The following is a 72,089-nucleotide window of genomic DNA, read 5'->3' on the forward strand; positions in this document are numbered from 1 at the left end:
GTTTATTCACAGCCCGAACGCTCATCGACATGACTGGATCACTCATGACAAGTTGTGATCAGCTCCGATTAAATTGTGATATCAATGCTGTAGCTATTCTCCAGGGAGCACGTTTTTTTTATGAAATACCTGTATCCCTCTCATCACAACAAGACTCTGTGCAGGAAAAACAATTACATACATGAAAATAACCTTGATGCATGGGAATGAAACACACAAACTATCTTCCGTGGCTATAGTGAAATGTCACAGTAACGGTCAACCACAGAAAAGTAAGTCCAGCGGGGCACAAGTTGAATATATATAATATGGTAGTTCTATTATGCCTTTAAGCCTATACGTTTAACCCATAAGAACCCGGACCCATTTCTACTTTTGGGGAAATTAAGGGGAACGTCATTTAGACTAAATAGACCACCTACACAGTTCTGACAAGTAACCCCCCCTAGTGTGAAATATCTGGGCTTCAATGGTAAAGTAACTCTTATTTATAACTTAATTAACAAGGATGATTTTTTGGTTTACATTTGTTTGAACATACTTTGAATTGAAGAATAAAGAATATGTTAACTAAATATAATTGAATCAGCTAAATTAACTGAGCAGATCATAATCATATTTCTAATTGTGCATATATGTCACTACAGGTTTACTGTGAATGTTTAGGGCAAAAGTCCCGATGTGACATCAGTGTCACAGCAATATTTATGGCATTTGTTTCATATCAATTTCATCAGGAAATGTTTCCACAACAGGTTAAATGTAATCAGAATCAGAATACCTGTATTCGTCCCACAGAGGGGACATTTACATTTGTTACAGCAGAAAAGAGCCGAAGACAGCTTCATGTTTAACAAATGACATGTCATGTAAGCATTTTTATTCTTAAATGGCTTGAATGTTAACTTTAGCAACAAAAAACCTTTCCAAATGTAGCTAGTTCTGTCACATGTGTTAGCCTGGCACATGGACATCTTGGACATGTTGTTATGGGAACACAAAAGCAAATGACAAGGACCATAACCCACCAGACTGCTCAGTGTGTGTCACTTAGGGACTTCATGAGATAAAAAAGGCTGAAGCTGTATAAGGAACTTTCCAGAACATTTACATTTCATGTGACACCTGTGTCTAAGCAATTCTGTCTGCCTTCCGTGTTGCACCATGAAGACCCACTGATATAAAATGCTTAACTGCCTAAATTGCAACTATGCACTTTTTGGTGGGCTTCATTTATAGTGCCTGAATGTAAGTTTAAATATTATGCAATGCAAAGTTTCTTGGCCTACATTACCGTTATAGAAGGAAAGACAACAGTGATAGTTCTGTTTCAGAATAACCTTTATTGGAAATTGTTAGAACAATCTCACTCGTCACCGGCTTGAGCTTCAATATCAGAACATATATTTATTATCCTCATCAACTAGTTCCTGAACAGTGTCCTTCACATGCTGATATACAGAGAGGGAGTTACACAGTCACAAGATGGAGGAATAGAAAGCAGTATTCAATGTTTACTTCAGATTAGCTCCACGTCAGAAATGAGCATGCTTGTCATATGTCTCTCTCCATAGAGGCTGAATCATCATGTTAATCACATAGCTATCATATGCCTCAAACAGTCCTGATGCTCTTTTGGTAAAGTAACTCAATAGGCTAATATAAAAGTAGTGTAACTCATTACATTTCAGAGACAGTAATATTGTAATGTAACGTAGGCTATTACTTAAAAAAGACAGTAATAAGTAATGTATACTGTATTACATTTTGGAAGTAACTTGCCCAACACTGCAGATGATCCAGTCATCTCGTTGCTGCTTTCGGGCTGTGAATAAACAACTTGTGTTTTACTTTTAGGCTGTCTGAAGGTATGGACAGCTATCAGAGCTACTATACATCACATTAAGAACGATGTACAAATGAAAGTCGGACACAAATATATAATTTAAATGATTTATTCAAGTTTGCAATGTTTTGAACAGGCATCCACACAGTCACCTACTTTGTAATGTTCGATACCTCCCTGTAAGCGTAACGATATCGACCTCTCACCCACAACCTCACATACGAGTACTGAATGTGCAGCAAAGTGATCATAGGAAGGCAGATATAGCAAAAGATGAACGTAAACGATAAACGAGGCGATCGACATGTTTATTTCATGGTAAGTCAACAATGGGTCCTCAATGTACACGCCCCGGATTCCTATGACGAAAATAATAGAATGTCGCCAGTTGTCATGACTCAAGTTATACTGCAACACCGGAGATATTCACGTTCGGGTGATGCCTTTTCAAATGAGTGTGCAAGTTTGATGTATTGCCAGCCGCGTAACCAATTTTAGTTGAACAATGCCGACAAACAGCTTTGGTTCGGTCCACCTGTCTTTGTCCTTCATCCTTGTACGTAACTGCGAAACCAAAATGTTCCCAAACCGGAGACTTCAATGATGCTGGAGGATTTTCGAGCTCAACTTTATCTGCGTTCGCTATTTCGTTCCTCAAACTACTGACTAAATATGAACACATCCCTCTGACCAGCTCTCATAGCATGCCTCTTGTCCAATGAAATGACTTGGTCGCTCTATGACGCGTTGAACCCAATGTGAGCAAATTACACTGAATGCTGCGACGCAGCACCTGAGATTACTTCCAAAAAGTTGTTCTACATTTTTTTACGTTTAACGTTATATTCGTTCGGTACACTTCGGTACAGACGTGTACCGAACTGAAGGGCCCGTGCCGAATAATTTCGGTACGAATACGTATACCTTTACACCTTTACACCCCTAGCACCCGTATCTCAGAATAGAGCTACCAAGTTGAGTTGGCTTCTCAGCGGGTGCCTCGCTGAGTGGGGAAAATCTCTTACTCTATACCAGTGAACTTTACAAATCGTTCTGTATTTTAACTTCTAAATGAGCTGCTATTACCAAGCATAATTGTTTTTTTTCTATTGTAAAATCCTGCGTCATTGAACTTAAACCCTGAAAGGTTTCTGGAACTTGCACTTATCGCCTTATGAGCGAGCCCAAATTTGGTTTGAGGAGCTTATCCCTATAGCAAGCAGAGAACCGTGGAAACAAAAGCAGAACCCATGACATGAATACACATATAGAGATATGTGTTGCAGTACATTAAGTTCTTCTTTAAGAAGAATGCTGTTTCCCACAGGATAATAAAGACCGGTTCTTGTGAGACACTTTTAGAACCCTGAGAAAACAGCAGATGGTTTTTGGTTCCAATTACATCACTTAGAGCTCAACAACGATTTGGAAAAACTTGTTCATGCATTCATCTTGAGTAGACTGGACTACTGTAACGTGTTCTTGCAGGTTTAACACAGCTGATGCTGAGTCCTCAGTAACACCAATAAATAAATCACTTCTTCTTCACTCTGTAGGCTGGTTTCCTGTCTGTCAAAGTGTTTACACACTGATTGGTACATTATGAAGCATCCAGGACTCTCAGGTCTTGAGGGATAATTCTGCTTTCTCTCTCCACAGTCAAACTAAACGTAGAGAGGCAGTGTTCAGCTTATCTGATATCTTATTATATACATTATGCCATTAATAACTGTGTAATATATACCTGGCTGCTAAATCCTAAGAACTGTTACAGGATTTGTATTTTGAAAAGTATTTGTTTAACTTTTATTTGTTTTATTATATTTGTTATTATATCATAACTTAGTACTTTTTTTTTAACATAATGTAACATTAAGCTATCTGTGGCTCTTTCCTTCTCTAACGATGCAAATGTCCCCTCTGTGGGACTAATAAAGGTATTCTGATTCTGATCTGGAACAAACTACCAGAAATCTGAAGGTCTGCTAACTCTCACAATGTTTAATCTTTTTGCTGCTGTCTTTTATTACCTTTTAATATCTTAAACTGCCCTTTCACTTTCACTTGTATTTCATACATGTCTTATTTTATTTAAGCGTGTTTTAATTGTCTTTTCTCTGCTTTTTGTGACTGTTTTACAATGTATTTGAATGTAATCTTAATGATTGTAATGTGTGTATAAAGCGCTTTGAATTGCCTTGTGTTGGAATGTGCTGAATAAATAAACCTGCCTTGCTTTACATGACTGTCATTACTATTCAATGACTGATACTCTGCCTGTGATTCTGGCTCTGATTACTGCTCCTGAGTTAATAACCCAAATGATAAGCCGATGCAAACATCTTCTTCGTGCTCCATAAGCATTCAGATGGAGGGCAGTTGTTTTACTGGCAACTCCACACATTCTAGCTGACACCAACTCTCTCTCAGTACACCATGGAGCTCTCCGTCTCTTAACCTACTCCCTCCATCCTGTCTCTGAGTCAATTACAGTACCAGATAAGAACTACGCTCGTCTTTCTCCATCCCGCCTACACAATCTCACTGGAAATATCTACTTTCTCCATCTCTCCGCTCCACGGACGAGATAGTTCTTCAGAAAGATTACACATCTTTCATTGGCAGGATTGGATTGCACCATCTACTCTTATATCCATCAACAAGACTGTGTGCTGGTTCAGTCTACGCTGCTGAAAATAGATAGTTTGCCAGTAGTGATTATAGAAGCTATAAGACAACGCTTTAAGCCTCTGAGTTTACACCATCTTTAGGTAATTGAGGCACACTTAAACTTATCAGGTCTGATTCAGATTATAGAGTCCATTTATTTCCTCATACTGTTGTCCATCAGCTTTCCATTCAGCATACAGTATGTGTGCCTGGGTGTGTGGTCAAAAACTATTTGGCCTCCCGTCAGAACCAAAGTATGCGCATATTAGTTCCTATTTATATATCCAAGAGTGCTAATTTGCTCCTACAGTGATCATCTCAAGTGGAAACATCATTAGAGTCTAAGGGAATAATTCTACATTATTGGAAATATTTGTATCTACTCTATTGAAAAGATAACTCCTAAAAAATAAGGATTATACCTACCCGACAATCCAGGTATGACTTTTTTATTTAATTCTGTATAAATAGCGAAGTCTCTCTTTCCCACAAAAAATCTTTAAAAGTACTTTTTCTCTCAATTGTATTATGAAATACATAATATATAAACTGCCACACAGCCTCTGTCAGCTTCCCAGTGTTCAAAAAGCCGTAGCGAGATATTTCTTAAGTAACAGTCCAACGAATCCATCGGAACCATCCATGTCTCGATAGCTTTTTTAGTGCTCTAAAAAATGCTCCAAAGTTAGGCTGGTTTCTATTAAGTGAGGTGGCCTGGAATGTTTAAATGATGTGCATGATATATCTCTGTTATATTCATTAACAAGTCTGGATCACTGCAGGTACCTGAGCAGAACATTCCGGTTACTCAGGCCTCCTCTGCTGCTCTCCTTGTTCCATATTCAGTCATCCTCTCTCTCTCTGCACACCGTCAGTGCATCACAATGGAAAGAGGAGCGGGCTCGCAGCTGGCCTGACGTCAGAGGGCTGTTCAGCATTCCACCCTGCAGCTCCACCCCCAGTGAGCTGAGGCCGGTCTGGATCCAGCATCCCTGCAGGCGTCACTCTCTCTGTTTTAAACTCAGCTCAGATGGCTGGATGATGATACATCACCATGTGGATGTGAAGAAGGAGTATTTATGGAGCCTTTAAAGTCTAACACAGGTCATTTACAGCAAGAGTACTCTTTAGAACATCACCATGAATCACAATCAAAACAAATTAGGACCAATAACAGATAGCATACTTACTGATGATTAAAAGGTTCTTTAGTGCTGAAAGAGCCAAAGGTATATTAAAGAGGACATATTCAGCTCACTTTCATTAGTGTTTTGTGTCTCTACTGTGACATGTCTCCTTGCTTTAATGTTCAAAAAGCTCTTTATTTTTCTCATACTGCCTGTCTTTTCACCCTCTGTCTAAAACCAGAGCCCAGCCTGCTCTGATTGGTTAGCTGGCCGGCTCTGTTGTTATTGGTCAGCCGCTTGGAGATGTCCCGCCCCTCATCACAAACCAATTCCAAACCACACCCTGCCCACTCCCCCACCGTGATGGAGTGAACTCCGGCTGTAGTCACACTCGCAGCTGAACGAGGCTCCTTCTTTCAGGTGGATGGTACAGCAACAAGCTCTGGGACAAACTCCCCTCTCTCTGGCAGAAACAGGACATGCTGTAACCTTTCGTAACAACGGTTTCAAATCAGCATCTCTTGGATTCAAATAAACTCAAAAAAATCTTTAATGGTGTTCCTTTTTTGTAAACCACTTTTTGTTTTAAAATATGATGTTTATAAGCTGCTTGGTTTTTGCAACAGTCCCTGCAAATATAAACAACTTATAATAAAATGTTTCCTATTTCTAGACTAAACGGGTATCATGATGTTTATTATTATTATATGATTGTTAACATCTGTATGTCGATATTAAATGTCTCACACATTTACTGTTGGCGGTTTGGAATTGGGCCGAGGTGTTGAAGTTGTAGCTAAGAAAAGCCTGGGTGTTTCAGACGAGGGGGCAGGGATTTGAGCCTTTGCAGACCATTTATATTCACAAAAACCTCTATAACACACTACAGGGAAGGAAAAACCCCAAAGAGCATAAAAGGGCCTCTTTAAAATAGGTCTGAGTTGATTGATCATAACATTCAAACAAAAACAACGAAGTACAGTATAGTATATTGATGATGATAGTATATATGTATCTATGTGTACATATATGTATATATGATAGTATATTGTAATTTAGTTCAAAACAAAAGTGTTGGATAAATTACTAAATACAGAAACGCAGTAAAAACAACCCAACACTTTTGGAACAAACGAAAAAGGGACTCTTTTAAATGCCTGATGGCATTTCAAATAAAGAGCCGCAGTGATTTGTTTAAATCACGTGGAGCTGAACTTATTTTGGAAATAGAAGGAATACTGTGTGTTTCCATAGAATGAGTGAATGGCCATTAAGATCAGCAGCTCGATACCTGGTGTGACAGGATCAGTATCCTGAGTCGTGTCAGTAGCATGCTTCACATACTGGAGGACAGCCCGAGCTCTGAGGTCCTACCTTAAATAACATATGTCTTTTAACTTGTGACAGGACATGTGGAACCAGAAGACACAAGGAGGATGTCATCTGCATACGTGATGACTACAGATTGTCCTACTGTCACACGGCTGTCAGTCAGTAAAACTGTCAGCGAATGGCCTGGAACTACACAAACTGGGAGGGACTTTATGATTTAAAGGAATTAAAGTAAATACTTCAGCACAACAAAAGTCAATGACTAAACTGTGGAGCCACAACATACTTTTATGATGACATGTTTATACAGTTTCACTCACTCAAACTCAACCTCACCAAACGTGTGTGTTAAAAATATGACATGTTTGAATAATGTTGTAACATGTCAAATGCACAGTGGCCAATGGTTTCGATCTCACCCCCTGCGGTCATCATGGCATTATGAAGGCATATCTACATTATAGAAGTGTATGTAAGACTCTTGGGATAAAACAACTGATGATGTACATCACAACAACGTAGCACACCATGACTGTGATTACAACTGCAATTTGAAACAGTAAATGGGATGTATTTATAGAGCGCTTTATCCAGTCTTTACGGCGACTTACATTCTACAAGTCCTCATTCACCCATTCACACCCCATTCATACAAAGCAATGTGCCATTTGCTCAAGTTAGCTAACATTTACAAACGTTCACACCCCGTTGGCCATGGCAGCAGGAGCAATTTGGGGTTAAGTATCTTGCCCATACATACATCGACATTCAGCAGCAGGGCTGAGATCAAACCAACAACCTTCCGATTGAAAGACGAGCGCACAGTCACAGCCACGGTCGCAAGAACTGAAAAAACAGAATGCATGAAGTCTAAAGACTAGAGGCACCACAACATCGCTGAAACCAAAGTGACTACTTTCTATTATTACGAGCGGCTTGTGTATTTTCATGTTGCTTTCTCTGTTACTTAATCACATGCTTGTTAGAAAACAAAACAACAAAAGTAGATTTTTATAAAATTGTAAATGGAGTGCCAACATCCTCGTCCTTGGTTCAACCATGTCGCTCAGAGTAACCGGTCGGGTGGGGGGGGGCTTGTGTTGTTTTCACTGACCGTTGTTCCCATTAATGCTATGATTGATTTTTGAGACGCTGATATCTGTATTATAGACTTTTTTCACATCTATCCGACTACCCCAAAACTCCTCATTGGGTCATAAAATATTGAGGGCCTGTTTTCATAATTTTTTTATTAAAGAATTGATCTTATGGTTGAGAAATAAGGCGAGTAAGGCAGGACACAAGATATTTTTTAACTATAATGGACGATGTTCCTCATGGATGGAAGAGCTTCTGACCTGCAGACCCAGGATCAGATGTCCTTCCTTGGCTTGATGAGTGCTCTATGTCTGGAAATATCTGACGAAGACTGTCAGGGATGGATCAAGCAACAGACAGATTCTTTACCAGCTGAATTACAAGAGGACGGACGGTGTGATGATAATTGGATCACTGTTGTATTTCCCTCCCTTCACTGGCTGCCAGAATCCGGTTCCAGATCCTGGTGCTGGCCTACCATCTGGTCCTTCTTACATCCAAGACATGGTCAAACCATCGATCCAGCACTTCGCTCTGCATCGGCCAATCAGCTTGCTACACTCTCACCGCAAAGTGGACCCAGGTACACCTCAACAGAGTCATGCCTTGTTGCTATCCTGGCTCCAAAATGGTGGAAGAGCTTCCCACTGATATCAGGACAGCGGAGAGTCAGAACATCTTCTGTTGCAGACTGCAGACTCACCTGTTTCGCTTGTTTTTAAGCGAATATGTCAGCAGTTTTCTTGTTGTTTGAGTTTAAATCTTTATGGTTTATTGCACTACGTCGCTTTGGATAAAAGTGTCAGCTAAAAGCAACGTAGTGTGGTGTATTTCCACTGCTTTATCTATCCTGTTTTTCCTATTCTCCATCCCATCAACGCTTGACCATATCCATTCTGTTTGATTCGTACATTAGGGCCTCCGCAGTTATGATAGTACAAAGGATGCCACGCAAAATCAACAGTAAAAGATGTATGGATTGAGCTCCTGCACAGCTAATGCTCATCAAAATGAAAGGTTTACTGAGGGCGTAGTATGAGAGCAGGAGATGGGAATGTGATTGTCTCATATACAATCATTCACTGTAATCCATTGTGATTCCAATTCCAATTGTTGTGAACTGTTATATGTTCTTATACACAATGCAACCAATTCAATGTGCATAATAGAGCAGCAAAGTCTTTGATGGTTTTCCTTCATGGAGAATCGAGGTTTTCTTCAAATCCTTTAACAGATGGTAACATTGTGTTTTGGACGCTCTCCCCTCATTCTATTTTGGAAGCCATGTCTCTTCTGAAATGGTGCGTAAAATGTAAAAACCAGAGCCTCCCTTTTACCGGCCCTGCCCTGTGACTGACAGACATGTAGATACTCATCAAAACCACAGAGCGTTCTACAATTACTGCAGTAGGGAGGGAGCGCGCAGGGAGGAAGGGAAGCCGCAAATCCAATAATCTGTGTATGGATGTGAAAGTATTCAAATGAAGTGACTCATGTGTCCCTGTCTTAAGATATTTGTCTTAAGGTAGGAGTGGTTAGGAAGCAGTTAAATTGTCACACACAGAAGAATGGATCTAAATGTTTGGTTCTTTGCATGTAAGCCTGGAGTAAGGAGCTGTATAGAGGCAGAGGGGAGGGATATTAAGTGTAGAGCAGAGCCAGCTCAACATCTGGTTGTGTGTGGTTCTGATCCTGCTGACATCTTCACCAGGGTAACTCCAGAGAGAGAACCTTAGATAATGGGACACAGTTGGCCATGGTGCGCTGACTTGAGTTGGGCTGAAACTGTGTTGAACCCGTTTTAGAACAGCTATATACCATCGTAAGGCTATTTATGCTACTTTGGAACAGAAGATCTATATGCTACTAACACTGGGAGGCTAAACTACAGCAACACAAAACTAGCAATAACACATCCATTATGTTACATTACAGCATTGCCTAATACTGTAAATGTATAGTTTTAATGTTCCAATCTAAAGGCATTTAGATGTATTTCAGAACCGAAACCATTAAGAGACCCCTGCATAATTCTAGAGGTTTCCAATGGGCTGTAGGTCTGGAGATAGGACTCAGCATGACAGGGTCCCGATCCTCAGAGTCTGGGAACATTATCAGAGCAGAAGGAAGCAAGCTCTCATAGTACACTAATGCAAAGATGTGTTATTTTATAACTTTCTGTCGGTGTGCAATGTGGTATCCAAGCTTCTGATACGTTCACTGATGGTCATTCCACACAGTACCAGAGCTATAGATCCTGAAGGTCAGACACTGCCCATCCCGCAGCAGTCAGTATACTCTCACCCTGCAGTCTCACTCCCAAGTTCACTTCATGCCGAGATTTCTTAATTGGCTTGATTCATGCGTCCTTCCCACAAGAAAAAGTCTTCCTTATTTAAGCCTCGCTGTAGCATTCCCAGATCATCATGTACCCTCCCACCAATTTCTCCGTTAGAGCTCGACACCGACCAGCGGCTCTTCTTCCTCCGCAACTTCTACAGGTGCACCATAGAGAGTATCCTGACCTTCTACAGGTGCACCACAGAGAGGATCCTGACCTTCTACAGGTGCACCATAGAGAGGATCCTGACCTTCTACAGGTGCACCATAGAGAGCATCCTGACCTTCTACAGGTGCACCATAGAGAGCATCCTGACCTTCTACAGGTGCACCACAGAGAGGATCCTGACCTTCTACAGGTGCACCACAGAGAGCATCCTGACCTTCTACAGGTGCACCATAGAGAGCATCCTGACCTTCTACAGGTGCACCATAGAGAGGATCCTGACCTTCTACAGGTGCACCATAGAGAGGATCCTGACCTTCTACAGGTGCACCATAGAGAGGATCCTGACCTTCTACAGGTGCACCATAGAGAGCATCCTGACCTTCTACAGGTGCACCATAGAGAGCATCCTGACCTTCTACAGGTGCACCATAGAGAGCATCCTGACCTTCTACAGGTGCACCATAGAGAGCATCCTGACCTTCTACAGGTGCTCCATAGAGAGGATCCTGACCTCCTACAGCTGCACCATAGAGAGGATCCTGACCTTCTACAGGTGCACCATAGAGAGGATCCTGACCTTCTACAGGTGCACCATAGAGAGGATCCTGACCTTCTACAGGTGCACCATAGAGCATCCTGACCTTCTACAGGTGTACCATAGAGAGCATCCTGACCTTCTACAGGAGCACCATAGAGAGGATCCTGACCTTCTACAGGTGCACCATAGAGAGTATCCTGACCTTCTACAGGTGCACCGTAGAGAGGATCCTGACCTTCTACAGGTGCACCGTAGAGAGGATCCTGACCTTCTACAGGTGCACCGTAGAGAGGATCCTGACCTTCTACAGGTGCACCGTAGAGAGGATCCTGACCTTCTACAGGTGCACCATAGAGAGCATCCTGACCTTCTACAGGTGCACCATAGAGAGCATCCTGACTGGCTGCATCACGGCCTGGTACGGCAGCACCACCGCCCTCAATCGTAAGTATTTACAGAGGGTGGTGAAAACTGCAGAGAACATCACCAGGACGGAGCTGCCATCCATGGAGGACCTCTACTCCCAGCGGCTCAGGAAGAAATCCCTCAGGATTATAAAAGACCCCCATCACCCCAGCCACAAACTGTTCTGTCTGCTGCCGTCTGGCAGGCGGTACCGCAGCATCCAGACAAGAACAACCAGACTCAGGGACAGCTTCATCCCACAGGCCATAAGACTGTTAAACATCTGAACTGCTGAAACAACATCCATAACATTCATCTGCTACTTAGTAATTATTTATCTATTTATCTAATATATCATTCCAATAACTTGCATATCGACTCTTATTGCACTATTTCACTTTTCTAAACTATTTTTCTTTTTGTATTTACTATTTATTGTTCTGTTTATCTGTGTTATTGTGTTGCACTGTTGGAGAAGCCTGTGACCTAAGAATTTCATCGGCACAACTACACTGTAGATATGTTCGTATGACAAAATAAAGAACCTTGAAACCGTGGCCTGAGGACTCTACTGGTCTGCGTCTAACTGTTAGACTACCAGATGTTGGGAAAAGCTGACTCATCAGAGAGGACAGCCTTACTGCAGTCTTTTACAATCATTGTGGTCTTTTGGAAACCTTAGAATGGATCATCTTTGCTTCTCTCTATCTTTAGCCCTGCAGAGAGTATTGAAGCCTCATTGCGGTGCACCCTCAATGGCTGTGATGACTTTAACAGTTGTTGAGTGACATTCGAATGACTTGAACCACATTAAAAACCTCAGGAATCATCAGGATGAAGATGTATGTTCATAAGCTATCAAACCAAGCTGCTTGGGTTTTTACTCCAGGAGTGGCAACAATTCTGCAAATAAATTCATTATATTACAATATTTGTATTCTAAGACAAAAGAAACCAGACGAATTGAAACAGATCAGTCATAGATCTCTTAAGAAAGTAAAAGATTAAAGACAAGTAATTCAATTAAACTGAGTAAATAGAATGCTGACTAATGCTCTATCTGGAGGGTTGTCCTGTCCATTCTGCTGACTCACTAATCCTGCTACTTACTTATTGCTCAGACTGCTGAGTCGCAGCAGGAGGAAGCCTCCAATCAGGATAATTGGATTGTCGGAGCAGTAAGAGGGCGCAGGAGGATGGACCAGTGATTTAAGGGTACAGGGGGGGCGGAGATCTAAGCCTCCACACACCAGCATGGAGAATATATTCCAGGCAGTGATGTGGTTACAACTGCAGTACAAGCAGGAGTCAAATGACGAGCTGGCTTACGTTCTACAAAAAGACAAATCTCAAATTACAAATGAGAACATTGTCTCTCACTGTTTTTTATATATTTTTTAAAGTTTGTCAACCAAAAACAAAAATCTTTGAAAATATACATTTTACAGTTAACAAACCTCAATTTGCCTAACAAATGACTAATGCTAACAATGCTAACAGTTTTTACTACATTGAACACACAAAGTTGTGCTTTTTGTATTTATTCCTTTTAACAAATTTAAAAGCGTGGAATGCTTTGTAAAGTGCTACAAATAAAGTCGTATTCCCATGGCTTAAAAGAGGTCGGGAAATAGCTGGGCTTGAAACATGAGCAGTCATATGTAGGGGAGGAAATGAAGGAAAACTGTAAAATGACCATTGTTCTTGTGCAAAATCAGCTTTTCTGTGCAAGAAGTGATTATAAGCAAGATTAGTGGAATTGCTCATTTTCACTTTACTCTCCAAACAGTGTTAGCTAATTTTGCTGAACCTTTTGCTTTATGATGTGTTTGTGTCACTGCCTTCAGTAGTTATGTAGATCTTTACTCTGTTCGAATCATTTTGGTTTATTCTTTTCTAATATGTCATTCGTTGTCAATTTACCAATAGAACAAATGTTCTCCTATTTGACACTAATGCCATTTCTTCGTTTTAGTCTGTTAAACCAGCATATATTTGAGATTTTGCATTAAACAACCACATGTCGCATGTACAATGTGTAACACAAATGATTCCTGTGTGAGAGAGAAAGCAGGAATAACTCAGATCAAATATGGCCCTTGGTATAAAGTAAACCTAAGGGATTAGGGTGCATGTTTTAACATGAACTGACTACTGGGGGTTGGGCAGTGATCCGACCTTCGTGGAGTATCAGCAGTTTACATTATTGCCATACCAACAGAACGTTATATTATAGTAGCTCTTTGGATTAGTCTACCATTAGAACAGGTTGCATGACAGAAGAGAAGCACGAAGTAATTAAAAGTGAAACTCAAACTCAAGACTCACATTCACAAAGCCTGATCCTGTGTATCATTTTGATAATTGCCTCCGTCTCAAGTTGTAGCTAAGCTGAAAATATCTCTGTCCCTATTCATTTAAAAATGGAATATGATGTGTAAATCTGGAAGTTCACCTGTTAAGCCCTGAGCCTGTTTTTCAGGTCTCAGGCTCGAAAATGACATTCACAGAACAAATGACTATATCTTCACTTCTAAAAGGGCTAAATTATGAATATTTTTCCTCAAAGCAGTGATAAACCTGTGAGTTGGATGTAGAAAAGTCAGAATCAATATAGAATGTTTTTATTTTAAAGTAAATTCAGATTGAATATAGTAAACAAATGTAAATTATAGTTTCCATCCAAAAAGAAACCATTACTTATAGGGAAAACAACCCTTGAATGATGGGAAGGTAGACTAAAAGCTTTAGGAATCCAAACAATAACATATAAGTACCCTGTATCAAGATTGATGCAAAACAAGTGACATTTGACCTTTTTAGAGAGGTAGAACAAAAAATAAACCACTTCTGGGGTCATTTGGGTGGATTTGCCATATCTCTTGCCCCCCTCGGTCAACTTTGATGATTAACACCTCTTTTGAACCATTCGAGAATCGAGGGGAAGTTCCTAAAATCCATCTAAACATTGCCATTGAGGAGTGAGAGTGATGCCCATGCAGTTTGCCTAAAACCGGAAGCTGGGTTGTAGCTATCATAGCAGCAAATATGAAATCTCAGTTTTTGACAAAAATTGATTGATGGATTATCAGTAATCATTTCAAAGTGACACAGACACATTGGATTAACCTTCAGCTGCGTTTTTATCGTTTTAATGCCATTGAACACAACTTTTGATCAGAAAAACAGCAAAGGTAAGAGGTTTTTGCCGTTTCACTGTGCAACCAAAACTAACCGCAGCTAAGGCAAATCTAGACAACACACAATTTAGCTTTACGGAGCCAAAACGGCAAAAACGTCTTACCTTTGCTGTTTTTCTGATCAAAAGTTGTGTTCAATGGTAATTTATATTACTTTTTAGTTACTTTCACCAAAATAACCGCAAAAGAATGGCTAGATATTTTAAATGCTAAAATGTAGTTTAGTGCAGCTCATTATACATCCAGTGAAGGGCAATGTGGTATAGCATAACAACTGTAGGCCATTAAGGCTACTAACAACTTTTATTACACGGCTTAGTTGAATACTGGATTCTGATTGTAAATTATTAACATGTGACACGTTGTTAATACAGTAGTACAGACCACTGTCAAGGACTATAATCAGGGCTGCACATAACTGGTGCGCTGGTGGGCATGCGCATCCCCCGCCAAAAAAAGAACACCGGATCATTTGAAAAAAGGTGCATTTGCGCACCAGAGAGAGTTCTCTTGCATAGTGAGTATGCTAGTGAGCATACTAGCTAGTGAGCATGTTCTCTCTCTCTCTAGCTAGCATACTCGCTAGCTAGCATGCTCACTATCTAGCATGCTCACTAGCATACTAGTTCTCTCTCTAGCTAGCATGCTCGCTAACAAGTATGCTCGCTAGCTAGCATGCTCACTAACATGCTCACTAGCTAGCATGCTCACCAGTATGCTCACCAGCTAGCATGCTCACTAGTATGCTCACTAGCTAGCATGCTCACTAGCGCACCTCCTCCCCCCCAGCATATGGCCGTGTCCAGGCCCGGTTCCAGAACAAAATGACTCGGGGTGCCTCTGAGATTACAGGGGGCCCAGCAGTAGCAGGTTTACATGAGCAATAGTGGCCGGCAACAGCAATGAAAAATAGCATTGATGGTCCCAATGAACAGATTATGGCATTTGTTATGTTTTGAAACCAAGCAAGTGAGAACATTTCAAGTGAGTTAAAAGTGCAATCCTGAAATATTTCATATCGTCCAAAGTGGACTATGGCAAAGAAAAGCACAAAAGCTTCAAAACTGTACTGATAAAACAAATGAGAACATATTGTAAATCAAGGCAAATATTATTTGAACCAGCTCATGGTTTGAAATGGCAAACATTGAAAAGCAAAAGTATTATTAAAACCATGTACTACATCATCACCTTGGTCCCATCATATACTCTGGGAAGAGAATATTTACTGTGCTTGAAAACTGGTATCACATCATCATGTGAGGTTGACTTTGTGACCTGGAGAACATTTCAGCTGCAACATTAGCTTGTTGATAAGCTTGGGATATGAGATCTTTTTGTAGCCATTCGTGGTGAAGGCATCTGTGCTATTGTATGCATTATTTTTGACGCAACATTTCTACAGGCATGGCAGAATATGGCACTATTTTCACATGAATATTCTAGCCATTGTCTATTTTTATAACACGAGCTGCAAAATAACCGCCTAACCCCACTGTACAGGCACTTGTTTAGATATACCTGGGCAGGCTCTGTTTTGCCGTGGTATCCTGGCACCTGCGGGCCGCAGAGGGGCGGCGTAGTTTCGGGCGACGAAAACTGCTGCTCCGGGGGCGGCAGCTAGTGTCCACAATAGAGGCTAACGTAATGTCCCCATCTGACCTGTTGCTATTGTCTGCAGTAGATGCAGTGTTGATGACGTTTAGTTATGGTTGCGAACAGAGTTGGGTGTAACGCGTTACAAAGTAACGCGTTACTGTAATAATATTACTTTTGTCGGTAACGGAGTAGTGTAACGCGTTACTTTTGTAATTTAGTAATCGCACTACAGTTACTAACATTGCCCCGACACGCGTTACTTCGTTACTTTTATAAAATAATCACACTCACTGACAGACAAGAGGGGTTTCCGCCGCAGGTTTATATACATGTAGGCCTATGTAATCTGCGCGACTTGCGAGACCACATCTCCACGTGCAGTGCTGCATAAACATGGCTGAGTCTTTTCATCTGTAAACTCCCTCAACGGGGCCGCTCGCTCTCTTTTGTTGATCGCCCTCTCACGGGTGAACAGTTCAATGTCCCGCTTCATTGTAGGAATTCTGCCATGTCTCTACCACTTTAGTTTGACCATCTCTGTTACTAAGTTATGGAATACTAAATACATAAGTAATTAGATACCTTACCGTTACTGCCCTCATAAAGAATGATAAGAATAATGCGTCTTGAACTGGTTTAATTAATTAGTGTCTTGACGTTTCACAGACTGTTAGCTTGTTGTGGTAGGCTGGTAGCCTATTTTAGAGAAAGACTTGTGTTATGTCTTCCTTAATGCAATAGTAATTGGGGGTGCAAGTGGAGTCTCGCAGAGGCAAAACTGTGGCGCGCACACTGTAGGTGCACCGCAGTCTGCGTGATCTGCCTGTAGGGAGGGGCGGGCCGGCCCTGCGAGTAAAGTAACGAGTAAAGTAACGAGTAAAGTAACGAGTTACTTTATGTAGAGAGTAACGAAGTAGTGTAATATATTACTTTTTTTTAAAGTAATATGTAATATGTAATATATTACTTTTTTTTAGTAACGACCCCATCTCTGGTTGCGAACCATTTTCGTATATATGATTATCCACAGATGTGTTAGCACTATGGAAATGATGCACGCGCGGAGCAGGTCACACGCACCTGACACAATTTGTTGTTTGTATTTTTCACTCCGTTCTCTTTTTTGAATAGAGGGTGGATAACATTCAACAGGGGGTGCAATGCATGCCTATGCACCCCCGAAGATCCCGACGCAAAGCCTGAAGGGTAAACACCAGGTTTACTAATCTACCAGCAAAAAATGTGTCTGGTGTCGGAATGTCTCGCTATGTTGGTACATTCTTAAAAAACAAAACACCATTTCATTTCGGGTTAAAATGTGTTGTAACTGCGTTACTGAGAATTGTAACAGGTAATATATTACCCACATTTCATTAGTAATGCGTTACATTACTTCGTTACAGCAAAAAGTAATATATTACTGTAACTCCGTTACTTTTGTAACGCGTTAAACCCAACACTGGTGACGAGTCCTAAAACCCGGAAGTGAGTTAGCATTTTACCACTACTGGTTCCCTCGTCTCAGAGCCAATGGGATTTCTCCATAGGATTTTGAAAAATAGCTGGAAATAAGGTCTGTGGTTGACACAAATTTAAGAGACGGATCACGTTTTGTTCTACGACATTACATACATTACCACTGAAAACGATGGTTGTTAACAAGTGGCTGAACAGGACTACAGAAGTCGTGGAGGACGTTGTACGTCATTACGCCAAACACGTAAACACTCCCGCTAAATTAGTTTGCCCCTGTTCTGCTTGAAAGCAAGTACCTGCCTCCTGCAAACTGTTAAAACAAACGCTTCAACTTGTACCATTTTGAATCTATACTTTTGAATATGGATCTTAAGTTGGCGTGACGTTGAAGTCGTGCGACCCTGCTGTAGTTTGTTTATAGCATAATGTTAGCATTTAGCTTCTGGCGATTAGATTTATGATTAGACAATTATAAAAGTAGAGTAGACATGTAGATATTATCCTGCTGAACAAAACGTGCATTTATCTAACAGGTTCGTTTTCCACAGATCTTATTTTTTACAATATTCCAAAAGCCTATGGAGAAATCCCATTGCTTTTTTGTCGAGGGAACCCTTGAGCAGCTTACTTCCGGGTCAGCCTCCAAAAATACGTCATCCCTGCACCACTCTATACCACACCAACATAAACGTATAAGACATAAAACAATAAAATACATTTTAAAACAATAAAATACATTTTAAAACAATAAAATAGTGAAAGATTATCTTGAGAGACCTATGGAATATCTTCAGATTTTAAAACTTCGTAGTTTTAAAATAGCAAGTTTTCAGGCAGAATCAGAAGTACTGGCTCAGTTTTGAACCAATCAAATGACTTCCAATAGACGAGAGGTCTGGAATGTTTTCTAAAGGGAAGTCAGCTAGAGGGGACGCTGGCGTGTTTTTCTCCGCTCTTTATGCCAACGCTTATTCCTCGTGTCTATCACTCCCTGCCGTAAAAATGTGTTCACATACACAGCGAAAAGATTGTTCTGCTCTGGTTTTGTGTTTCTGCCATCTCCGTTGCTCAGCCGATTATGTTTGGCTGCTGTTTAGCTCCTAGCCTCTGCCGTCCTGCCATTAGCAAAACGAGCTCACCGTCGTGCTCTGCTATCCGTGGAATCACCGCTCCGGAATACCCCGACTGGGCTCCTCTCTGCCACACTCCCAGGACTATCCACGAACCCTCCATCAGCCCTGCCATCTCAACTGGGCTGTTTTCCATCACCGCATCAACCTGAGCAATAACAGTTTATGGCGAGTATGGCAAATTAAAGTTGTAACAAGCAGTAGCGCTGAGCAAAGTGACTAGAACGCAACCACACACTTATTAAAAAAACACACTTTATAAAGTCAGGCAACACTAACCAGGCTTTCGTGTGATTCTGTTTATTTGTACCTTACTTTGACCATCCGTTCGTTATTATTGATCATTGTGGAGAGAGGCAGATGTTTTGTTTTGTATTATAGCAGCTATCGGATGGAATCAATACATGGGCTGCACAGGTTGTCATGTCCGACTATCACAAGTAGAATCATAATGAAAAATACGCCGGTCAAATGTGCCTGTAGAAAACGGCTTATGCCACAATAGGATAGCAACAAGTAGTCAAGATAGTCAGTTTAGCTTTGGTTGCTATGCTAACATCACACATTGTATACCAGAGAAACTTTCCTAACAGCGTTTTGATGCCGAACAGCGAGCAGCACTGCAGCGGTCGGTAAATGCCGCTGAAACACATTAATAAACAATGAACCACGGCACTCTGGAGAAAAGTACAAGGTTGGAGAAGTCGTTATTTAATTTAATGTGGCTTCGTATGATTAAAAGCAACACGATCAACGACCCGGCACCGTTGGGGAGAAAATCAGCGACGTAAACTGTGACGTCATGACGCAGCCATGACGGCACCAGTCGGGCTCTGGGCGGTGTGAACAAAACGGTGTCTGAAAAGAAAAACCGGTTCCGAACCAGAAAAGCTCTAGTACGGAGCTAGAACGGGAACCGCGTTGGTGTGAAAGGGGCAACAGTAAAGTGGTGGAGATTAAACAAAAGGGGGGGGGGGGCATTTGGTACCAGAGAGCAGCCTAATGGCGCGTTTCCACTGCAGCGGGGTAGCCCCGTTTAAGCGTCCCTAAGCGTCCTCGCTCTGGCCTCGGGCTGCCTCGCTGGCCGGCCCAGGCCGTGGCGCATTTCCATTAGTTTAGGACCTGGGGTAGCAACGCAGTGTAGGCGGGGCGATCGGCTTTGTTTTTGGTCACATTTCGAGTTGTTCCGTCGAGCTCCCGCTGGATTTGATCATCCCCAATGAGATGTAGGAACGTCGTCACCTCCTCGGTCGACCACGGTGTGCTTTTCTTAGAAGTAGCCATTTTTGTAGCTCCTCCGTTTACAAAATGCTGTGTATAAAAATGCTGCAAGCTTGCTTCTAGATATATATGCGACGCTAGGGATGAACTTGCGCGCAATCTTGTGACGATTCTCTCTGACCAATCAGCAGTCGAGAGTGTTGACGTCACTAGTTCAGCCCTGGCCCTGGTCTGAGGGAACCACGATTTTATGAGGCCGGAAAAAGAGGGAAAAAGTACCCGCTGGCCGGTACTAGGCAATATGGAAACGCCACCAAAAACCGGCCTGGCCGCTTGAGGACGGTTAAGGACGCTTAAACGGGGCTACCCGCTGCAGTGGAAACGCGCCATAAGAGGACATGTGGGTGGGGGCTGCCTTCACATTCCTGTGTGGCTGATCTTCACTCTCTGGATTCAGGAGGGTCAGACTCACCACAGCTCTGATATCAGAGATGAAACGCAGCTCATTATCATGCAGAAGCGCCTTTTCCATTTTCATGTTTCATTACTTGTTTTTCTGTGTGCAGTGTTTTTTCTCTACCTTGCCCAAGGCCTTGCTTTCATTTCTCCTTGAAATATTTATGAAATGCTAATCCTGATTTGTGCTATTCTTTTAACTTCTTTTGAATAACACAATGTATCATGACTCCACACATGTGCACACTACTTTGTCATCTACAAGTGCCTTAATCATTTAAAGAGTTGATAAAATAATGTTTTGGTGTTGAACATGATGGTAAACACAAAGAGAAATGCATCACATGCTTTCAGTCATAGACCTTTGACATAAATCATTTCAAGGACACGTGTGCACCATTCTCCCCATTTGTTCTATTCCTCCACTCTCTGACAACATGTTGAAGGTCGGCCCTCAGGACAGCTATGCATTCTGTAGACATGCTGTACAAATAGTACACTGAATACAAGTACAATGGGAGCCAGAGCCTTTTCTTATCAAGCTCCACATTTGTGGAATCAGCTTCCAGTTTGTGTTCGGGCGGCAGACACCCTATCCGTTTTTAAGAGTGCGCTTAAGACCTTCCTTTTTGATAAAGCTTATAGTTAGGGCTGATTAGATTCAGCCTAGTTTTGCTGCTATAGGCTTAGTTTGTCGGGGGACATCTTACTTCTTCCTTCTCTCTGTATATACCTGTGTACTCTCATGTTCCGATTAACCCAGCTTCCCCAAATTTCTTTATTTTTGGTGTCTATATACGCCGGGATCCGGAGTCATGGATGATCCTGCGGTCCTGTGTCCTGGATCGCGAGCCCTGGATCTTGAGTCGTGGCTGTGGTCCTGGATCATAAGTCCTGGATGGATATCCTCGTGGATTCATCTTCCTATTATACACACATGCATTTCCAAACATTTGGACTACCTATGTTGCAAATGTATTATCTTTTCAATGTACACACGGCATCTATTGCACGTCTGTCCGTCCTGGGAGAGGGATCCCTCCTCTGTTGCTCTCCCTGAGGTTTCTCCCATGTTCCCTTTAAACTGTGGGTTTTCTCCAGAAGTTTTTCCTTGTACGATGTGAGGGTGTAAGGACAGAGGGTGTCGTATTGTCATACTGATATTCTGTACAGTGAAGACCACTGAGACAAATGTAACATTTGTGATATTGGGCTATATAAATAAATTGATTGATTGATTGATACACACTTTGCTAACCCTATCCCGCTTATTTCATGGCAACATACTATTGATTCCAACATCAAAAGTAGTCCATGCTCCGGTATCAGTACAACTTGGAGCCTCTCCCGACGTCAAACCTGTTTGATCCACAACTCCTCCTACCAGAACAAACTCCTGTTGCCAGTCATCTGTAATCTAAATCTTTTATTTAATCTATATTTAAAAAGGCAAGGACTGGACAAATAAAGCCAAACCCCTTAACTACTTTTCTTAGACCTCACCTAGGGCTACATGTTTTGGAACATTGCAATTATATGGACTTACAGTGAAACAGAAATGCATTATAGGCGGGGGTATCTCTGCAGCTCCAAAATTCTTCAGTCAAAATGGTATTTTACCACATATGTAGTCTTTAAAAAAAAATGCAGTTCACTATTGTAGGCCATACTGCAGTTTTGATAACATTTCGATGATTGGTGCAGCCCTATCTATCCCAGCATCTATCTTGTAGTCCAATACTAACTGCACAATATTTACTGACACTGAGCTGTGAAAATATAACACTTATGGGGGGACAGGGCTGCTAAGTGGCACCAGGGGGAGGGACAACTGATTTAGTATGAATAGCTGCTAAAAATGTACCTGCATTTACTAAATGTCAGCTAAAAGAGGAATGAAATTAAAAACCTGTATAGATATTAACAGTAGCCTACTTAATGTCAGCTTAGTAAAAAAAAAAACATAACAATTATTATTTACAATGGACTAAGCTTAGCTAACAGACTAATTTCCACACCCACCTTTTCTTTGAAAAACTGGGTGACATATTGTCGCCCTTTAGTTCCTCTCTCTTTCTCTCCTTTCTTTTCTCTTTTGAAAGCCTGACTTTGTGAGTCGTTGAGACATGTTTCACACGTAAGTACTAGCATCCCTGCTCCTAACATGCTCTCACTCTGCTAGAAGTGCCGGCGGTGCTGCACCGCGTTTGAAGGCAGGACCAAACCATCACATGTAAATAGAAGGGTGTGTACAGAGGCTTTGGGTAATTAACTTTTGGAAGAAAATAAGTTAAATTAATTGTAAGTTTAGTGAGTACATTATCAATATAACGTCCTATTAATGTTAATTCTTGATGAATGATGAAAGGTTACTTAAACATTTTTTTCTTAATGTTCTAAAATTGTTTGGGCGCCCGTGGTGAGGGTGTTTGGGGTGGCCAGGATTCACTCCACTTACATACTGTATATACAATATGACCAAGAATGTGAGACAACTTTATAGAAATTCATATCACATCTGTTAGTGATGCCATTTGTCATACTTTGTTAAACTCACAAATAATAAAGTTCCATAACTTCAGTTGGGAACAAAGACCACACCTTATCTCCCCAAGGCAATTTCCCATCCAATAGGTGTGCTATATAGGTGTGTATAACCCTTTCTCCTGTCTGTTTATCCCTCTTTCAGCACAAGAACCAGAGGGGGATTCAATGGAGCCTGAATACCTGCACTGAGACCCTCACCCTGCACCCTGAGTCTCAACTCTGTGTTTTTCAAGCCTTTCCCTGTTTTTTTGTATTAAACAAAACATTAAGCTTTCCCAATGGTGTGGTTTTCGTTTTGTGAAAAAGTGCAAATGCAGTGTTTGTATATAATTACCTCACATATTTGTTTGCTGTTGGTCGTGAAATTGCTCCTGCTGACTTGAGCCAGCCATTTTTTCCTCCGCTCTGTGTCAGTGGGGAAGCCGTACATTCGTACTCCTTTCTCGGAGCGATTTGAGCATCCCCAGGCAGCACAGCAAACCATGGTGGCGACTAGGAGGCAGCACAGCAAACCATGGTGGCGACTAGGAGGCAGCACAGCAAACCAGGACAACACGGAGGAAAAGGCACAGACAAACTGCATGATATGCTATTCAATGTTTATTGAATTCCATGTATTTGCAATGGATGTTCCTAAAACAACACATTTAACATCATCATCATCATGCTGCTGCTGCTGCTGCTGCTAGTCCTTTGATAGTCACCTGTCGGTCTCCTGTCCTTTCTGAAAGCCATAAAGATGACATTAGTCATTTAGATAACTTCTGTCCTCAATTACCATGGGATTACTGAAACTACCATGAATTTAAGAAAATGGTAGACATTAATCTAATCTGAATTTTAAAGCATTACTTTAGATCCCCTCCCAGAATCCACTTCAAGACACTGGTACTTGCTTACCATGCTGCGAATGGATCTGGCCCTTCCTACATCCAGGACATGGTTAAACCGTACACCCCAGCGCGTGCACTACGCTCTGCATCAGCCAAACGACTCGTTGCGCCCTCGCTGCGAGGGGGACCCAAGTTCCCATCGGCGAAAACACGTGGGTTTGCTGTCCTGGCTTCAAGATGGTGGAATGAGCTCCCCATTGACATCAGGACGGAAGATAGCTTGCACATCTTCCGGCGCAAACTGAAAACTCATCTCTTTCGACTCCACTTCGAGCGTTAGAACTATTAACGAAGCACTTTTATACTAATAAAGGACTGGCTTATCTAAAGCCAGTTGAGTAGCACTTGAAATGTTTGGCTCTATGAAACCTGATGTACTTATATGATTCTGTTTTCTTCAAGGTTGTGTCTTCCTGGTCGAATGTACTTATTGTAAGTGGCTTTGGATAAAAGCGTCAGCTAAATGCAATGTAATGTAATGCACCGTCTGTTTTAACCGCAGAGCGAGTCACAATAGTCCGATATATAAGCATGAAGAACAAACAACCACGGCCGGGGTCAAGTTGTGTTCCCTGGATGAGCTGAGCAGGCAGAGTCCCTGTAGCTAGCTTCACGGAGCAGCTAGCAGAGAGACGAGAAGCAAACAGCGGCAGGCACTTGACAAAGCCGTCACTCAATGTGACCACGCCCTAATGTATGCAAACACTTTAAGACCTAATAAAAATAAAAGGGTCGCGCTAGAACACAATTCACTCACAGATCCATAATCATGAAGGTGGAATCTAACTATATCCATAATAATATTTATTGCATCTGTAAGGTAACAGCCTTGACAGGCCACTAGGTGTTGCTGTTGCCTAGAAAATTGTTGTTTTTTGTCCATTGTGGGACACCGTATTTCTCTTGTTGTTCTGGGTGCGGCCGCCATCTTAGCGCTAATGTTTGTATTCACTCCGCAAAAGGTGAGCAGTGTTAATGGCGGCAAATAATTGTACACATTATGTTAAAACGTCCAAACATTCCATTTATTTAATTAATGGGTTAGTTTAAATGTTTATTTACCCGTTTGTGTATGTTTGGGAATGAGATGTTTATGTTTTGTCTGTTCATTTGGTTATTGTATTGGTTAGCATGTAGCTAATGGGCTAATGTTTGTATTCACTCCGCAAAAGGTGTGTCAGAAGAGCTGCCATTGTGAAGAATAAATCACTACTCAGTGTCTCCACCGCAATCCGATCTACTGTGTCCTGTTTTCCACCCCTCTGCATAACATCCCATCACCAATAACAAACACAACGCAGAGTCCCAGGGTGTTCAGAGAGGCTACGGGACATTTGGGTTACACATCCATGGGTAGAAACATGTTTTTTCTGCTGTATTGGGCAAATTGGGCATTTTAACATGGGGGTCTATGGAAATTGCTCATTTCTGCAGTCATCGCCTTTCGGCCAATATATGAACTGCAGTGTGTGGCACTTCCGTATTGGCGTCCCGGCTATTCCCCAGAGTTTGCCGCTTGGTCCACCCACGTGGGCAAATCTGGATCAGCTCCGTTGTTCCCCCATTTTTAGAGATTTGTGCACGGAGGAAAAGAGAGAGGGTTTTATTTTCTGCCACTGCGTCAGTTCCCTGACACACCGGGGACACATATTTATGTATAAAAGACATCAAAAAGTGCATTTTGCATGATAGGTCCCCTTTAAATGTCAAATTCCAAGACATACAAACCACAATTTACTGTAGGGTTGATTCAACACCTTACACACAGTTTCACTGAATTTCGTTGCCAGTGGATTTCTTCACATTACACAGGTGATGTTTCACTTGTGTTGTCCACTCCCTCTTCCAGCTGTATATGTAATGTGTAACAACCTGTGGGCATGAGTCACTGATAGTTTCCAAAGAACAGCAGCAGCTCACGCCTGAAGGCATGTTCTGACAAGTCTGTGGATATTAAGGCCGTCATTATTAAGGTCAGTGACATTATCCCGTCTGATTAGCTGTCCTTAAAAAAAAGACACATTTCCAGCAAATAATGCCAAAGTTACTCAATAATTTATTCATGTTGACACTTTACAAAACGTACACAATATAAAAACTATGTCTTGTTTGAATTTACCAACCAACCATTCAGCCAACCCTGAAATACACCGAACTGTGACAGGCAGAAATAACTTTGGTGAGGAGTGAGAAACACTGTGAACTTGCGCGTCTGCAGGCTGTAAACGTCACGCTGGTGGCACATGTCAACTACAGTCCCAATGACATTTATATAACAGGGCGGTTACTAAACTAAATAGTCTTCTTTTGATCAACAAAAGCGTTGTCTAAATATTCCCAAGCAGATATTTGGGTGAACGTCATGCAACATAGGGATTTGTAGTAAAGTGTGACATTGAAAGTTGACAGGAGCTCTGATCAGACCAGGCCTGCAGCTTTCTGTTGCCTCTACTGTTTATACAAGCAGGGGTTCAAATATTATTCAATTTTGCAGTGAGTGCATCAGTTCATATACATTGCACGTTTTCCTCTGAGCCCCCTCTGGAGCTGAAGCTCTATACCGTGCCCCTTTAAGGGTGGGAGAGGGGAGAGGGGGGAGTGCTAAGGAGCAGACCCTGTCCCAAAGGAAGCAGCTCTGTCCACTGTCCAGAGTGAAGGAAGGTGTTTGGAACAGACTGGAGAACCTTGATCTTGGTTGGAGACATCCCTCTGGTTTCACTTGCTTAAGTTCCAAAAGTGTCAGATGGGTCTGCTGAGAAGGCCCTCAGACAGGTAGCGGTTCAAAAAGTAACGTCTATGGAGCCTCCGCCTCATCTCTTCTTCTTGCTGTTTCGGAGCATCTTCTTCCTCTTCAGGATCATCTCGTACAGCTTCTCCAGGCCGGGCTGCAGGCCCTGGCCGTCCAGCGCAGAGCAGCCCTGAGTGTGGAGCAGGGTGGACGAGCTGAGCTCATGGAGAGCCAGAACCTTCTCCACCTGAAACAGGGGACAGGATGTGTCAGTCACACACATTCTACCAAATCTGATCACTTTCAAGCCACGGATCCCTGCAGAACAAAACTGCTGACAGTAACGTAATGACAGGAACAGGAACACAACAGGTTTAGTAATATCTTCAATTATGGACTTAAACACATTTAGTACACATTTGGGTTTTCTGAAGGCTGATGAACAGACACAAGCCATCTGAACGAGTCAACTGTGAGGGACTTCTTTTTGCATTTTCTAGGCATTTTAATCAACTATGGAAAATAAATAGTTGCTGCCCTTGAGTCAGTTTTAAAAACTGGTACAGTGTTTTACAATTATTTTGTTCCTGGGAAACCCTGTTCTACTGTATGATGTTTGTCGTATTGTTTGCCATTTACCATCTGTGCTGCTAGTACTGGTAAGTAAAATAACACACATGCAGTCTATCTGAGAACGTATCTCTGGCCATAGTTTCTAATCTTCATTCATTACTGTTGTTGAGATACTATCACTCACTTTGGCTGGAGCTGCAAATCAAATACTAAAGTAATACTTCTTCTACAAAACACCACAACATAGTAAAAGTGCACCTCATCATTTAACAGAGCCTGTTAAACCTCTTCAAATGTCTCGTTTTGTTCACCCTACGAAGATACGGATACACGGCATTAGAGATGTCCCGATCCGATCACGTGATCGGGGATCGGAGCCGATCACGTGATTTTCAAAAGATCGGAATCGGGAGAAAAAAAATCGGGGATCGGGATTTTTTTTATTTATAAAATATTTTTATTATTTTTTATTTAATGTTACAAAACAAAAATGACCATGTTCACGTCTTAAAGTCATCCTGAGGCCTTAGTTTTGGTTTAAAATGACACAACATCATGTATGTGTTGCTTCTTTTGGGCTTGTTTTCAGTCCTGTGCTTATTCCTCTCAAAGCTGGCAACAGAGTGGGCGCAGTGTCTAATAGTAGCAGTAAGCTAACGAGAGGCTACGTTCAGCTGGTGACTCGGGACTCGGGACAGAGAAAATGTCAGGAGTTTGGAAGTATTATAAAATGTAAAGCGAAGGCAGTGTAACAGCCAGATGCAATGTTTGCAAGAAGGAGGTTCCACGTGGTGGAAAGAACAGAGCTGCGTTCAACACGACCAATCTAATACGCTACCTGAGAAACCAACACCAACAAGACGAGTACACAGCGGCCACTCAGGGAACGGCACTGACACAACCGACACTTTCAAAAGGAAAGAGAAACGGCCCCAGAACAGTGAAAAGGCCAAAACAATATCAGCCAAGAGAGCTGAACTCATCGCGTTGGATGGCCAGCCGTTATCTGTTACCTGTTTTCTCTCTTAATGCATAAAGATCGGATCGGGAAAAATCGGTATCGGCAGATTGTCAAAATCAAATGATCGGAATCGGATCGGGAGCAAAACAAGGTGATCGGGACATCCCTACACGGCATGCAGTCAACCCTTGCATTGGAAAACCGGAGTATGCTTGGAATTGTAGGTCGATACTTCATTGAACTAATTGGCTAAATGAATCTATATATATTTGAATGTTAACCCACTTATTAAATGAGCAATAATTCAGCTCTATACAACAACACCAAGCCACTCACGCAACAATAATTACCTCTGCAGCTGAAGCGGCTCCATCCAGGTCCTGTTTGTTTGCCAGAACCAGCAGCGGCACCCCCTGGTTCTCTGCGGACCGGGCGATCCTGTGCAGCTCCACTTTGGCCTCCTCCATGCGCTCCGACTCGGCAGAATCCACCACGAACACCAGCCCGTCTGTCCTCCTGGTGTAGGACTTCCAGAGGGGCCGCAGTTTGTCCTGGCCGCCCACGTCCCACACCTGTAACGTGGTGCTGTTGCTTTTGGAGTTCCCCATGGACACTTTAATCCGCTCCATGTTGAAGCCTTTGGTGGGGATCGTCTCCACAAACTCCCGCAGCTTGAGTCTGTAGAGGAGGGCGGTTTTCCCTGCAGAGTCCAGACCAATCACCACAATGTGTAAAGACTGGAAGCTGGGGAGGAACGGGGGGTTGGGGGCGATTTCTGTTAACTGGTTCCCCATGTTTAGCTCCTGTAAAGGGAGATATTCCTTCCTGAGATTTATAGGACTTGAGAGTCAGATGAACTCCCACTGTCTCCCTGAGATTCACGTGCAATCAGTGTCCTTGACAGCAACAAAAAAAAGTGTGTCACTTTGGAGGAGACGGGAGAGAGAAGGAGGAGTCGTTTGGCTGGAGAGCAGGGCACACTCCTGGCCTCAGTTCAAAGGCTGCTGCAGGACAGAGGACATGAGAGACAAGGGGGAGGGGAGACATCAGACAGTTGTTTTAACAAGGGCTGCCAGTAATTAGTCTGGCAGACTTTTAGTGCAGCTCAAATCCACTGCTTCAATTACACTTTTAACTTTTAAAACATCATAACATGCTGCTGGGTTCACCGTTTACAAAAACTATTTTGTAAATGTTGATCTGATTAAACTAACTCCCTTTTGTATAAACGGAACAGGTTAAACATTTAAAGCTTTAGTTTTATATTGCAGCTTATCTTTTTGTTCTGACAATGAATAGTGAGCCATTTGCAGGACAGGAGTTATTGTGGGCCATAATGTGTGTGTGTGTGTGGTGTGTGTGTGCGGTGTGTTCCTGGTTCTAGCCGTCTCCTGCACACAACTGGAAAAACAGCTTCCAGCAGAGGAGAATCCTGCAAAGCCTGTTTGTATTATCAACTTATCTAAATCGGTGTTCATCCATCATTGAACAGCGATTTGGTCTAGAACCTAAACATGTGTATTATGCGGTTGTCCTGAAACAACTGTTTAAACTTGTTTCTGTTTGTATGCATTTTGAGGCTTTATTGCTTGATGTGGATGATTGGCTTTTCCCAAAAAAATTGTGATTTACAAATTCTTTCTCAAAACGGCTCACTTTAGACAACCTTATAGTCAATCATAGTTATTCTATGTATGTTTGATATGCATACATCAACATGTATAAGAGCAAACCCTACATTTTATGTATTTCCAAATCAGTTCCTTCATTTTTTTTTAAAACATTAAATGAATTAAAAATAGAAATGCAATTAAACTATTAAGCACAATTTAAAAAGAGATGTATGTAAAAAGTCCTAGCCCTTTGTAGGTATAATGATTAGTCCATTGTGTTTATGTTTATTATTGTCTTCTGTATGCTCTTGTACCTTTTCGACTTTTTCTTATAAAACTATGAAAGTCATGTTGTTGTACAAGTCTGTTTCCAATAAAAAGGTCTTTAAGAAAAAGTATTCTCAACTAATGCTAATGCTAACTGCAGCTAGTTATATACCCAGGCTGTACACGCTCCGGTATGTAATTCGATAACTAAGACAGATTCAAACACGAGCAACCCAGGAAAAATACATAGAAAACATGTGTGCATACATGTTTTATAAGTAATAGTACAAAAAAACAAGTAACGATTGAATAACATAGTTAAAATTCAATGGGAAAAGTAGGCAGCTTTATTTTCTGTCTCTTCGCAGCGGAAGGACACACAGCTCCGCTATAAGTCAACACACGTAGGTTATTTGTTGTAAAACTGCTGATATATCTCACCTGTGAGCACTTCCAATATTGTTGAGCTTGTTGTTGCAGTAAAACGAATTGTCGAACAGTATCCAAGTTTTAACGCCAAATAATCCCGATATGTTTTTAAAGCCGCAGGACTGATACTGCTCCCAGGTTGGTCCGACGAAGACTGGCAGCGGGATGGAGGCAGCGCTGTAAGAAGCACGAGCGAACCCCCGCTGCTGACGTCAGAGCCGTGGGAGGGGCAAAGAGAGAGAGAGAGGGAATGCCCATAATGTCCGAAACACTCTTTACCAAAATTATCTAATAGCCTATACATCATCTACATTTTAATACATCTGACAATTGAAAAATGTAAAATTAAAAGCTGTATTAAAGCAGGGAAGTGTGTATCTGCCTGGTACAACATGACTGAATCAGACTGAACTTCTCAATTTACACCAGGTCTCACGTCTCTTTTCCAATAATCAATTCGCCAATATCAATCATGTTGTTCCTTTTCTTATGTCACGTTATAGGGTTAAGGAATGGGTTAGTTAGTTAGTTAGTTAGTTAGTTAGTTAGTGAGTTAGTCGAATTTGTTTGTTCAAGCCCCAAACAAGTCACATTGTTTTCCTTGTAAATGAAACACATTCAAATGTATATAAATAAACACAACAATATTTTCCAAAAGTCTTAATTGTCATTTTTTGTACAAAGCCTGAAAAATACTGTATGTCATTATGTTTATGCTAATAAATCTATGTTAATTGTAATTAGAAATGGAAGACAAAAGCTATCTAAATAAAGTCTGTATTATCCTATGTTCCCTGTTGGTTCTTTCTTTTCTTTACAAGGTCGGAATCTTTTCAGCCTTTTCTAATGATTGGAATCTTAAAAGAGCAGTTGTTGAATTGTTTGACAGCAAAGGGAAGAAGTAGGTGTGCAAACCTTATTAGAAAAACAAGGAATGTCATAATGAAACAAAATCTCAGTTACATCTGATCACTGTTTTATTTGTAACAATGTATCTGCATCATGTTGTCATGATTACAGGTTTAAATGGAACCTCAAAGCGTAGGCGAAACTAAAGGTGTCAATAAAGTCAAAACAATTCTGAATAACAGAGAACAAACAATGAAACTGCATAATTCAAGTATGGCTTCATGAGTATTTACTTTTGACTCCCGATAGGTGACCTCATGCTCCTGGGAATGTTTATTCTACTTTAAAGTTACTATAACTTTTTTGGGAGGGTCTTCAGAGACTTTATCTCTCTTTGTCATCATCATGCAGAAGCTCCTACCCTTACTGTATTCTACAGCTTGTCCATCATTCTACGGCAAAATGAATCCTATAATTCAATAGTGTTATATCAATTTAAAACATTTAGTTGAGAGTTTCTGGAGATGCTATTGCTTTTTACAAAAGTGAAATGATCAGCAAACAGAGAGCCAAACTAAACTAAAGACGTTGTTGTTTGTTCCAGAATTCAGAAAACCGTATCCAAAATGTTTGAAATAATGCAGTTAACAAGCCTTGGAACATGTCCTTACCCAACAATATTTGATTTAACACAATTTTTTGTATTCTTTAATTCTCGATAACAATTTATATTTTAATATTAGATATTTGAGTTTTTACCAGCCTTTAATGAGCATTTGACCCATTAGCCCCACCCGGACATGTCCCAGCTGACAGAGGGGTCCATGAGCAGGAGGGGGCTGGGGCGAGTCTGGACATGAATCAGACAGTTCACACTGAGAGATGGTGAGTTCTGTGACATGTACCTAACCTAGTGACAATGAAACGTCGAATATTCATGAGCCGGAGTTCTTTCTGTACACTGGAGCTGATTTATCTGAAATCAAGCGAACTAAACCCCAAGGACTAAAACACCAGTGTATTTATTGTAATATACATTATATACTGTATGTTCAACAAGGTGCTGAAACTTCTTATGTTTAAATACATCTTTTATTTGATCTTTTATAGGACATTTAACTTTAACTTATTTTGTTTGTGTACATTAATTGTATTATTATTTTTATTTTGTATTGCTTATTGTAACTATAATGTCTTATGTTTAAATATATTTTTTATTCTATTTTATTTGATCTTTTATTGAACATTTTACTATAAATCATAATATCTAAATATACATTTTTGAAATTATTTTTTAATACTCATTCTAACTTTAAATTCTTATGTTTATATACATATTTTTATTCTAGGTTTTTTAAATTATTTATATTTTATTTATTGGTTCGACATAGAGCAACTCAACCCAATTTCCTCTAGGATGAATCAAGTATTGTGATGACAGACTGCAGTGAGTGACAGAACAGCTCCAGATGTCTTGATGCATTTTCATACAGTCCCTAAGAGAAAGTGCATGAAATCCAGTACAACAAGCAAAATGAATACTTATATTCAGAATAATCAATATTTCTGTTTCACCTCGGAGCAACATGTGTTGAAATTGAAAGGATCCGACTGATAAAGTTTCCTCTCAGTGACAGAAAGTCATCAGGCTCAGTGAGAGCCATCTGGGACACAATGGGGCAGAAGTATGGATTTGCATCATAATGATTTACGTGCTTCTCCCTTGATACCCAACACTCATCATGGTAATGCAATGGGTGTGCAAATGTGTGTGTTTGTAACAAGACATGACCTATAGACTGACGAACTGGAGCCGGGATGCTTGTTGTGGAAGCCTGGCAGCATCTAACATGAGTAGAAGTGTATTAAAACAAAGACACCAAATATAATCATCACACATTCTTTTTTACATTTGTTGGTGCTGTTTGATCCTGCGTGGACAATTAGACGAGTAGAAGGAAGGACATGGGATGATGCTGTTGTCAGAAGCATACAAGTATTACACGCTGGCAGCAAATGGTCGGAACCATTTAGTCAGATATTTTTATATCTCATTCTCAATTTAGCATATATTTAATTTAATTTTAGACAAAACTGTAAGACTTGTTACACCAAACATTTAAAATGTAATAAGGTTTTTTATAATATGATTTATTTTTCCAATTAAGGAAGAAACACATGTAGTTTCGGGATAAGATAAGATAGCCGTCTTATCATGAACGCTCTGTTGGCATGGAGTTTGCTTAGTTTTCATCCGTGTCTCAGTTGGGAGTTTTGTGATTATTCAGTTAAACATGAAGCTGCATATTGTATCTGCAGAACAGGAGTAGTATCTGTAAACAGAAGATAATACAACTCATAATCCCAAATCATGGACCAGAACTAGTTAAGCATTTCAATTCAGTCTGAAGGAACTGGATGATCACTGGTTCGAGTCCAAGTAAAACAAAGACATTGTGTGTACTGCCGAAGTGTCCTTGAGCAAGGCACTGAACCACTGAATCAAAACATGGCAGCCCCTTTGCTCTAACACCTTTACAAAAAGCATGTGTGTATTTCTCAGGCTCATTGAAACCTGCGAACACTCTCTTCTGTTATTCATCCAGACTGAAGCCATCATTCCTCACTCCTGTTGAAAGTACTCATCCTGAATACAAGCCCATCCAAACACAACTCCACTTCTCTCTCCTGCTAATCCAGAGGGGGTCATTCTGCTGAACTGATCCCAGAGCAGCACCAGTCCTCTTTGCACAGGATAGTAGCGCCCTCTCTTGTCTGCAGGAGGAAAGGCAGCTTAGATATGTCATAATTATTTGTGTGAACATACAAATGATTTGTGTGTAAATATGTGATTTGTAAATGTAAAACAACATCCACAAACGCATTGAAAAGATTTGCAAACTCACAAATAAATTTGAAAATGTAAATAAAATGTTATGTGGGTGCTTTTAACTGTTAGCAATCAAATTGAATTTATAATGTAAAAAACACGTTAATTGTAATGCATGAGTTCAAACAACAGAGTATCAAATGTATTCTCGAGTCTTGAAATAATATGATGTGCCATGTATTTTACGTAAACATATTAATTGAAATGTAACTTTTCTAACTTTCCAGAATATATTTAAATGTAATACAGTACATCAAACACCAGTGTGTTTATACACACTAGAGTTTATGAAATAATAATGTAATGAATTTTAACTTTAAAATCTGAGAATCTGAAAATACGAATATTAAAAAGTATATTAATTATGAAAGATTAGAATGCACAGTGTATCAATGTACACTAGAGTTTATGAACAAATATTATGTGTAATGCTTTTAACTTTAAAATCTGAATTTGAGTTAGAAAAATATGAATAATGAAAAAATAAACAGTGTATCAATGTACACTAGTGTTAATGAAACACTATTAATGTCATAAAATGTGTTGACTACAATACCTCAATTACAAGACCAATGTACACTACAGTCTTTGCCAAAATACTATGTGTTATGGATTCCAATTTAGAATTTAGAAACCACATGTAATCTGGTAAAGAATGTATTAACTAATACTTGAAATTAAACTCCAGTACGTAATCGTAGTTCTGACTAAAATGAGTTATGTGATGCCTTTATTAATTATTCCTAATGTGCAGTGGCGTTTTTATATGTACAAAAGTGGTGGGGCACAAACAACTTAGATGTCTATAAGCTTCTGCAGTGAGGTTCATGGCTGGTGATGGCACTGGCGCTGACTTCTTCAGGTTTACAAATATTATATTTTGACCTAAATCAAAATATAATATTATTTTCAAAAGCTTTTTTAGTCTGATGCTTCAATTCATTTTAAACAGACAGTTCAACAAAAGGATACCCAAAAAATGTAATTTTATCATTTAAATATTGAATTGTTCTCTCTTAGTAAGATCCCATTTTCAATACAATTGAAGTCTTACCTTGACTTGAAGATGAAGTCCATTTGCCTATCCTTCTGGACAAAAATCTCTATTACTTTTTTGTAAAAGTCCTCCTTATCTTCTTGTAGTTTCAAAAGTCTATCATAAATCTAAATGATTGCTTTATGATTCGAAAATTATAAAAGTAGGGTAGACATGTGGATATTATCCGGCTGAACAAAACGTGCATTTATCTAACAGCTACGTTTCCCACAGATCTTATTTGGAGCTATTTTCTAAAATCCTATGGAGAAATCTCATTGCTTTTTTTGTCGAGGGAAGCCATGCGCAGCTTACTTCCGGGTTTTAGGATGCGTCACTGCAGCTCTCTCGTCTCCTCTTCACACACCACACTTTTCGCGGCACACGTACTTACAGCCAATCAGCTCTGAATGATGTGAGATGACGTATGGTGGGGATGGCAGCTCTATGCCCCTATGGTCATTATTTTTTTGCCACACACATTAAATAGGAAAATATTCTGAGCATGCGCAGTGTAGTTTTTACAGTCACCATTCGCTTAGACAGTGAGAGGGAGGGGCATGATCGGGTTTTGTCCCACATGGCTCAAACAGCTCAATAGGCACACACTGTAGACACTAATTAGAAGAACACAGACTAAAACAGCAATGTACAGACGAATCAGATGATTAAACATGATCTTAAAATATATTTTATATATTTTTTAATTTATTTGTTGCATTTTTTTGTAATCATTATTTGTAATACTTTCTGCTGACACTAGGTGGGGCTGTGCCCCACCTGCCCCGAATGACCAGTCACCACTGCTAATGTGATGTATGCAACAATTTAGTACAACCAGCAGAGTGCGCTGTTGTAATTCTCACTTTTATCCACCAGAGGGAGCTGTAGTAAATCTAACTCCTATATTTAATAGAAATAGATCTTAAAAATAACTTTTTTGTAATGGCAGGAAACATACAGTAATTCTGTTCAACTAACTTAGCAATTATAGCATCTAATCATCCGTGAACAATGGAAACAATAAAACTAAAACACGCCAAAACACATTAACAAACACAATATTTCAACAATCAGCCGGTCAATTTGGATAACTTTCCAAAAGCTGACTCAATACCAGTGGCGAGCCGTGACTTTTATACCTTGGCCCTCTGACCCCCACCCCTTCCCTCGAAAAAAAGAAAAGAAAGAAGAGTTATTACGTCACAGCGTACACTATACCAAACAGCGGCCCGGGGTGCAAAACGCCCCCTCATCATTTAACACAAAACTCTTGCTGCTGTGACTTGTGTCACAACACAACACAACACGTATCAACCAATTGGTCTCTATAGACATTACTAAAATTAAAATAGTTGTTAAACTACTGACAAGTTAGAGGTCGCTGGTTAAGCCAGGATCAATATATTTGTTGAAGTTTTTATTGTATAATAAATGTGAATAAATGAATTGAGCAATTTTTTAAAGAAGTATAATGTTGCAATCTTTTTAAGATCAGTAATTGCAGTTCGAAGACAGATGTTGTTTTCCAGGAGCCTCTCCTTCACAGGCCCACACAATAAAACATGAGACTTCCAAATCCTAACAGACAGAGATCAGTATCACTTTGTGTTGCAAGCCAAATCCATGAAGGGGTTCTACTTGAGCTCAATTTAAATACCATAAAGAAAGTATTGAACCCAGCTCAAGCTGAATGTCAAATGTCTTTAATGAATGTACAAGTGTTTTGATTTATTTACAATGTTCCAGTCTGCTTTCCTTCGAGTTCAGTCTAAGCAACACATTTTGCCTCATAACATTCTCACTGCTGTCCCAAATGTTTTAACCTTGGGCAGACAAGCTGCTCACACACATACGCACACCACACTCAAACACACCCACACACACACACACACACACACACACACACACACACACACCCACCCACCCACCCACCCACCCACACACACACACACCCACACACACACACACACACACACACACACACACACACACACACACACACACACACACACACACACACACACACACACACACACACCACACACACACACACACACACACACACACACACACACACACACACACACACCACACACACACACACACACACACACTTTGGAAGTGTTCACCTTATCCACATTGTCAATTGTTGCTTTTTTTAGGGTTATTAGTAATTCAGGATTAATTATTGAATTAAATGTGGTACATAAGATAAAATAAATAAAACTTTGACTTGATAATTTTGTTCACAACATTAGACCTGTCCTCTAATCTCTGCTAGAATAAGACATGTGTGCATGTTTGGATGTTTTAACACTCCCGTAATGTACCTAATCTTGTTATCCTTTTCATTACAGAGCTGGGAAAATGGTGTATTGCTTAGATTCTGATCCGTGCAAGTCCAATTTTTACTGACTTTAGTTCTAATGTTAATGTTAATTTGACTTCAACCCATAGGTGATTATTTAAATTAACTCAACATTTCACATGATGATGGATTAGTGTTCCACATTTTTCCCACTCATTTGTTGTGCAATTAGGCCAATGGTAAAGAGAGACATTGATGACCTCGTATCCCTTTTGTTGGTACGTGGTTCCATTCTGTCTATGGCCTTGGACGGCTTCACTAAGAGTCACCCAGTTCTACCCTGCTACAGTCCGGCTGAGTGCAGTCACAGAGATGCTATGGCTGCTCTACATGAAATGACATTAATGGTCTGGTCCGAGAATGGACACCATTTCCTGCTCCCAGAGACAATGACGCTCCTCAAACTGAACATTACAGCCGTTGACACTGTCTCACGTGGGTCTGCTCCCCCCCATCGAGCCATGAACTGAAAGCTTGACATCTGCTTTGAACACTTGGAAGCCTCCCTGTCACACCAGCACCAACCCTTGGGTCAGTCAGATGAGACTAACGGCTTCACTTAGGGCATTTGGTTCAGATACATGACTCTCGTTACCGCAGAGTGGGTTGTTTTTTTTTAAGGCTATTCATACTGCTATGCAGAGGATGCCTGTAAGTTGGCAAGCTGTTAAAAGCCCCTACTATTTTTAAAATAGGCCTAATGTCAGGGGCCTCTTAGTTCTACATGTATTCACTTTATATGGACCATGTTTCCACCTGGTGAAACTAAAGGCTGCACGGAACTCAGGCTACAATACAACCATTCTGTTCTGCTCTAACGATTCAATTTATAGATTCTACATCAAAACAGTTCGTTTTTATTGTTTCCAATGATAACGTCACCTTAAGTGGAGGAATGCAAACCTGCTTTCAAATGTAAGGTTTTGAATTTGTTTGACATTTCTCAGTAATGACACCTTCAGACACCCACTATCATTCATGCTATGCCATCAGTAGTGACTCAGATGTTGAGGGGATGAAGCTTTTCCTCCAGAATCAGATATGCTTTGTTTTTCAACAAAGGTATACAGTTCCTGCATAATATATGTTTCTCATAATTGTTTTTTGTTAGCTGCGCACAGGTGATACTGAGTCTTCTCGAGTAATAGATTATAAACTACACCATGCTTAAATAGACTCCTAAGTTATTATTTCATATGTGACATAATGAGAAAAGGGAGGGAAGAGTCAATTATATTGAGTAATTGATTTCATATTGGAACATTTATTTCTCAAACCTATGTTTTATGGATGAGACAATGTATTTCTGATAAACTAATATTTTATCAAACGGTAAATGGTGAATTAATATAACATTTATAATCATTGAGAAGGGGTTATATCCAGGGACTAGCTCACCTTTAAATTACAATAACATTTATCTGCTTTGGACTGATGAGTATATGATTCTTGGATGTTAAATGACTAACACAAACCTTACATTTATGCATGTGCATGTGTCAGGAAGGCTCCCAAATAATTCTGAGGGGCCTATCCTATTTTTGTAATTAAATGATAATGTGCTAATCCATTACTTTGAGTTGTCTGCACTCAGGAAAACATCCCTATCAAGTGTTAACCCAATAACTAGGACAGCTCTGAAGGCCAAGGGTCAGAGAGAGAGGATCACACTCTCCGGCTGCGGAGAGCACCCCCAGCCACGGGCAAGGAGGCACGAGATCGTTCGAGATGAGAGTATTCTAATCTTCAACTATCTGATGAGATGGGATGCTTCTTCACCATTCTGCTCGGTGGGCTCAAGCAGACAACCCTGCAGGACGAGCGAGGGCTTCAGAGGCTTCTATAATACAAGGTTCCATGTTTCTTGGAGGAGTTTGATGTCTTCCTAACCTCTCCCATCACGGGGGGAGACCTGGATGCGCCACTTGGAATAGGCAGTTGCACTGCTCTCAAGCAGATAGCAGAAGGAATGCAGGCAGATGAGCTTCCGTTTCACTGGGGGATCAACTACAGTGCTCACTGAATGAGCCCACAAAAGCAGAGCAATTGGGGGGGGGGGGGGGGTGTTTGAAATATGGCGCTCTGATGAAGAAGAGTTCGAGCCAATCAGATTACACTTTCACACTAAACAAAATAAATAATTGATATTTTCAGATTATAAAGTATTGAATAATAAGATATTTCAAATATTATAACAGATAATGTTAATATCTTTAATTGTCCAGCAATCAGGCTTAATAACACTACTCTTCAATGTATTACCCATGCACAGACAGACCTCAAATGATGTTTCAAGTTTTAAGAATGTTTAAACCTTCCTTTCCAGGTTTTTACAAAAGTCTTTGAATATTTGCCTAACTTTTCCTTTTCAGATTGTTAAACATTTTGAGAATTGTTTGATTTTCCCTTCAGATTTTGAAATGACATAATGATTGATAGTTGAAGTAATGTAATTACGTTATCATGCCATAGTCTTTTGATTGAATATGTAATGAAGTAAACGTAAAGTAATCCTAAAATTTAAGACACTGCAATTTTGCAGATTACAGATTCCTCAAATCACAACTGTAAAGTGTATACCTTAACTGGATCTCTTATGATCCTATGTTTAAAATGCTTTTGACTAGTGATTGCCTTGAAGTAAATCTTTAAACTGCAAGCTGGTTTTGAATTTATAGTTTGATAAGTGAGATTAACTAATGGTTAAATGTTAAAGAATATTATTTTAAAATAGATGTATTTGCTATTATGCATCTGTGTTTTATGTGTGTTCATTATTGTGCTTTTGACAAAAGATGATCCAAACACTGATGAGAGATGATTTTTCTATTATGATTGGCTGAGCAATCATTGTAGTAACGGGCAAAAAATAGGACTCAAGAGCACAACCAGGCTCTTTAGTCAAGCGTTTAATCCAAAAGGTAAAAATAAAACAGGAAATGATCAAAAAATGTACTGACTGGAAGTAACGAAAAACAACCAACTAAATTGGCGGAAAACTACTAAAGAAGCAACAAAAACACAACCAACTAGGTTTGTACAAATGCTAAGCAGCTAGAACAATAGCTTACGTCAGGAGAGTAACATGGAGCACTTTCTGCTATACAGACAAGACGAACTAAGGAAAGAGCACAGACTAAATAAACAGGTGAGGAGTAATGATTAGGGACAGCTGAGGCTCATTGAGACCAGGCAGGTGATTAACAGGGAGCGAAAATACACAGGTGAGGGAGTGAGGCGATCAGCCAGGGCCAGGATGTGACAGTACCACCCCCCCCCCCCCCCCAACGACCGGCACCGGATGCTCCAGGCTTGTCTGGATGATGCCTGTGAAAATCCCGGATGAGGTCTGGGTCGACAATGTTCTTTGAAGATACCCATTCCCTCTCCTCAGGACCATAGCCCTCCCAATCCACCAGATACGGGCGTCCACGACCCCGCCGGCGAGCCGCCAAGAGTCGCTTGACAGAATAAACTGGCCCTCCATCGATGAACCGGGGGGGCGGTGGGGCTCTGGAGGCAGGGACCAGAGGGCTCTCTTTGACCGGCTTGATCCGAGCTACATGGAAAGTCGGGTGCGACCTCATGGACCTGGGAAGCTTGAGTCTCACAGCAACAGGATTAATAATCTTCGAGACAGGGAAGGGACCAACAAAGCGAGGAGCCAATTTACGGGACTCGACTCGAAGAGGAAGGTCCTGAGTGGAGAGCCATACTCTCTGGCCGACACGATAGGTGGAGCAGGGATCCGTCTACGGTCTGCTGCCCTCTTGTACCGAGCAGACGTCCTAAGCAGCACTTGTCTAGCCCCAGTCCAGATGCGACGGAACCTCCGAATCAGTGCCAAGGCAGAAGGAATCCTGACCTCTCCCTCCAGGGACGGAAACAGGGGCGGTTGGTAGCCATAAGCACACTGAAATGGGGAAAGACCAGTAGAAGAGCAAGGCAATGTGTTGTGCGCATACAGATGTAGCACTCTAGAACAGACTCCAGCCAACAGCTTCCTGCCAAAGACCCAACGGATCCCAGCGGCTGGGAATGTTAAGCCCTCCCACTATTTTCCAAGAGGGCGTTGCCAGATTTTCAATATCAGGATTTAACCATTAGATGGCGCTTCATTCTCAAATACAGAAAGACAAGTTTCATGGACTTTCAGTACTTCAGTTGTGTTTTGGTGAAGAGCATTTGAACACATATTTGTTATGGTTTTCACAGGCTACTACAGTATAACGAAAAAACATCAATATTTTAGATCAAATAAAGTATATCTAATCTTGTAATTCAATAATATATAGTCTTTATATATTAAATAATCATAATTATAATGTAAATGTTTACACTTCTTTATTTGTTATGCTCATACTTTTACCTTTACAATAGTTTGCTTTAATATGCAGTATATTTTTTGTAATGTTTTTTTGGTGTTTGCTTCCTCCTGCTCCCTTTCGGACAGATACGGTATGATTTATTATTATTATTAATATGAATATATTATTAAGATAAGATAAGATGTTACTTTATTGATTGAACATTTTTGTTTAGAGTTCTCTGGCTCACATTCCGACCATTATTTAAAACAATAGGCGCTTTCACACCGTCTACAGCAAGGGTCTCCAACACGTCGATCGCGAGCTACCAGTAGCTCGCAAGCCCTCAATAAGTAGCTCGCCAAGCAAATCCAAAATGTAAAAAATACACACAAAAAAAGGAAATGTAATTAAAATAATCTACCCTATGCATAAACGAAACCTCAATCATAGCGAACTCTATCTACTTACTACAACTCTATATCGATCTAACACCCCTCGTCCCCCCCACCCCCCCACAACGAATATCGATCAATCACGTTCTTGCTTGATTTGCGGGACCAGCGTTGCAGTCGGGAAGAAAAGCAATGTGGCACCTCCCCAAGGAGTTTGACCGTGATTTTCCTTCTGGCAGAATCAACACATCAGCCCCATTGAACAGCCTAGTCGTGCCAGCCTATACAACACATGAGGGGCAGAGTTTTACTGTGTGTGTGTTGCAACTTGCACATATATTTATTGCACTTGACGCATACGCATGGCGTAATTTCCACTGGGTACAATTTTCGATCCCGTTTGTGTCCCCCCACTTTACAAATATGTTTATTATTATTTTTTAACGCAAGCTGTCATTGCCACGGAGGAGCACACAGCCTCTGTGAGCGAGCGAGACAGAGAGAGAGCGAGAGAGCTAGAGAGAGCACACCTTTATCTATTTAATATAGTTGTAAAATATAAAGTAAGAAATCATTCCAATGTGTCCTATAGGACAGTAAAAAAAAATAGTTTAAAATTGATTTGTTATTGGTTTGTGATCATATTCTAAAGATTTTTGGATTATTGAAAAGTATACAGCTCCCTTTCATCTGAGTGTTGAGAGCTGTATCCATAAATTCATTTTGTGCTCAAAGTTGCACCAGATTGATGCGTTTAACTTCAACATTAAACAAAAGATCTTCCCGGCGGAGCATGCCCCCGGACCCCCCTAGAGGAGGTGAGGACCACTCCCAAATAAAGCATGTTAAAATGATTAAATTGCATACATTTTCTTTTAGTGAACACTGAAAACGGGTCCCACAGACCCAAACAGCACACAAAGGTTAAAGGTCAGCATATAATAATGTTAAAATGTGCTAAATATATACACTGCAAAAACAAAAAAAAGAGGAGTAAAAGTAGCTCACGACTTAGTTTTATTTTTTGAAAGTAGCTCTCATCCTGAAATAGGTTGGAGACCCCTGGTCTACAGTTTGATTTGCATAGAGGGAGCTCTGTGGCTGAATGGCCGGCGATTAGGTGTGGCGCATTTATCATTAGGTGATCAGAGCTGCCTGCCTGCCGTCAGATTTCATTTAAAAAACAGGTCTTGATTGACAAAAATCCAAGGGTGTAACTTTGGTTTGAGAAGTGGGAGGGGGGGGGGGGGGGGGGGGGGGGGGGACACACACGAAACACAATTAAACATTTATCCGTTTCTACAAATATATTAGGGACTATGGTGTTAAAAAATCCAAGAAAAATGTGTAGTGTAGGGTTGGGAGGGTTACTTTGTAAATGTAATCAGTTACTGATTACTGAATACAGTAAAACTCCTGTCTACTGTACACCAAAACATACCCATCACAGATGGGTGTTTTGGTGTACAGGAGACACAAAAAGCAAAAGGAAACTGAACGTGTTTTACTGTTTTAATGGCTTATCAAGAGCAAAACTGAAACATAACATCTGAAACAATGTAACAACATAATACACTTTTTGGGGATGCAGCTTGGGATGTGAGGAGTGAGGGACACGGCTTAGAACGGGCGTGTCGCCTTCTGTCCTGCCAGTGTCGGCAGGACATGAATTAAAATGTCGAACTCAGACTTCATTTTAAGGACATTTCGGCCAGGGGTGTAGAGCTATATTTGTTTAAGCCTATTGTATGATAACTGTGTGATTACTATTTATTTTCAAATGCATATATGCCACCCATCTACACCGCTCTTCCCGTCAATAATTGGAATTTGAATAGAATTTAGTTTTAGTTTCTGGATCTCACGGAGAACACAAACCAGACTGCTGGAGAAGAGAGATCACAGGGGGGGATTGGGACACACACATTCCGATGGCCAATTAGTTTTTAAACAAAGAGTTCGCAACAGACATAGGCATAGGGGGGTGGGGGCTGGTGAACAGTAGTCCAATGTTTGTAAACACTGTGAAATGTTGACTTTATTTGATCATTTCAGTTAAAAACTAACGTTCATATTCTCTTTTTGAGAAGAGAAATATGAATATGTTAGTGGCTGACCCAGCCCCATGGTCTGTCACAGTAGTGCGGGAAAGAGAAGTGGACTGTTTTGCCTGGCTGGACCTGTATTTTACAGGAAAGGAGTGAGCAGAGGGTGGAGTTGTCGATTCTTGTTCTGTTTTCTGTGAACAATCCTCACCCTCTCAGACTTTCAGTTGCGCACGCTACTAAAGAGACGCGCTACCATGGAAACCAAACAATGGTGTAGCTGTAAGATCGGGGGGGGGGGAGAGAGAGCTCTGCCTGATGGGCCATTAGGTGTGTAAACACACAGCTGAGAGCTGCCGTTTCATTCAGACTGTTTAAAAAAACGGTAACAACGGACTATTTTTCTTAGCGGATGCATGTCAATTTAAATCAATACATTGTAGAGCCAATGAATGGGAGTCGGAGGTGGTGTGTTCAGTATGGAACTCCACACTTTATTATCAAAGAACATTCAGACAGGTTAAGACATTAGCTTATTACTTGTTGTGAAGCTAGCATGAATGAACCTAGCTTCCGGTGCCTTCTCTAACGGGTCCGTGTTGCAACACAATAACCAGAGGTGAATTATGTCCCATCACGTGGCACCACACAAGCCCCCCCAGAATTCATATGTAAAGAAAGTCCGTGCAGCGGGGAGGAACAACGCGCCGACCCCCACGACTCCTGAGCACGGGAGCCGGAAGAAGCGACATCCGCCTGCACGGCCCCCGGAAGAGGAGGGGACCGGAACAACAGGTCCTAAATCCGTGACAGGGGTCACAGCCGGGGGGCGTTGCGGAGGTCGAGCCAGCACCACCGGCTGGTCTAAGTCCAGGTGAGCAGCCTTCACCCGGTCCACCAAGACGTGCTCGGCCTTGCCACCCAGGTCGACCACCAGGTGCTTGTCCCCGTGCTCCAAGACCCGGAAAGGCCCATCGTAAGGGGGCTGCAGGGGCCTCTGTGCGCATCGTGCCGGTATGAACACGTGCCCCCACCGAGCGGAGCTCTGCGGGAACCCGGGACACCTGAGTACCGTGCTGAGTAGTAGGGATCGGAGCAAAGGCCTCAGTGGCGTCCTGCAGGAAAGCCCGCTGGGCCGACGCCGACCAGGGAGCCGATGCGTTAGGGAGGAAATCCCCAGGAACCCTCAGCGGCTGACCGTATACCATCTCAGCTGTAGAGCACTGCAGGTCTTCTTTAGGCGCAGTCCTCAGGCCCAGCATCACCCAGGGCAGCTTGTCGACCCAATTCCCGTCCGTAAGGCCGGCCTTGAGGGCCGCCTTCATGGAGCGATGGAACCGCTCACAGAGGCCGTTAGCCTGAGGGTGATAAGCGGTAGTCCTGTGCAGCTTAACCCCCAGACCACTCGCCACGGCGTTCCAGAGCTTGGACGTGAACTGTGAGCCTCTGTCCGAGGAAATGTCTGACGGGGTGCCAAAACGACACACCCACGTCGCAATGAAAGCTCGGGCAATGTTTGCGGCTGACGTTGACACGAGAGGAACCGCCTCCGGCCAACGGGTTGTCCTGTCCACCATGGTGAGGAGGTAGGAAAAACCTTGAGAGGAGGGCAATGGACCAACCAGGTCGATGTTGACGTGGTCAAACCTCCTCTCAGGCACCAGGAAACGCTCCAAAGGGGCCTTCGTGTGGCGGTGCACCTTAGCGCGCTGACAAGCCACGTACTCACCAGCCCAAGTCCTCACGTCCTTTTTCAGCCCATGCCAGACAAACTTCGCGGCCACCAAGCGCACCGAAGGCTTAACGCCGGGGTGTGACAGGCCGTGCACCGCCTCGAACACAGAGCGCCCTCAGCTGGCAGGGACGACAGGCCGCGCCAGGCCCGTGGAAATGTCACACAGGAGGGTAATGCCCGCGTCGCCGAACACCACGTCCTCCAAGCGCAGCCCCGCGCCCTCCACCTTCAGAGCTGGATGCCGGGATCTGTTGACCTGGTCCGCCGCATGCGATTATAGTCCAGGCCCAACTGGACGGCACCGATGACGACGCTGGAGAGGCAATCAGCAACCAGGTTCGACTAATGTCCGTAGTGAACTCTGATATGTAGGACAGCTGCCACTGCTGACGTGCCGACCAAGGCTCCGCCACTTTTGACATGGCGAAGGTGAGCGGCTTGTGGTCGACAAACGCCATAAATTCACGGCCTTCCAGCATGAAACGGAAGTGCCGCACGGCCAAATAAAGTCCAAGGAGATCTCGGTCAAAGGCGCTGTACCTGCGTTCTCTGGGCGTCAGCTGGCGGCTGAAAAAGGCGAGCGGCTCTGGATAGACCTGGTAAGCCCAACGTGTAGTTTGGGTGAACTGGGAACGTCTGGAGGAGGCCCAAGTTCAGGAGGCCCTTCAACTCACACCTCCGGCGGAGCTTTTCGGGCATTCCTGTGGAGGTTGGGGATATTGAACCAGAGTGGTCGGTGTTCAAGCCTCTATTGCCGAAGCCGCGGCGGGGAGCTGTGGTCTCAAGGTCCTAGGTTGCCTCGAGGGGCGGTAACCCTCGAACCTCCTGGTGGGACACCGGTGGTCAGGGAAGCCGTCCGACTGAAGAAGGAGGCCTTCAGGGATTTGTTATCCCGGGGGGACTCCCGAGGCAGCTGCAAGGTACCGACAGGCCCGAAGGGCAGCAGCCTCATCCGTGGCCGAGGCAAAAGCAGCGGGTGTGGGAGAAGTTCGGAGAAGACATGGAGAAGGACTTTCGGGCGGGCCACCAAAGTTGTTCTGGAAAACTGTCCGACACCTCAGGAGGGGGAAGCAGGGAACCATCCAAGCTGTTGTACAGTAAGGATGGGACGTTGTGACCTCAACTGATGGAGTGTTAGGGCGTTGGAAGGAACACTTTGAGGAACTCCTGAACCCGGACAACTCCGCCCTCTATGTTAGAGGCAGAGCTGGAGTATGACGGGGATCAACACCAATCTCCCGGGCCTGGGAGTACGCTTATCCGGTCTACATGTGTTTTGTAGACTTGGAGAAGGCGTATAGGACCGAGTTCCCAGGGAGTTACTGTGGGAGGTGCTGCGGGAGTATTGGGGTGAGGGGGGTCTCTACTCAGGGCCATCCAATCTCTGTACTCCCAAAGGGAGAGCTGTGTCCGGGTCCTCGGGCAGTAAGTCGGACCCATTTCCGGTGAGGGTTGGCCTCCGCCAGGGCTGCGCTTTTGTCACCAATCCTGTTTGTAATATACATGGATCGGATTTCGAGGCGTAGTCATGGGGCAGGGGGTCTGCAGTTTGGTGGACTAAGGATTGCACCACTGCTTTTTGCAGATGATGTGGTTCTAATGGCTTCATCGGTCTGCGACCTTCAGCACTCACTGGATCGGTTCGCAACCGAGTGTGAAGCGGCTGGGATGAGGATCAGCACCTCCAAATCTGAGCCCATGGTTTCTCAGCAGGAAACCGATGGACTGTCCACTCCAAGTAGGGAATGAGTCCTTACCCCAAGTGAAGGAGTTCAAGTATCTCGCGGTCTTTTTCTCGGTGAGGGAACAATGGAGCGTGATGATGGGCCGGATAATCGTAGAAAAGCGGGAGCGGTACTGCAGTCGCCCTTACCGCACCGTTGTGAGGAAAAGGGAGCTGAGCAGAAGGCAAAGCTCTCTGTCTACCGGGCCATTTTTGTTCCTACCCTCACCTATGGTCATGAAGGATGGGTCATGACCGAAAGAACGAGATTGCGGATACAAGTGGCCGAGATGGGTTTTCTCCGCAGGGTGGCTGGTGTCTCCCTTAGGGATAAGGTGAGAAGTTCGGTCATCCGGGAGGGACTCGGAGTTGAGCCGCTCCTCCTTCGCGTCGAAAGGAGCCAGTTGAGGTGGTTCGGGCACCTAGTTAGGATGCCACCTGGGCGCCTCCCTAGAGAGGTGTTCCAGGCACGTCCAGCTGGGAAGAGAACAAGGGGGTAGGTGGAGGGATTATATCTCTTCGCTGGCCTGGGAGCGCCTTGGGATCCCCCAGTTAGAGCTGGATGATGTCGCCAGGGAAAAGAAAGTTTGGGGCTCTCTGCTGGAACTGCTACCCCCGCGACCCGACCACGGATAAGCAGGAGAAGATGGATGGATGGATGGATGGATTGGATGGATGGATGGATGGATGGATGGATGGATGGATGGATGATGGATGGATGGATGGATGGATGGATGGATGGATGGATGGATGATGGATGGATGGATGGATGGATGGATGGAGATTTTAACTGGGACAGGTTAACTGCAGTTTGTCAGAGGATTTAAAAACCTTTTGTATCTCTTTAAATGTTACTCAGATTGTTGGACAGTCCTACTCGCCCTAACATTAAGTCCCCTAATAAATCCTTCCCTAATTGATCTCATTTTAACTAATGTCCCCATAAATATTCATCTGTGGGAGTATATTGCAAATGATCTGAGTGATCACTGTGTTTGTAGCCACAATTAGGGACACTAAGGTCCCAAAAGGTTAAACCTCGCATTATCATTAAGAGAGACAAAAAACATTTTGTGGAGCAGGGTTTTTGTGCATGATCTGTTTGGGTTTTGATTGGGGTATAAATCGATCTATGTGCTGATGTAGAAACCGCATGGTCTATTTTTATCTTGGTTTTATGGAGATCATTGATAGACATGCACCCCTGCGTACATTTAGAGTAAAGGGACGAGACAATCCTTGGTTTTCTGCTAATCTGTCCAGTCTCCTTCATGAGAGAAACAAGGCCTGGGCAAAGGCTAGGAAATCAGGCTCAGAGGTAGAATGGCTGTCATTTTAGGCAGCTAAGAAATAGCTTCACTCACATATCAAAAGTGCTAAATCAAAGTACTATCTGTCAGTAACCACAAAGAATCTGAATAATCCTGGAACATTTTGGAAAGCCATTTAAATCGTTATCCACCGGCGATATCCGTAATGAGCTACCTCCGTGCATTACCACAGCATCTGGCTCTATATCGGACAGGGCTACTATGCTAAATTGCTTTAATGAGCATTTTGTGTCCTGTGGTTCTCTATTTGATTCTGTCACTAACTCTGTGCTTCTGTGAACACTACAGTATGTGACTCTGAAAAACGTGTGTTGGAAAACCCTTTTAGTTTTACCCCTTTTACTGTTGATGTTGTTCGTGAAGCTTTACCAAGTTAGATCCTAAGAAACCGGCTGGCCCGGACAACGTAGAACCTTTCTTTTTAAAGATAGCTGCAGATTTTATTGCTCCAACCTCTCACTACTCTTTTTAACCTCTCCCTCAGCACTAACACAATTCCAAAATTGGTGGAAGTCAGCGTATGTCCTGCCTTTGCTAAAAGGAGGGGAGGCCACCTTATTAAATAACTATAGGCCAATCTCTAAGTTGTCAGTTCTGGCTAAGGTTCTTGAACGCCTAGTGAGTGAACAGGTAAAGGAGTTTTTATGTACAAATGACATCCTGTCTAAACATCAGTCAGGCTTCAGAAAGCAACATAGCACCATCACTGCCACAATGAAAGTGGTGAATGATGTGGCAAGTATTTTAGATAATAAGAAGAGTTGTGCAGCTCTATTTATTGACCTTTCCAAAGCGTTTGACACCATCGATCATCACATTTTAAAGCAGAGGCTAGCCAGTATAGGCATGTCCAGCCATGCAGTTGGGTGGTTTGTAAACTACCTCTCTGAAAGGTCCCAATGTGTTCATTTTGATGGGCTGTCTTCTGAGTGGTTAAACATTGCTAATGGTGTTCCTCAAGGTTCTGTTTTAGGTCCACTTTATTCTCCATCTACATCAACAGTTTAGGTGAAAATGGGATGAATGCTACTTTACATTTTTATGCGGATGATACCGTGATGTACTGTGCAGGTCCCTCCATTAAGGAGACTGGTGTTAAATTACAGGCTGTTTTTAACATTATTCAGACTCAGCTCTCTGAACTAAAGCTTCTTTTAAATGTTGAGAAAACCAAGGTAATGCTCTTTTTCTAAAGCTAAAAATACACCAGAGCCTGTTTTAGTATTGTAACTACACAAGGAATACAACTTGAAGTGGTTACCTGTTACAAATACCTTGGTATCTGGCTTGATGATTGTCTCACTTTTAAACTTCATGTCAATAACCTGCTTAAAAAGCTGAGGGTTTATGCTAGGTTTCTTCTACAGGAACAAGTCCTGTTTCTCGCTTGAGGCAGGAAAAGGCTAGTCACTGTGACCTTTTACCTGTGCTGGACTATGGTGATTTGATGTATATGAATGCACCTGCCATCAGTGGCGTTTTCTCCCGGAGGCCAAGGGAAGCCAGGCTTCCCCTGTTTTTTCGGATTGTAGTTATAATTTAAATAAATAAATAAAAACACTTTGTTTTGTTTCGATTAATTCTCTTTGTTGGTGTGTTGCTGCCGGGCCCGTCTCTGCCCATTCTCATTGAGTATTTTACAAAGAGTGAACAACAGCGCCCCTCTAGGTTGTTATGGTGAAAGAGTAGATTGCACTCACTGTTGTGAGAGGAGGCCAGGCCGAATCTGGTTTCCCTTGGTGAAAAAAATTGAGGGATTGCCCAATCAGATGAGGCTCACGTGATGCCCCTGCCAACCTGTGATTGGTCAGGGCCATGCCAAGGGAAGTCAGAGGCGGCTGGCTTTTCCCTTGCCTCACAATCAATCAAATCGCATAGTGTTTGCAATGACGCGTCCTAAATCCGGAAGTAAGCTGCGCTCGGTTTCCCTCGACAAAAAAGCAATGAGATTTCTCCATAGGATTTAGGAAAATAGCTCGAAATAAGGTCAGTGGAAAACGAACCTGTTAGATAAATGCAAGTTTTGTTCAGTCGGATAATATCACATGTCTACCTTCTACTTTTATAATTTTCGAATCATAAATCTAATCGATAGAAGATAGATAGCGTCACTGCATCACTCTCCACCGCCGTTAGAAAGTAGCAAGCAACTGAAGCAAGTGCAATTATGGAGGGTGGAGATTTGGAGTATTTCATCAAAAATAATTGTACTAAACTTCCGCTACAGCAGCAACAACAGATACAATCTGATGACAGGCCAATGCCCAAACTGGAGCTGTGTACAGCGAGGAAAAAAGGAGCGAATCGAACGTAAAACGTAAAGGTCTCCTGATTTAGTTTGTGAATGAATGCTTATTAGAGTTTCGGCTGTAGAGTGCGTGCGGACCTGTCGGTTAGATAACAGGCGTGTGTGAGTCCTGCATCTGATACAAATGTGTGTAAAATGATACCGGGTGCTGTAATCACTCATCTGGTTACGTTATCACATTGACCACCACACCCCCGACCCAAAAGAAAGGACGTATTATTGGCTTCCCCTATTTTTTTCCCCACGCCACGCTACTGCTGCCAATTGCCTGGTCAAGTTAGATGCTGCGTATCACAGTGCACTAAGATTTTGTGACAAACTGTAAAGCATTAACCCATCACTGTACCCTGTATGCAAGGGCTGGTTTGCTTTCACTAACTGTACGGAGGCACAGTCACTGGTAAATTGTTATATACAAAGCCATGTTAGGGAAACTTCCATCTTATATCTGCTCCCTGATCTCACGGAAAATTGTAAGTGGCTACTGCCTGAGATTGAATGCTGTGGTTTTATTAAATGTGCCAACTGCTAGGACTGTCTTAGGGAAGACAGCTTTTAGATGCGCAGCTCCTCTGTCTTGGAATAGTCTGCAAATTAAATTGAAACTGAACAATCTGGTGCCACTAAATGTTTTTAAAGCTCGGTTGGATGCTAGTCAATCGGAAGTTATTAGTACCTGTTTATGTGGATAATGATGTAAATGATGCTGTATGATGTCCTTTTGTTGTTCTATTTATGTTGTTATGTTTCATGTGGAACTACTTGAGCAGGTCTCCCTTGGAAAAGAGATCAATGATCTCAATGAGATTTATCTGTATAAATAAAGGTTTGAAATGAAAAGAAATATTTTGATCTCAAGGGGCTTTCACCTGGTTAAATAAAGGCTACACACTACCGTACTGTATCAGAGTTAATTTCACATGAGCTCCCATGTGGAACCCCACTGCAACCACTGGTGGATCAATGATCCATTGCAGCTGGCTTCATTATAATTACATTTATTTATCAAGGGGGCGGTCTCAAGTCACGCTGGAGGTTTTCCCTTGAGCGAGGGCAGACCCCGTGCCGGCCACGGCCCTCGCGTTTCAAACTGTCTGAAATGAGGTGCTACATCTGTACTCAACCCAGATAAGATTCTTACTCCAAGTAGTGGGGTTCTGAGAGACTAGACAGCGCAGACCGGTCTCTAACTCCTGGTTGAGCCGCTCGGTCTGTACGTTGGACTGCGGGTGATGGCCGGAGGAGAGGCTAACGGTGGCACCCAGGAGAGCACAGAACTCCTTACAAAACTTGGAGACCAACTGGGGACCCCGATCCGACACAACATCTTTAGGGAAGCCATGTAACCGGAAAACATTGGGACAGGACAACCTCCGCCGTTTCCCTTGGCAGAGGGTAACTTGGGCAGAGGAACAAAATGCACCCACTTTGAGAATCTGTCGTCAATGGTCAAAATGGTTGTGTTACCTTGGGACAGGGGAAGACCCGTTACAAAGTCCAGAGAGACGTCCGACCAAGGGCGAGTAGGCACAGGAAGGGGACGTAGGAGACCAGGGGAAGGCCGACGAGAAACTTTGTTCCGAGCACACACCGGGCAGGCAGCAACAACTCCCCCACTTCACTCTCCATCTTGGGCCACCAGAAGCGTTGCTTGACCACAAACATGGTCCGTTTGATCCCTGGATGGCAGGAGAGAGGGGACGCATGAGCCCAGTGGATGACCTGAGAGCGAAGAGGAGAGGGCACAAACAACCTGTTATGAGGGCAACCATTCGGCCCTGGGTTACCAACATTTGCTTCTCTGACCCTCTCCTCAATAGCCCAGGTAACAGCACCCACCATACATGAGGGAGGCAGGATGGTAGTGGGGGAGAATGGTCAGAGCCTGTATCAAAAAGACGGGAGAGAGCATCAGGCTTAGTGTTTTTAGAACCAGGACGATAAGACAGTAGGAGTGTAACGGTACACGTACCGAAATTATTCGGTACGGGCCCTTCGGTTCGGTACACGTGTGTACCGAAGTGTACCGAACGAATATAACGTTAAACGTAAAAAATTGAGAACGTGAACAACTTCTTGGAAGTAATCTCAGGTGCTGCGTCGCAGCGTTCAGAGTAATTTGCTCACATTGGGCTCAACGCGTCACAGAGCGAGCAAGTCATTTCATTGGACGAGAGGCATACTATGAGAGCTGGTCAGAGGGATGCGTTCAAATGTAGTCAGTAATTTGAGGAACTGTCGAAATGGCGAACGCAGATAAGGTTGAGCTCGAAAATCCTCCAGCATCATTGAAGTCTCCGGTTTGGGAACATTTTGGTTTCGCAGTTACGTACAAGGATGACGGACAAAGACAGGTGGACCGAACCAAAGCTGTTTGTCGGCATTGTTCATCTAAAATTGGTTATGCGGCTGGCAATACCTCAGACTTGCACACTCATTTGAAAAGGCATCACCCGAACGTAAATATCACCGGTACCAAAAGACTGAAGTGCAAACCCAACTCCCACTAGCATTTAAGCCTCCACCACTCGCAAAAAGTTCAGCCCAAGCCAAAGCTATTACAAACGCCAAATATCCTTATGTTGCCATGTTAGCAAAGCGCTACCTGGCTGTATCTGCTACTACCTCTGTCCCTAGAGTGGGTGTTCTCCACAGCAGGAGACATTGTTAGTGCCAGCAGATCTGCCCTTTCGGCAAGCAATGTGGACAAGTATATTTTTCTTTAAAAAAACACGAAAATACAATGACAAGCAAGTCATAATGTAAAACTGGCTGCTTTCGACTCCACTTTGAGCGATATAATTATTAACAAAGCACTTATATACTAATAAAGGACTGGCTTATCTAAAGCCAGTTGAGTAGCACCTGAAATGTTTTGGCTCTATGAAACCTGATGTACTTATATGATTCTGTTTTCTTCAAGGTTGTGTCTTCCTGGTCGAATGTACTTATTGTAAGTCGCTTTGGATAAAAGCGTCAGCTAAATGCAATGTAATGTAATGTAGGTACTAGTACAGTATAGTTCAAATACAGATTATTTCAGTTCATCGAAATGCTGCACCTTAATGTTTATTTTATTATATTTTGTATTTATTTGAGTGAATATTCATAGTTTAATAATAATTAAAAACCCAAAACTAATAGTTTATGTTTTGTGAGTACTAGTACAGTAAAGTTCAAATACAGATTATTTCAGTTAATCGAAATGCTGCACCTTAATGTTTATTTTATTATATTTTGTATTTATTTGAGTGAATACATTATTCACAGTTTAATTTTAAAAAAACGTTATGTTTTGTGATAATTTTTTCTGCTGTACCGAAAACGTACCGAACTGAACCGTGACCTAAAAACCGAGGTACGTACCGGACCGAAATGTTTGTGAACCGTTACACCCCTATAAGACAGTGAAAAGTTTAACCGATAAAAAAAAGAGCCCACCTGGCTTGACGAGGGTTGAGTCTCTTCGCTGTGCGCAGGTACTCCAGGTTCTTGTGATCGGTCCACACAAAAAATGGCACTTCAGCTCCCTCTAACCAGTGACGCCACACCTCCAGTGCCACCTTAACAGCCAACAGCTCTCGATTCCCCACATCGTAATTCCTCTCAGCAGGAGAAAGCTTCCGGGAGAGGAAAGCACATGGGTGAACCTTGTTGTCCTCTCTGGAGCGCTGGGAGAGCACAGCACCAACCCCCACGTCTGAAGCGTCCACCTCCACCACAAACTGCAGACGTGGGTCCGGGAGGATCAGTATAGGGGCCGTGGTGAAGGCCTTCTTGAGCCTCTGGAAGGCTTGGTCCGACTGAGAGGTCCACTGAAACCTTGTGTTTGGGGAGGTTAGTGCATGCAATGGAGCAGCAACAGTGCTAAAGTTTCTTATGAATCGCCTATAGAAGTTGGCGAACCCTAAAAACCGCTGCACTTGCTTGCGGTTTGCAGGGACAGGCCATTCAGAGACATCGTTAACCTTAGTTAATCCATCAAAACATTGCCCACTGACCAGTGTTGGGACTAACGCGTTACAAAGTAACGTGTTACTGTAACGTGTTACTGTAAACGCAACTACTTTTTTGCGGTAACTAATAGCGTTACTAGTTACCTATTCCCATTAAGTAACGCCGTTATAGTTACTGTGATTAAATGGGTGCGTTTACTTGCGTTACATTATGTAATGGAACTGAACCGAATCTCCCTGCGGATTGTAATTTACAGGCAAATACAGCAAATTGAAAGTAACCAGAGAGGAGTGATGATTGGTTAACGCGGGGTAACATTTCAGGGTAAGCCAATCAGAGACAGAGTTGGGCGGGTCCTTGCTTTATGGGGAAATACACACACACGAACACTTGCTAATGCTAACACACACACATACATGGCAATACTCACCACCAGCACACACACACACAATGGCAGATGCAAGTATCAGCGAGAGCAGCAGGGCATTTGCAACTTGCAAATATAACCACTATTTTCAATTTGTGGGGATAAAGGACGCAACAAATCTTACGGTAAAATGTAAACTGTGTGCAGGACAGAAAGCATTGTCCACATCGAAAAACAGCAATGCCAATCTCCTGAAGCACCTCAGTAATGTACATGGGACAATAAAACTAGTCGCCAAAGACCCACCGTCTCAACCACCGGCAGTGACTCAGATGGAGCAACACCATCTAAACAGCCAAAAAAACGATTTTTTTTAAATCGCTCTTTTGTATTTTATTGTTCCACTACATTTCATAATGATAATTGCTACAATGATGGGGAGATACTCGTAATGCCCGCTTGGGATGTTAAAAGCAGTTTTCCATTCATCCCCCTCCCTTATTCTCACCAGATGATAAGCATTTCTAAGATCTAACTTGGTAAAGATCTTAGCACCTTGTAACTGGTCGAAAGCTGATGACATAAGAGGAAGGGGATACCTGTTCTTGATGGTAATGTCGTTCAAACCTCGATAGTCAATGCAGGGGCGAAGTGACTTGTCCTTCTTTGCTACAAAGAAAAATCCGGCTCCAGCGGGAGAGGAAGAAGGTCTAAATTAATCCAGCGGAAAGTGAAGACTCCACATATTCCTTCATCGCCCGTGTCTCTGGAGCAGATAGGGAAATAAAGATGACCCCTGGGTGGTGAAGAGCCTGGTAACAAGTCTATAGCACAATCATACACACAATGAGGGGGGCAGCGAGGTGGCTCTGGCCTTGTTAAAAACCTTAATATTACATATCTGCCGTAGTTCTCTATTTATAGAGCCCTGATGAGAAGACTTATAGACAAACATGAGGAACTGAAAACGTGACGTGGATCATAAATATATCAGCCATTAAACAACATCTTACATTTATTTTCACACAATACGTCTCCTTGCAGTATCAACACTAATTCGGCTGACTTTTATATTTGATCCAATTGGTAGATAGGCTGTATTTACACCATAAAGGTGCACAGCTGATATAAAGGGACACCTAGTGGTTAAAGCATGTTATTGAATTTCATTATTTTTATTATTAGATATTAATAGGATCCCTATAAAGTATATTCATTACTCGTTATTCTCTACTAATAGTTAATTAAAGACTGTATATAATGACTATTTTGCACATCCCTTTCAAGATTTCAAGATTTCCTAAGGTTTATTGACTCATATTCACAAACGGTGTAGTTATGCAATGAATGAAAAACTTGGGTCGCAGTTTCCTCAATAGTGCATTACAAGACATCTATCAATATTTGTGCATGCCTCCAGCAATGTTAACTATGTTGAAACACTTGTTTTAACTGATATTATACATATGTATTATATTCTTATAAGATGTATGTAGATATTTAATCTCCGGCCTTGTCAGGTATTGAACAATCAATAAATAAAGAACACAGAATTGTTAAATATAAAACACAGAATTTGTGTGATTATACTAAATGATGTAAATAAACAATGCAAATGTTTCCAACTTGGGATCAATAAAGTATATCTTATCTTAAGCTGATCGATGGCTACTGCCATATTTGCAAAATGTGCCTCTAAACCTTGACAAGTGCATGTTTCAGGCTTATCAATTAATGTAATGTAATGTTATCAATTAACAACAGGAGGGGACACAAACATAAGACCAGCTGTTAAATAAAGCTCTTCTGACCTTAGCTAGCATGTGGGTATATATTAATGCTGCCCATTATGGGCACAAGCAATTTTCACCCATGTATTAATTATATGTTTTAAATGTGAGTGTTTCCTATCCCCTAAACCTCCAGGGATGTACACAGTTTAATACTGGCAACTTCTTATTATGGGAAATACGAAAACGTCTTTTAAAACTACAACTCCCAGTAGAGACGTGCCATAGATAGAGAACATGTTGCAAAACACAATAGCCAGCATGTGTAGTTCTGGGGACGGGGTGGGGGAGGGGGGGACGCGGTGGACCTGTTCAAATCCAGTTTTGGACAGTCTGCCGTGGTTCCATCCCATTTCAAGTGCTGTTCGACGCTCGGCGTAACCCTCGGAGCACACTCTCCAATCACAGAGCTTGCGGACTATCACGGGGTTTGTCAAGCGAAGCGGAGAGAATACTTACTTCCCGGTGTAATATTCTCTAAAGCAAATGAGCTGCTCCGACCCTCGGTCCTGACGGACTCCAACTTGTGTTTATTAATCAAACAAATGAATAAACACAAGGATAATAATGTGTTACTGTTGAGTAAATGGAGAATTGCACAGGGGAAAATAACGTAGGCTATCTATGCCACAATTTTAGATGCGGATTTTGTTAAACTAATAAGTTTGCGTTGTGGACCAACACTATACATCAGGGGTGGGGAACCTTTTTCATCTCAAGGGCCATTTTAATGTTTTCAACATCCTCCGAGGGCCGTACAAATGATTGACCTCTGCTTAAAAAAACTAAAATCACAGCCCATTCATTTGGCCTTTCTTTCATGCTGTGCAAAGAAAAAGCAACCTCTTAATCCAGATATCTTGCCATGACTCGCGTATGCATGCACGTGCACGGTTGTGGCATGACCACCCAAACAGAAAGATATGGACACAAGATGTGTGCAAATGTATTTAGTATCCTATCCATGTGAACATGATTTAAGTTGGGGGGACCTAAGCTCCTCTAGGGGGGTCAGGGGGCATGCTCCCCCGGGAAGATTTTTTTTAAATGTTGAAGTTAAAAGCATCAATCTGGTGCACTTTGAAAGTAACATTAGGAGATCTATGGATACATCTCTCAACACCCATATGAAACAGAACTGTAAGCAGATTTACTTTTTCTTTATGGATATTTTACAAATCACTCCCCTTTCAAACTGTATTCTTGTTTATTAATAACAACTTTTTTTTTTACTGTCATATAGTATTTTATACCTGTTTACTTTATTCTCTTATTTTTTTATAACTATAATGATCATATAAAGATGTGCCTTTACCTCACTGGTTGGAGAAAAAGCTTCTTATATGTGTTAGCATAACTAGCTAACCAGATGCTAACAACAACAAAGTTATTGACTGTATGATCAGTATGACAGTAGATGAACAGATCGCCACTGGGTTTACAACTAAAACACAGCCACGCAAAAACTGCAGCATGTGTACGGCTCCTTATGGGTAGCCTACTGCAATTTTTGTTAGTGCCGGAGCGAAGCTGCGTTCTGGTGCTCTCCGTCAGAACTACACCCCTGTCAGACATAAACCACGTGTATACATGTTAGGCTTGTGTTGTGTTCAATGACCCTGACCTTGGCCAGGAAAAACAGGCACTCACTTGTTTAATTATTTTGCGGTCTAGATTTCTTTAATTTTTTTCTTTTTTGCGTGTGTTTATAAATTACCTCAAGGCCGGGCCACACCAAATGGTCTCGCGGGCCGTATACGGCCCGGGGGCCGGAGATTCCCCACCCCTGCTATACATTGACGGGGAAGGGGGTAGCAATAAAGATAACACCATTAAACTGTTACACAACATAACAGAAATAATATCGATAGCAGCGTCACTAGCAACTACCTTGGTAACAATGAAAACGTTCTATGGACGCAATTTCCTGAAGTAATCTTCGTAATAACTAGCAAACTAAAGATCATGTACATCCACTGCACACATAATCTGAAATAACAACTCATATTTCTCGCATCAAATGACATCAAAACGCATTTTAATGGCTAAACTAACTTTAAAATAGGCATTTTCCACCGAGAATAAAACGAAGTTCGGCAATGTTTTTTTTTTCTGCAGGGAGAAATTTGAAGATCACGTGACATAGACGCCAGCCATTGGAATGAATGGTGAAAAAAACGGGGTTTGTCAAACAGAGCACATGGTGTATTCCTAAATGATAGCTGGGGATTCTGGGTAGTGTAGTGTCTTCTGCCATCCTTTACTCCGAAAAAACATTTGTTTCTCCGAATCGAAGGGGAAAAATACAAAAGCATTGCACACAATTTTAACCAATCAATGTTGTGTAATTAACAAGGATAATCTGGTGTTTTTTTAGTCGACGAGTAGTGCAGATATCACTGTAAAATCAATCGACAGTAAGGGGAATACTTACTTCCGGGTGTACAATTCTCCGTTATCCAATGAGAATGGACGCTCACATTGCCTTTAAGGGCAGCCGACACAAACGAATGCCGTGCTTCCATGAGCGTCAAATCCCGCCGCAGATGGGAATACATTGCAATCAGTTGAAAGCTATTTGCGTTCCTTTATGAAGCTGAAGGAGCCTAGGAGCGTCACAACTGCACGCCACGGACACTGACCAAACGTCGCTCCTGGACGATTATGGAGTGAGAGTGTGTTGCTCAGAGAGGGCCTAGAGGGCCCTGACTGCTCGCCACTGCTCAATACACTACAGAGCAGTTTAGTGATACAATAATCCTTTTAGCAAACACACAATTCCACGATGTACTACACAACAACACTATTTTTACCAACTATTCGGGCTAACTAAACCTGGTTTAGCAAAATGGACGCTTTTCTAATTTAACATGTGACAAAAGGACAAAAGACTCCTTGATTTGTCCTTCACGAAATGGTGGTCGAACAGAATCTAGGCTTCTCAATTCATACACTTCCCCTCCTCGAATCCCCTCCTCGTCAGTTAGTCCCGCCCACAGGAGATGCGAGCGGAGGACTGAGGAGGAGAACCGAGGAGAGAGGAGGGGAAGCAGCAGGCGGTTAGATACGTGAGAACTCCTCTCCTCTGAGCGGTCATTTTAAAGAGACGTCCATTAATGATGACAGGAGGCACAGCAGCACTCTGTCTGATGGACAGAACTGTGTTCATGACGACTTATATATTTACTTTTAATTAATTGACAGTGCGGTATAATGAGACAATAACAGGCTACAGATGCGGACATATACACACACATATATCTATATAAATATATACAATTTCAGAATCAAACAAGTATGAGAGTAGGCTACTCTCATAATAACATAACACAATGAGAGACTGGATATATCCCCCCCTCTCTCTGGTCGCTGAAATGGGGAATTGAAATTAGGGGCCAAAAGTTGTATTTACAAGTATTAAAAGTAAGCATAGGACACCAAACCAACAAAGACCCGTCTGTCCGCCGCATCTACGCACTGTACAACACACACACCTACACACTGTACCAGACACACCTACAGCTCCTAAAGCATAATCAGGCTACAGCCGTTGTGTATTTTATTATGTGAAGCATTAAATGGTCTTTGAAAAATATCGACTATTTGTTTGTAGTTATCTACTAAACTACAGCATACAAATACAGAGAGTAATGTAGGCCTGTTATACTGAGTGATATATATTGTACACACTGCTCTGCTTTCTGCACGGACCTCACAGCTGTTCTCACTGTAAACATCGCGTCTTGATGAAAGCAGTTACTAAAATAATATCCAGGGGATGCATGCAGAGCTGTCATTGGCTGAGATAAGTCTGGCTGTGCGTAACGCCTCCACCGTTCCCTCAAAACAAAATGGATACTCATGGGTTACCGCCAAGCCCCCAGGAAGTGCGCCGGAGTCTGATGAGAATATTCGTTGTGGCCAAACGGCGGTACTACACTTCCTTTAGGTTGCTGGGCCCGGAAAAACTTTTTCCCATTGACTTACATTGGGAAAGAGTGGTCTGTAACTCGTTGGATAATTTTTTTTAAACTAAATAAACAACCCAGTATGAACACTTGTATAGCCCTTATCAAAAACATTCGTTCCTCAAGTTGTAAAATGTGCTAATAACGTTATTCTGAGAGTTATTTCCCTCTGCATTATGAACGCGCATCTAACCCACGGGACCGCACCGCCCGGCACGTTTAAGTTACGTGTTCAGCACTACATGCGTTTGTCTTTACCCATGGATGCACAATAAGAACGGACCCATATCGCCTTACTGCCAGCCCACGGAGCTGTAATAATGGATATATTGCACATGTTTGCTGTAATTCATCATTTGTAAAATATTATACTAAATGGGCTGTATGATTAAATCTTGTACCGTAAATGTTGTATTAAATAAAGTTAATATTACCGACGTAGATTAACGTTCCTGTAGCTTATTATTGCACTAAGAAGCTTATTGCACTGTGTGTATATATATATATATATATATATATATATATATATGTATATATATATATACGGTGCAATAACTCTTTCATGCCAAATTAAGCTCTGTTGGATATCACTAGATCCTGTTACAGCGTAATATAAGTACATAACGATTGATGTGTACATTAGCATAATTACTAGCTAGCCGCTAGCTGCTAACTGCCGCCTGGTTAATATAAAATCCATCATAATAACAAATCATTACCATGCTGTCATGAACGCACGGTGCTGTTACGTGTACGCAAATTGACGTGCTTGATGTGAATGAGCATTTTGGTTAAAGTTGCGCATGCGGTATGAGCGCACATATGGGTACTTCTCAGGCATGCCGGGTAATCTGTGACGTTTCACTCTCTCAAAAGTTGGGCCATTTTATCATCATGCGCTAATGAGCAACTCTCATAGGAATGAATAAGGCCCCGCCTCCCACGCTGTATCCAGTTCTTATTATACATCCATGGTTACCGCCCCTTGAGGCACCTAAGACCTTGAGACCACAGCTCCCTGCCGCGGCTTCGGCAATAGAGGCTTTGAACACCGACCACTCTGGTTCACTGGCGGTTCTACGGGGTGGCACGGGGTGGCAGCTGCCACCTCAGAAAAATGCCTTGCCACCCCAGCTGCCACCCCAGTTGACAGCTTTGTTTTGAAAGAAAAATTGTGGCTCATCGGACATTTATGAGAGAAAATCTCTAATGTCCGAGTGCAAGTGAATGCAGCACAAGACCTTGTAACCCCCCCCCCCCCCCCCCCCCCCTGGCGCGAGCTTGGAAATATGATTGTCGGCGATTTCCTTTGAACTGGGGGACAGCTCAAAACGAGAAGCATTTAGGATCCAAGTAGACGGAAGGAATGAGGTATTTGCGGTCAGGGTATGGCTGGGGTAGGCTACAGCCATACCAAGAAATGGCTTAGCCCCACCTTAGCCCCACCATGAACAATGATGTTAAAGTAAGCTAAATAATGTCCGCCAACTCGCACGGAGTAAATTGCACAGACAACAGTTAGTAAGATTGATTTCAGTTTCTGAAATATTGTCTGTGAGACAAGAACTGAAGAGCTCAGTTGAACCACTTCAGCGTGCAGCAGAGGCACACGAAGCCACGATCCGAGATCTGGAGCAAGCTGCCACTGACCACAGACAAGCTGGAAGCTACAGTTGACATGCTAACTTCACAAGTGAAACGCTTGGATGACAAATGTGAGGATCTTGAGGGCAGATCGCGGAGGAATAATTTGCGTGTGATGGGTATTCCGGAGGGACTGGAGGGAGGCCGTGCCACTGATTTCGTCGCGCAGTTGCTCCGGGACTTGCTCAAGCTGGATGAGAAGCCTCTACTTGCCTTGCCTTGTCACAGTCAATCTGCTCGACAAAATATGTTTGTCTTTTTTATTTTCCTGCGATGATGGTTCTTCAGGACTGCTTCTTAAGCTCTAATCACACTCTTGCAGACTTTTCCGGTGTTTCTAAATTAGATGACAATGTATTTGTGTCATTTAAGAGGAAAAGATGCCTGTTTTTTTTGTTGTTATTACTGTCAGGAAATGTACAACCTAACCCTGGTCCGCCCAGTAGTAGTAGTCAGATCGCTACTCCTGCTGATTTTAAAGCTAGGTCTGGGTTGGGTTTCATCCACTTGAATGTGCGCAGTCTGTTAGGTAAACTAGATTTTGTCCGTATCTGGGCAAAATCGACTGACGCTGACGTCATTGTCTTATCAGAAACATGGCTAAACAAATCTATTTTGGCCTCTGACATTGCCTTAAATGGTTTTAATGTGTATCGTACCGACCGGCCTAATAAAGGTGGTGGCGTTGCCATTTATGTTAAGAATAAGTTCAGTGTAACCACATTAGTTTCCAAATCGATCACTAAGCAATTTGAATTTTTAGCCATAAATATAGAAGTGGCAAAGGGTCAACAGGTCATGGTAGTGAGTTGTTACAGACCCCCCTCAGCTGTCAAAGACTCCTTGTCTTCACTAGAAAATCTTTTATCACAACTAGACTACAAGGAAATAGTGCTACTTGGAGATTTTAACTGGGACTGGTTAACTGCAGTGTCAGAGGATTTTAAAAACCTTTGTATCTCTTTGAATGTTACTCAGATTGTTGACAGTCCTACTCGCCCAAATATTAAGTCCCCTAATAAATCCTCCCTAATTGATCTAATTTTAACTAATGTTCCCCATAAATATTCATCTGTGGGAGTATTTGCAAATGATCAGAGCGATCACTGTGTTGTAGCCACAATTAGGGACACTAAGGTCCAAAAGGTTAAACCTCGCATTATCATTAAGAGAGACAAAAAACATTTTGTTGAGCAGGGTTTTGTGCATGATCTGTTTGGGTTTGATTGGGGTAAAATCGATCTGTGTGCTGATGTGGAAACCGCATGGTCTTATTTTTATCTTGGTTTTATGGAGATCATTGATAGACATGCACCCCTGCGTACATTTAGAGTAAAGAGACAATCCTTGGTTTTCTGCTGAGCTGTCTCCTTCATGAGAGAAACAAGGCCTGGGCAAAGGCTAGGCAATCAGGCTCAGAGGTAGAGTGGCTGCGTTTTAGGCAGCTAAGGAATAGCTTCACTTCAAATGTCAAGAGTGCAAAGTCGAAGTACTATTTGTCAGTAAAACAGAAAACCTAAATAATCCTAGGAAATTTTGGAAAGCAATAAAATCGATATCCACCGGTGAGATCCGTAATGAGCTACCTCCGTGCCTTACCACAGCATCTGGCACTATATCGGACAGGGCTACTATGTTAAATTGCTTTAATGAGCATTTTGTGTCCTGCGGTTCTATGTTTGATTCTGTGAATAACTCTGCTTCTGTGAACACCCCAATCCGTGACTCTGAACAATGTGGTCTGGAAAACCCTTTCAGTTTTACTCCTTTTACTGTCAATGTTGTTCATGAAGCCTTAAGCTAGATCCTAAGAAACCGGCTGGCCCGGACAACGTAGAACCTTTCTTTTTAAAGATAGCTGCAGATTTTATTGCTCTTCCTCTTACTACTCTTTTTAACCTCTCCCTCAGCACAAATGCAATTCCAAAAGTATGGAAGTCAGCTTATGTCTTGCCTTTGCTAAAAGGAGGGGAGGCAACTATTTTAAATCACTATAGGCCAATCTCTAAATTGTCAGTTCTGGCGAAGGTGCTCGAACGCCTAGTGAGTGAACAGGTAAAGGAGTTTTTATGTAAAAATGATATCCTGTCTAAACATCAGTCAGGCTTCAGAAAACAACATAGCACCATCACTGCCACAATGAAAGTGGTGAATGACATTACGAGTATTTTAGACAATAAGCAGAGTTGTGCAGCTCTATTTATTGACCTTTCCAAAGCGTTTGATACCATCGATCATCGCATCTTAAAGCAGAGGCTACTCAGTATCGGCATATCCAGCCATGCAGTGGGGTGGTTTGTAAACTACCTCTCTGAAAGGTCCCAATGTGTTCACTTTGATGGGCTGTCTTCTGAGTGGTTAAACATTGCTAATGGTGTTCCTCAAGGTTCTGTTTTAGGTCCACTTTTATTCTCTATATATATCAACAGTTTAGGTGAAAATGTGGATGAAGCTACTTTACATTTTTATGCTGATGATACCGTGATGTATTGTGCAGGTCCCTCCATTAAGGAGGCTGGTGTTAAATTACAGGCTGTTTTTAACATTATTCAGACTCAGCTTGCTGAACTTAAGCTTATTTTAAATGTTGATAAAACCAAGTTAATGCTATTTTCAAAAGCTAAAAAGACACCAGAGCCTATTTTGGATATTGTTACTATGCAAGGACAAGTACTTGAAGTGGTTACCAGTTATAAATACCTAGGTATCTGGCTTGATGATTGTCTTACTTTTAAACTTCATGTCAATAACCTGCTTAAAAAGCTGAAGGTTAGACTAGGTTTCTCTTTTGAAGCCAGGAAAAGGCTAGTCACTGTGACCTTTTTACCTGTGCTGGACTATGGTGATTTGTTATATATGAATGCACCTGCCCATTGCCTGTAAAAGTTAGATGCCGCCTATCACAGTGCCCTGAGATTTGTTACTAACTGTAAAGCACTTACTCATCACTGTACCCTGTATGCCAAGGCAGGTCTGCCTTCACTAACTGTACGGAGGCTCAGTCATTGGTACATGTTCATTTACAAAGCCATGTTGGGTAAACTACCTTTTTATATCTGCTCTCTGATCTCTCGACGAATTGAAAGTACATATTGCCTGAGATCTCATGATGTTGTTTTATTAAATGTGCCAAGTGCTAGGACTGTCTTAGGGAAGAAAGCTTTTAGTTGTGCAGCTCCACTAAATTGGAACAGTCTGCATCATTTTAAAACTCAGCTGGGTGACATGCTGTTTGATACTCATGGTACCTGTCTCTGTAAATAGAGTTTGTAAACTGTACCCTGTACATTATGTTGTTTGTCATCCTTATTGTTGTTCTGTTGTTTTTATGTTACATGTGTAACTAATGTCCTGCAGGTCACCCTTCAAAAAGAGATCTTTTGATCTCAAGGGGCTTCACCTGGTTAAATAAAGGCTACAAACAAACAAACAAACTTGACCGTGCCCATCGGACCCTGCGAGAGAGACCCAAGGAGGGGACCTTACCTCGGCCCTTTGTTGTAAGGGTACACTTCTTTCATATCCGGAGCCAGATTCTGCAGCAGGCTGGTGAATCCTCTCCTCTTCTCTACAACGGCAAGAGGATCTCCATTTTCCCGGACTATACATCCTCCGTTGCCAAGAAGCAAGCTGCTTTTGTCCCAGTTAAGCGTACTCTACATTCCTACCCAAATGTGAAGTTTGGTCTCCTCATCCCGGCAACTCTCAAAATTACCATGCCGAATGGAACGTCACACAGGTTTGAGGATCCTACGGTGGCCACTGACTTTGTTAATAAGAACTGTAAATAGACTGCCTATCCTACAGTGGGTCTGTTTAAAAACAGTTATGATGGTCGTTCATTCTTCAGCTGGAGATCGCTAGAGTTTGTTGACAATATTGTGGACTACATTTCCCAAGTGCCTTGCCCGGTCCACGTGACCGAGCTCTGATAAATAATAAAAATACAATTAAGAGAATATATATATATACTAGCATTAGTGTTTATTTTTGCACTACATATTGGGCCATTACGGATACCTCTTTACTCTGGTTGTTAGTTCAATTATGGGTAACTTATACACAGTGGTTTGTACAATGTACATTTATTAATTCTTAATATGTCACTTTATCTCAGGTAGCGCAATTGTGTCTCTAAGGCTACCTTGGAGCGTTTAGGTTTAGGCCTAGTTATTAGTTTGAGTTTTGCACGTGGCATCTCGTTTGGGGATATTGCTGTGCTGGGGAGCTGGGTTCTGTATGTTTCATGTTCTTGTCTTGTATGTTTTATGTTCTATTTTTAATTTTTATTGTATTCATCATTGCACTTTGTTTTGTTGGTTGTGCTGCCGGCCCTTCATATTTCCGTTTTATCTTTAAATGGTCCAGCCCAGGTTAATTCAACGCCATGATGGGAACGCCCTTAAGTTTACTAGTTGGAATTGCAGGGGACTGAACTCCCCAGTTAAGCGCACCAGGGTCATGCGCCACCTTCAATATTTGGGTGCTCAAGTTATTTATCTTCAAGAAACACACTTCAAACCATCTGTTTTTTCTAGACTTAGGAATGGATGGATTGGACATGCTTACTATTCATCATTTAACAACAAGTCTAGAGGAGTTGCTATCTTGATACACAAATCAGTTCCCTTTGCTTTTACTCGGATGGTTTCTGATCCGAATGGCAGATACCTGATTGTTATTGGCATGATATATGACACCCCTGTTCTACTTGTGAATGTGTACGCCCCGAACTGGGAATATGTGCATTTTTTTCGGCAGCTCTTTTCTAACCTTCCTGACATGTCCTCACACTTCCTTATCTTAGGTGGTGACTTTAATTGTTGGATTAGCCCACAGCTGGACCGCTCCTCCAAGAAGACTGTTACGCCTTCGGGGTCTGCTAAGACGATTAGAGACTTCATGAGTGAGTTTGCAATAACGGATCCCTGGCGCTTCTTTAACCCCACCGGTAAAGCATACTCCTTTTTTTCCCATGTTCACCATACGTTTACTCGGATAGACTACTTTATGGTAGATGACAGACTTCTCCCTTCCGTGAGCTCCTGTTCATATGAAACTACAGTTATTTCGGATCATGCCCCTGTCGTAATGAGTATCAGATTTAAGGGTTCTGTACGCACGCAAACCCCATGGCGTTTAAATACGCATTTGCTTTCGGATGAACATTTTACAGAGCTGATTTCCAACCAAATTTACATATTTCTTAGCATTAACAAGACTCCGGACATTTCTGCATCTGTGTTATGAGAGACATTGAAAGCTTATATTAGAGGGCAAATTATTTCCTATGTTAGCCATGAGAGGAAACAGAAAAGAGAGAGATTAACTGAACTAACGAGGCGTATTGCTCAACTGGATGACCTCTATTCCGTTTCACCAACTCCACATGTGTATAAGGAACGCCTCATTCTTCAATCGGAATTTAATACGCTGACCGCAGACCAGGCTGCTGCACTTCTTCTTAAGGCTAGATGTAATTATTTCGAACAGGGTGACAAAGCTGGCAGATTACTGGCGCATCAATTACGACAGAATGTTGCCTCTTACCAGATTCCCAGAATCCAAACATCCTTGGATATTACGATCGATCCCCAAAGAATTAATGATGAGTTTAGAGACTATTATACTTAGTTATACACATCTGAAACCAGCTCAGACATGCAGGATTTGGACAATTTTTTTACCACCCTCGAAGTCCCTTTGATACATCCTGATATGACTGAGGATTTGGAGAAGCCAGTAACTGCTGTCGAACTCTCCGTTGCTATTGCATCGATGCAAGGCGGAAAATCTCCGGGGCCGGACGGTTATCCACTGGAATTTTACAAGAAGTTTCAACAGAAATTAGCCCCTGTTTTGATAGATATGTTTGGTGAATCATTTAATTCGACTAGTTTACCCACAATGCTTAATCAGGCCTCTATCTCCCTCATTTTAAAAAGGAATAAGGAGCCCCTTGCATGCTCCTCCTACCGACCAATCAGCTTGTTAAATGTGGATTTTAAATTACTGTCTAAAATGCTCGCTTTACGTTTGGAAACCGTGTTACCAACCATTATCTCTCCAGATCAAACCGGCTTCATCAAAAATAGGCATTCATTTTTTAACTTAAGACGACTTTTTAACACAATCTACCAACCTTCCGCAAATTCTGTACCTGAAGCTGTGATATCTTTAGATGCAGAAAAGGCATTTGATCGTGTGGAGTGGAGGTATCTTTTTCACACCTTGGAGAAATTTGGCTTTGGAAAGAACTTTACCTTATGGGTGAAGCTATTGTACTCCTCTCCCCTAGCTTCAGTGAGAACGAATAATACGCACTCTGAATATTTCCCGCTCCACCAGGCAGGGTTGTCCCTTGAGCCCTCTCTTATTTGCCTTAGCTATTGAGCCCCTCTCCATCGCTCTTCGTTGTGACCCCCGCATTAGAGGTATCTTCAGAAATGGGGTAGAACAGAGAGCTTCTCTTTACGCGGATGACTTTCTTCTTTATATCTCTAATTTATCTGTGTCTGTCCCTGCAGCTCTCTCTATCCTTAGCTCATTTGGTGCTGTATCCGGTTATAAACTCAATTTAAGTAAAAGCGAATTGTTCCCTTTAAATAGAGCGGCGCGTGAGTTCCCTCTACATAGTCTACCATTTAAAATTGCACTACACAGGTTCACTTACCTCGGGATCCAGGTGACTGATACATTTAAAGATCTTTATAAAGCTAATTTTGCCCCCCTTTTGTCCCGCGTACAGGAAGACTTCGACCGCTGGTCAGTGTTAAATCTGTCTCTGGTTGCCCGAATTAACTCTATAAAGATGAATATACTCCCCAAATGTCTATATTTATTTCAATGTGTGCCCATTTTCCTACCTCAAACTTTTTTTCGTAAAACTGACACTATTATTTTTAACTTTATTTGGAACAAGAAAACCCCAAGGATACGCAAGCAATTTTTACAGAGACCAAAGGCGTGGGGTGGACTTGCTCTGCCGAATTTGAGGTTCTATTATTGGGCTACAAACCTGAGAATAATATAGTAGTCCAGTATCTCTTTCAGCATTGGCTCACTCTCTCATTAAGACCCCCTCCTCTGCTTACACAAAAATGTAATTGTCAAAGCAACCTTGAACATTTGGAATCAGTTCAGATGTTTCTTTGATCTCCAAACATACTCTACACTAGCCTCTGTAACTGCAAACCATGTTTTTCCTCCATCCTTAGTAGATGGCGCCTTTACTATTTGGTTTAACCAAGGCGTTAAAACATTCAAAGACCTTTATATTCACAACACATTTGCCTCTTTCCAACAGTTATCTGATAAATGTGCACTACCTAGGCAACATTTCTTCAGGTATCTACAGATTCGCAGTTTTGTTAATAATAGATTTCCTCAGTTTCCTAATCACCCAACTGATTCGCCGCTAGACACACTCCTTAGGCCGTTACCTACTCTGAAGGGAATGATGACGTGTATTTACGCTCAGATTTACTCTCTTCGTTTGGTTACCCTGAACTCTATTAAATCACTTTGGGAAACAGATCTTGGGGAGGAGATTTCAGAAGAACTTTGGGAAAAAGCCCTTGCTAATGTACACAAATCTTCTATTTGTGCTAGACATGGACTGATTCAGTGCAAAGTAGTACATCGCACACACTTCACTAAGCTCAGGCTCTCTAAAATATATAAGGAAGTGGACCCAACTTGTGACAGATGTAGACAAGCACCGGCGAGTCACGCACACATGTTCTGGTCTTGTCCGGTCTTACACTCTTATTGGACTGACATCTTTAGATCACTGTCAGAAATTACTGGGAAACCGGTCACTCCTAATGCCATGACTGCACTGTTTGGTGTAACCCCACCCACATGCCCACTCTCTTCTCTGGAGACAGCCTTCATAGCCTTTGTTACCTTACTAGCCAGACGCCTGATATTGCTCATGTGGAAGTCTCCAACATCCCCTTCACACACCTCGTGGTTAAAAGAAGTCCTAAATTCAGCCAAACTCGAGAAAATAAGGTGCATAGTGAGGGGCTCCTTGGGGAAATTCCACAAGATGTGGAACCCCTTCTACAAGTATATACGGGAGCTGGACATGCCGGATGTCTCTGTACAATAGGGTGGTGGACCTGGGGTGTTAAACTGTGATTAGCGGGCGGCTGACTGACCAACAAGTGCTGTGTTTTTATTTTATTTGATATACTTGGTCTTTTTGTTCCATTTATACACATTATTTGATCTCTAAATTGCATTATGGTATTCATAATGGACTTAGACTCAGAGCCTTTAGATTCTGACTTTGTTTTTTTTTATTTTTGTCCTGTCGCAGTCCATTTTTTGTTTTGTTTTATTCATTTATTTTTTGTTTTGTCTTTGTTTTTTATCCTGTCGGACTCAAATCACACTGTTGTCATCCTAACTTGTTTGCCAACTGCTATTGCGTTGTCTGTCTGGCTGTTTGATGATAAAAAAAAATAAAAAAATAAAAATTGATTTCAGTAGTCTGGAAATACCAAAGACTAGAAATGGTTTTGAAAACTTTTGTCACGTAGTGATCGTCTTCTCAATAGAACATCTTTGATAATGTCTTCTGGCCAATCAGAATCACGATAACGGCGTGGTGTTGTTGCAGGAAGTCCCGACGGAGAATACTTTTGCTGTAGTACATCTCTATATACATCGATACAACATTACGTGTTGATAGAAATCAACACGTAATGAAATAAGACCCCACGGTTTGATGATTGATAGGTGTGTG

The 72,089-nt window shown here is 42.0% G+C and overlaps 1 protein-coding gene across 2 annotated transcripts; it reads right to left on the reverse strand.

Annotated features, from left to right (window-relative positions):
• Nucleotides 1–26,080: 26,080 nt before the first annotated feature.
• LOC117560063 (ADP-ribosylation factor-like protein 4D) lies at nucleotides 26,081–30,780 on the reverse strand. 2 transcript variants are annotated; one of them, XM_034236817.1, is made up of 3 exons: nucleotides 30,631–30,780; nucleotides 28,660–29,310; nucleotides 26,081–27,022 (listed from the first exon to the last, which is right to left on the reverse strand). In XM_034236817.1, exons 2-3 carry the CDS (start codon nucleotides 29,101–29,103, stop codon nucleotides 26,858–26,860), a joined length of 609 nt encoding a protein of 202 aa, XP_034092708.1. In that variant the 5' UTR covers nucleotides 29,104–29,310; nucleotides 30,631–30,780; the 3' UTR covers nucleotides 26,081–26,857. The 2 variants fall into 2 exon arrangements, with proteins under 2 accessions (XP_034092708.1, XP_034092707.1); XM_034236816.1 differs by having other exon boundaries at nucleotides 28,660–29,313.
• Nucleotides 30,781–72,089: the final 41,309 nt, after the last annotated feature.

This window comes from Gymnodraco acuticeps, unplaced genomic scaffold (genome assembly GCF_902827175.1).
Source record: "Gymnodraco acuticeps unplaced genomic scaffold, fGymAcu1.1, whole genome shotgun sequence".
Taxonomy (NCBI): domain Eukaryota; kingdom Metazoa; phylum Chordata; class Actinopteri; order Perciformes; family Bathydraconidae; genus Gymnodraco; species Gymnodraco acuticeps.

Bases quoted from the DNA above. Each gene is read 5' to 3' on its own strand.
- LOC117560063 (XM_034236817.1), bottom strand. From the start codon at position 29,103: ATGGGGAACCAGTTAACAGAAATCGCCCCCAACCCCCCGTTCCTCCCC. The intron at 27,023-28,659 runs GTAATTATTGTT...CCCCTGTTTCAG, and splicing joins GAGCCGCTTCAGCTGCAGAG to GTGGAGAAGGTTCTGGCTCT.